Source organism: Columba livia, chromosome W, assembly GCF_036013475.1.
Source record: "Columba livia isolate bColLiv1 breed racing homer chromosome W, bColLiv1.pat.W.v2, whole genome shotgun sequence".
Classification (NCBI taxonomy): Eukaryota; Metazoa; Chordata; class Aves; order Columbiformes; family Columbidae; genus Columba; species Columba livia.
The window spans coordinates 20050215-20111162 of NC_088641.1; the positions used below are offsets into that span (position 1 = coordinate 20050215).

The 60948-nt window shown below is 44.7% G+C and overlaps 1 protein-coding gene across 6 annotated transcripts; it reads right to left on the reverse strand.

Moving 5' to 3' along the window:
- Positions 1-31456: 31456 nt before the first annotated feature.
- On the reverse strand, positions 31457-60626 carry LOC135577179 (zinc finger protein 131-like). Of its 6 annotated transcripts, XM_065045018.1 has the most exons (9): positions 60469-60585; positions 56846-56971; positions 56036-56174; positions 54775-55061; positions 54462-54563; positions 53136-53280; positions 48153-48838; positions 44179-44309; positions 31457-33670 (listed from the first exon to the last, which is right to left on the reverse strand). In XM_065045018.1, the coding sequence occupies exons 6-9, from the start codon at positions 53267-53269 to the stop codon at positions 33011-33013; spliced, it is 1611 nt and encodes a 536-aa protein (XP_064901090.1). In that variant the 5' UTR covers positions 53270-53280; positions 54462-54563; positions 54775-55061; positions 56036-56174; positions 56846-56971; positions 60469-60585; the 3' UTR covers positions 31457-33010. The 6 variants fall into 6 exon arrangements, with proteins under 6 accessions (XP_064901090.1, XP_064901089.1, XP_064901088.1 ...); XM_065045017.1 differs by lacking the exon at positions 54775-55061 and having other exon boundaries at positions 60469-60613; XM_065045016.1 differs by lacking the exons at positions 54775-55061; positions 56846-56971 and having other exon boundaries at positions 60469-60626.
- Between the last annotated feature and the right edge of the window lie 322 nt (positions 60627-60948).

Consider the following 60948-nt stretch of genomic DNA (forward strand, 5'->3'; position numbering starts at 1 on the left):
TAATTAGATAATGTCTCTTCTCCTGTCTGTGCTGATATGCCTGCTTGCACACTATAAGGTCTCTCATACAACATTTCAAAAGGACTTAGTCCCTCTTTAGTCTTTGGCTTAGTTCTAATTCTTAAGAGCACTGGAGGTAATGATGGTGGCCATGACAGTCCAGCTTCTTGTCCTAATTTCACAATTTGTAGTTTAATCAAATGATTCATCTTCTCTACCTGCCCACTCAATTGAGACCTATAGGGAGTATGTAATTGCCAATCTATCCCTAATACTTGGCTAACTTGTTGCGTTACCTTGGCCACAAAATGTGATCCCCTATCTGAGAATATAGTTACTGGTACACCAAACCTGGGTATGATCTCATGCAATAATGCTTTGGTTACCTCTCTAGCTTTGTTAGTTCAACACAGAAACGCCTCTGGCCAACCTGAAAAGGTATCAGTTAATACCAACAGGTATCATAACCCCCCTTTTCTTGGGAGTTCCAAGAAATCAATCTGCCATTATTGTCCTGGGTAATTTCCCTTTCCTACTTGTCCTAACTGCATTTTGTGTCCAGCTTTAGGATTATTCTGTAAACATATTTCACGTTATTCTGTTACTTGCCTAACAGTGGTGCAAAGGTTCTGGGTGACCATGTGTTGATTCAAATACTTATATAAGGCCTCAGCTCCCCAGTGAGATTTCTTGTGCTTGGCCATAACTATGGCACATAATAGTGCAAAAGGTACTATTATTTTGCCTTGTGGAGTGTTCGCCCATTTTCCCTTTTCTACCTTTCCACCTAGATCTGTTACTAACTTCTGATCCTCTCTGGAATACCTGGGTTCACACTCAATTTGTATTTTACTGTCTGGGACCAAAGACTGCACTTGTACCACACCTTCCTCAGCCACTCTTTTCGATTCACGGTCTGCCATGGTGTTGCCCAGCTCCTGCACTGTGTTCCCTCTCTGGTGAGCTTTGCAGTGCATGATAGCTACTTCACCAGGTAGCTGTACTGCATCTAGGAGCTTAAGAATCTCCTCAGCATGTTTTATATTTTTCCCTTGGATGGATAAAAGTCCTCTTTCTCTCCATATGGCTCCGTGAGCATAGACCACCCCAAAGGCATACTTAGAGTCCGTCCAAATGTTAATCCTTTTTCCTTTAGCTAATTCCAGTGCTCGAGTTAGGGCTATTATTTCTGCCTTCTGCATCAAGGTATTTGGAGCGAGGGCGCAGATTCTATTACCTGATCAGTGGTAGTTACCGCATATCCTGCTTTGCAGAGGCCTTGTTGGACAAAGCTGCTTCCATCGGTGTACCAGGAGTCCTCAGCATCCTCTAACGGCTCCTCTGTCAGGTCAGGTCTGCTGGAGTAAACTGCTTCAATTGTCTCCAAACAGTCGTGTGCTACTGGTTCTCCCAGAGTCCTGCTAAGGAAAGAGGCTGTATTGACAACGTTAGTTACTACTATTTCTGCATCATCCTGTTCCACCAGAACAACTTGATACTTAAGGAACCTCTGCAAGGAGAGCCAGCGTACCCCTTTTACTTCTAATACTGTAGATACTGTGTGGGACACTAGTACTGTGATTTTCTGGCCTAGTGTGAATTTACGTGCTTCTTGTATGTTTAGTACCAGTGCAACTCAAGTGATCTTCTCTTCACTCCTTCCATCTTCAAGTGACGATGTGGGATGGAATAGGAAAATGCAATCTCTTACTGGTTGGCTCCAAGACTGGTGCTACAGGCAGGGCTTTGGATTTTTTGATAATGGTTGGTTTTATAAGTCATCAGTCTGGACAGTGTCAAGTGGGAAAGGTTTATCTCGCAGGGGCAAAAGGATGCTGGGGCAGGAATTAGCTGGGCTCATTTGGAGAGCTTTAAACTAGGCTCGAAGGGGGATGGGGTTGTAGCTGGGCTTGTCCCAGTGGGGCAGCATTCTAAAACTGATGAGGACCGGGTGGCCTCCTAAGCCCCTAGGGAGAAATTGGTGTGCTCTGCTCGCTCCCTGAAATGCCTGTACACCAATGCGCGCAGCATGGGGAATAAGCAGGAGGAGTTAGAATCCTATGTTCGGTCAGGAGATTATGATCTGGTGGCAATTACGGAAACATGGTGGGACAGTTCACATGACTGGAATGTGGTCATGGATGGCTATGCTCTTTTCAGGAAAGACAGGCCAGCCAGGCGTGGTGGTGGAGTTGCTCTCTATGTGAGAGAGCAACTACAATGTACTAAATTCTGCCCAGGAGTGGATGACGAGCGAGTTGAGAGTGTATGGGTCAGGATCAAGGGGCAGGCTGGCAGGGGTGACACTGTTGTGGGTGTCTGTTACAGGCCACCAGATCAGGCTGAGGAAGTTGATGAGGCCTTCTATGGGCAGTTGAGAGTGGCCTCACAGTCACAGGCCCTGGTTGTTGTGGGGGATTTTAACTTCCCTGATGTTTGCTGGAAGGACAATTCAGCCAGCCAGCCACAGTCCAGGAGGTTCCTCCAGTGCATTGATGATAACTTCCTCATGCAGATGGTGGAGGAGCCGACTAGGAGAGTTACACTGCTGGATCTCATCCTCACTAACAAGGAGGGTCTGGTAGAAGCAGTAAAGGTTGAGGGCTGCCTGGGTTGCAGTGACCACGAGATGGTGGAGTTCAGCATCTTGGGTGGCAGGAACAGAATAGCAAGTAGAATTTCAACCCTGGACTTTAGCAGGGCTAACTTTGGCCTTTTCAAGCAATTGCTGGGGGAAATCCCATGGGCAAGACTGCTTGAAGGCAAAGGGGCCCAAGATAGCTGGATTGCATTCAGAAATTGCTTCTTCCACGCTCAGGATCAGAGCATCCCCACACGAAGAAAGTCAAGGAAGGGAGCCAGGAGGCCTGCGTGGTTGAATAGGGATCTGTTGGGTATGCTCAAGCAGAGGAGGAGAGTTTACAGGTCGTGGAAGCAGGGGCTGGCCACTTGGGAAGAATATAAGGCTGCTGTTAGAGGATGTAGGAAGGCAGCTAGGATAACCAAGGCCTCCTTAGAATTACAGCTGGCAAGAGGGGTCAAGGACAGCAAAAAGAACTTTTTCAAATACATAGCAGATAAAACTAATACCAGAGGCAACGTAGGCCCACTGATGAACAGGGTGGGTGCCCTGGTGGCAGAAGATACAGAGAAGGCAGAATTACTGAATGCCTTCTTTGTCTCTGTCTACTCTGCCGGTGGCTGTCATGGGGAGCCCTGTACCCCTAAGACCCCAGATGAAGCCAGGTCAATGGAGGAGTTTGCTTTAGTCAATGAGGACTGGGTTAGGGAGCAATTAAATAGTCTGGACATCCATAAATCCATGGGTCCAGATGGGATGCATCCGCGGGTGCTGAGGGAGCTGGCTGAAGTCATTGCTGGACCGCTCTCCATCATCTTTGCCAAGTCTTTGGAAACGGGGGAGGTGCCCGAGGATTGGAGGAAAGCAAATGTCACGCCAGTCTTCAAAAGGGCAAGAAGGAGGACCCGGGTAATTATAGACCGGTCAGCCTCACCTCTGTCCCTGGGAAAGTAATGGAACAGCTTATCCTTGGTGCCATCTCAAGGCATATCAAGGATAGGAGGGTTATTAGGGGCAGTCAGCATGGCTTTAGCAAGGGTAAGTCATGCTTGACCAACCTCATAGCCTTTTATGAGAATGTAACAAGGTGGATGGATGATGGCAGAGTGGTGGATGTGGTCTACCTTGACTTCAGTAAAGCCTTTGACACAGTCTCCCACAGCATCCTCACAGCTAAATTGAGGAGGTGTGGTCTAGACAATAGACTAGTGAGGTGGGTTGCAAACTGGCTTAAGGAGAGAAGCCAGAGAGTGGTAGTCAATGGTGCCGAGTCTAGTTGGAGGCCAGTATCTAGTGGAGTGCCTCAGGAGTCCTGCATCTGGGCAGGAACAACCCCAGGTTCCAGTATAGGTTGGGAAATCACATATTAGAGAGCAGTGTAGGGGAAAGGGACCTGGGGGTCCTGGTGGACAACAGGATGACCATGAGCCAGCACTGTGCCCTTGTGGCCAGGAAGGCCAATGGCATCCTGGGGTGTATTAGAAGGGAGGTGGCTAGTAGATCGAGAGAGGTCCTCCTTCCCCTCTACTCCGCCCTGGTGAGACCACATCTGGAATATTGTGTCCAGTTCTGGGCCCCTCAGTTCAAGAAGGACAGGGAACTGCTGGAGAGGGTCCAGCGTAGGGCAACGAAGATGATTAAGGGAGCGGAGCACCTCCCTTATGAAGAAAGGCTGAGGGAGCTGGGTCTCTTTAGTTTGGAGAAGAGGAGACTAAGGGGGGACCTCATTAATGTTTATAAATATATAAAGGGTGAGTGCCATGAGGATGGAGCCAGGCTCTTCTCGGTGGCAAACAATGATAGGACAAGGGGTAATGGGATCAAGCTGGAACACAAGAGGTTCCGCTTAAATTTGAGAAAAAACTTCTTCTCAGTAAGGCTGACAGAGCACTGGAACAGGCTGCCCAGGGGGGTTGTGGAGTCTCCTTCTCTGGAGACATTCAAAACCCGCCTGGACATGTTCCTGTGCGACCTCACTTAGGTGTTCCTGCTCCTGTGTATAACATTCCATTCACGTGAATACTTCATATAAAAATGGGAGATGACGAGGATCTCGTCCCTTTTTGCCTTTTCCCTTCAGCTTATGGCCGACATTAGGAGAGGACCTTGCTAGTCGTCCCTGCAAACTGAGGCCTAGTGACAGACTGAAACCAGCTCCAGTTGGCTGGAGATTCTGATGCTCTTGAAGGAACCACTAATTCACACCCAGAGACTGTGCAAAACAGAAATTAGAGGTGCCCTGCCTCCAACCAGGTGGAGGAAAGGGATAACAGAGTTTATTGGACTGTACAAATACGATGGCCTGGTACAACACACCCCCAGGAGTACAAAGCTTTAGTGGACACTGGTGCTCAGTGCACAATAATTCCTTCTAATTATAAAGGAACACAACTCATCAATATAGTTGGAGTGACTGGGGGATCCCAGGAACTGACTGTTGTAGAGGCTGAAATGAGCCTAACTGGAAAAAACTGGCAAAAGCATCCCCTTGTGACTGGTCCAGATGCTCCATGCATCCTTGGCATAGACTACCTCAAGAGAGAGTATTTTAAGGACCAAAAAGGGTATGGGTGGGCATTTGGTATAGCAGCTGTGGACACTGAGGAAATTGAACAGCTGTCTGATTTGCCTGGTCTTTCAGATGACCCTTCTGTTGTAGGACTGCTGATGGTTGACGATCAGCAGGTGCCAATTGCTACCACAACAGTGCATCGCCGGCAATATCGCACCAACTGAGACTCTTTGATTCCTATCCAGAAGTTGATCCGTCAATTGGAAAGCCAGGGTGTGATCAGTAAGACTCGCTCACCTTTTAACAGCCCAATCTGGCCAGTGCGTAAGTCTAGTGACGAGTGGAGACTAACTGTAGAATATCGTGGCCTGAACGAAGTTACACCACCACTGAGTGCTGCTGTGCCTGACATGCTAGAACTGCAATTTGAACTGGAGTCAAAGGCAGATAAGTGGTATGCTACAACTGACATTGCTAATGCATTTTTCTCTATTCCTGTAGCAGCAGAGTGCAGGCCGCAGTTTGCTTTCACCTGGAGAGGCATACAGAACATGTGGAATCGCTTGCCCCAGGGGTGGAAACACAGTCCCACCATCTGCCATATATTGATGACATCATCATATGGGGCGACACAGCAAAAGAAGTCTTTGAGAAAGGTGAGAGAATAATTCAGATTCTTTTGGATGCTGGTTTTGCCATAAAACGAAGCAAGGTCAAGGGACCTGCACGAGAGATCCAGTTTTTAGGAATAAAATGGCAAGATGGCTGTCATCAGATCCCAACGGATGTGATCAACAAAATTGCAGCAATGTCTCCACCTACTAATAAAAAGGAGACACAGACTTTCTTGGGCGTTGTAGGTTTTTGGAGAATGCATATTCCTGACTACAGCCAGATTGTGAGCCCTCTCTATCGAGTGACTTGTAAAAAGAACCAATTTGAGTGGGGCCCTGAACAACGACAAGCCTTTGAACAAAGTAAGCGTGAGATAACTCATGCAGTGGCCCTTGGACCAGTTCGGACTGGACTAGATGTTAAAAATGTGCTCTACACTGCAGCCGGAGATAATGGACTTACCTGGAACCTCTGGCAGAAAGCACCAGGAGAAACCCGAGGTTGACCCTTAGCTTTTTGGAGTCGAGGACACAAAGGATCTGAGGGCAACTATACTCCAACTGAAAAAAGATACTAGCATCATACGAAGGAGTTCGAGCTGCTTCAGAAGTAATGGGTACTGAAGCACAGCTCCTCCTAGCACCTCAACTGCCGGTGCTGAGCTGGATGTTCAAAGGGACGGTTCCCCCTCCACATCATGCAACCGAAGTTACGTGGAGTAAATGGATTGCATTGATCACGCAACAAGCTCGAATTGGAAATCCCAATCACCCAGGGATCTTAGAAGTGATTACAGAATGGCCAGAAAGTAAAGACTTCAGGATGTCTCCAGATGAGGAGGAAGTAAAACGTGCTGAAGAAGCACCACCGTATAATACTCTTTCAGAGACTGATAAGCAGTATGCACTGTTCAGAGATGGATCCTGCCGTCTTGTAGGAAAACATCGAAGGTGGAAAGCTGAATCTAGTGAATCTAGTCAATTTGCAGAAGTGAAAGCCACCCAGCTGGCTTTGGACATTGCTGAATGAGAGAAGTGGCCAATACTTTATCTCTATACTGACTCTTGGATGGTAGCAAATGCCTTCTGGGGGTGGCTACAGCTATGGAAGAAAAGCAACTGGCAGCGCAGAGGTAAACCCATTTGGGCTGCCACACTGTGGCAAGACATTGCTGCTCGGCTAGAGAGCCTGCCTGTGAAAGTTCGGCATGTAGATGCTCAAGTGCCTAAAAGTCAAGCCACCGAGGAACATCTAATCAACCAACAAGCAGATCAAGCTGCTAAGATTAAAGTAGCTGAGGTGGACTTGGACTGGCAACATAAAGGTGAACTTTTCCTAGCCCGGTGGGCCAAGGATGCTTCAGGACATCAAGGTGGAGATGCAACATATAAATGGGCTCGCGATCGAGGGGTGGATTTAACTATGGACACTATTTCACAGGTTATTAATGAATGTGAAACTTGCGCTGAAATCAAAGAAGCAAAACGGTTAAAGCCTGTATGGTATGGGGGATGATGGTTAAACTATAAGTATGGAGAAGCTTGGCAGATTGATTATATCACACTTGCACAAACACGTCAAGGTAAGCATCATATACTTACAGTGGTGGAAGCAACCACTGGATGGTAGGAAACATATGCCGTACCTCATGCTACAGCCCGAATTACTATCTTGGGCCTTGAAAATCAACTCCTTTGGCGACACGGTACGCCAGAAAGAATTGAATCAGACAATGGTATTCATTTCAAAAACAGTCTTATAAATAATTGGGCCAAAGAACATGGTATTGAGTGGGTATATCATATTCCATATCATGCACCAGCCTCCGGGAAAATTGAAAGGTACAATGGTTTGCTAAAAACTACACTAAAGGCACTTGGTGGTGGAACCTTTAAAAACTGGGATTCACATTTAGCAAAAGCCACTTGGTTGGTCAACACTAGGGGATCAACCAATCGAGCCGGGCCTGCCCAATCAGAAATTCTTTGTACTGTGGAAGAAGATAAAGTCCCTGTAGTACACATGAAAAACATGTTAGGAAAGGCAGTCTGGGTTACTCCTGCCTCAGGCAAAGGCAAGCCCATTCGTGGGATTGTTTTTGCCCAGGGACCTGGCAGCACCTGGTGGGTGATGCTTAAGGATGGAGAAGTTCGGTGTGTACCTCAAGGGGATTTGAGTTTAGGTGAAAATATGCAATACTGAACTGCATGATGTGAATTGCCGTACTAACAGTGTTTAATAAGTGTCTTTCAGATCAAGATAGTGATGATGAAACCAGAGCTAGCTTCTTTGAGTGGAGCCTAACATCTTCTTCGAAGTTGATGTCTTTAACCCACAAACAGTGGTCATGAGATGCACTTGTACCATTTTTCCTGCCCTGGGAGACTGTTGTGACAAAATGAACTTAAAGAACTTTTCAAAGGATGGTCCACTGATTAAGATGAATTACTCCTGTGTATATACATACATATGTGTGTGTGTGTGTATATATATATATATATATATATATATATATATATATATATAGTAGTAGTGATTAATTAGATAGTACTGATAGATTGTATTGATAAGGTTTAAGTATTCAGTGAATGGCATATTGTAAGGGGTGGAATGTCCTGGTTTTGTTAAAAACAAGTTTTTCTTTTACTGATTTTGCCTGTCAGCTAAAGCCTTCATATCAGCTGCATTTTCCTGGAGAACCAGACACATGTTTTGGTAAACCTAGCAATGGAATACAAACTTATTGATAAGCATGGATGGACATCATGCGAGAGGGGCAACGAGAAACCAGTGACCAAGAAACTGACCAACTGTGTATAAGATTCCATTCATGTGAATACTTCATATACAAGTGGGAGATCATGAGGATCTCGTCCCTTTTTGCCTTATCCCTTCTGCTTATGGCCAACATTAGGAGAGGACCTTGCTAGTCGTCCCAACAAACTGAGGCCTAGCGACAGACTGAATCCAGCTCCGGTTGGCTGCAGAGTCTAATCCAGGTCTTTGGTTGCTGGCTCTGCAGTTGCTGAGACTTTCAAGATTGGTTTTGTATATTTTATATTATTTTCTCGATTATTATTAGTAGCAGTAGTAAAACATTGTTAATTTTTTCCAACTCTCTTCTCTCTGTCCTTCTTTTCCTCCCGATCGCCTGTCCTGAGTGGGAAGGGGTGAGAGGGAGGGGCAAAAGGGGGAAATGGTGGGGAGAGGAGGTTAACAATACATCTGCCAGGGTTTTATTGTCACCCCACAATCTAAACCCTCGACAAAGAGACAGACTTAAAAGTTCACAGTATCACAGTATGTTTGGGATTGGAAGGGACCTCAAAAGATCATCTAGTCCAATCCCCCTGCTGGAGCAGGAACACCTAAGTGAGGTCGCACAGGAACATGTCCAGGCGGGTTTTGAATGTCTCCAGAGAAGGAGACTCCACAACCCCCCTGGGCAGCCTGTTCCAGTGCTCTGTCACCCTCATTGAGAAGAAGTTTTTTCTCAAATTTAAGCGGAACCTCTTGTGTTCCAGCTTGATCCCATTACCCCTTGTCCTATCATTGTTTGCCACCGAGAAGAGCCTGGCTCCATCCTCATGGCACTCACCCTTTATATATTTATAAACATTAATGAGGTCCCCCCTTAGTCTCCTCTTCTCCAAACTAAAGAAACCCAGCTCCCTCAGCCTTTCTTCATAAGGGAGGTGCTCCACTCCCTTAATCATCTTCGTTGTCCTACGCTGGACCCTCTCCAGCAGTTCCCTGTCCTTCTTGAACTGAGGGGCCCAGAACTGGACACAATATTCCAGATGTGGTCTCACCAGGGCAGAGTAGAGGGGAAGGAGGACCTCTCTCGATCTACTAGCCACCCCCCTTCTAATACACCCCAGGATGCCATTGGCCTTCCTGGCCACAAGGGCACAGTGCTGGCTCATGGTCATCCTGTTGTCCACCAGGACCCCCAGGTCCCTTTCCCCTACACTGCTCTCTAATATGTAATTTCCCAACCTATACTGGAACCGGGGGTTGTTCCTGCCCAGATGCAGGACTCTACACTTTCCCTTGTTAAATTTCATCAGGTTATTCCCCGCCCAACTCTCCAGCCTGTCCATGTCCCGCTGGATGGCAGCACAGCCTTCTGGTGTGTCAGCCACACCTCCCAGCTTAGTGTCATCAGCAAACTTGCTGATAGTACACTCTATTCCCTCGTCTAAATCGTTAATGAATATATTGAATAATATTGGCCCCAGTACTGACCCCTGAGGCACTCCACTAGATACTGGCCTCCAATTAGACTCGGCACCATTGACTACCACTCTCTGGCTTCTCTCCTTAAGCCAGTTTGCAACCCACCTCACTAGTCTATTGTCTAGACCACACCTCCTCAATTTAGCTGTGAGGATGCTGTGGGAGACTGTGTCAAAGGCTTTACTGAAGTCAAGGTAGACCACATCCACCACTCTGCCATCATCCATCCACCTTGTTACATTCTCATAAAAGGCTATGAGGTTGGTCAAGCATGACTTACCCTTGCTAAAGCCATGCTGACTGCCCCTAATAACCCTCCTATCCTTGATATGCCTTGAGATGGCACCAAGGATAAGCTGTTCCATTACTTTCCCAGGGACAGAGGTGAGGCTGACCGGTCTATAATTACCCGGGTCCTCCTTCTTGCCCTTTTGAAGACTGGCGTGACATTTGCTTTCCTCCAATCCTCGGGCACCTCCCCCGTTTCCAAAGACTTGGCTAGATGATGGAGAGTGGTCCAGCAATGACCTCAGCCAGCTCCCCCAGCATCCCATCTGGACCCATGGATTTATGGATGCCCAGAGTATTTCATTGCTCCCTAACCCAGTCCTCATTGACTAAAGCAAACTCCTCCATTGACCTGGCTTCATCCGGGGTCTCAGGGGTACAGGGCTCCCCAGGACAGCCTCCGGCAGAGTAAACAGAAACAAAGAAGGCATTCAGTAATTCTGCCTTCTCTGTATCTTCTGCCACCAGGGCACCCACGCCGTTCATCAGTGGGCCTACAGTGCCTCTGGTATTAGTTTTATCTGCTATGTATTTGAAAAAGTGCTTTTTGCTGTCCTTGACCCCTCTCGCCAGCTGTAATTCTAAGGAGGCCTTGGCTATCCTAGCTGCCTTCCTACATCCTCTAACAGCAGCCTTATATTCTTCCCAAGTGGCCAGCCCCTGCTTCCATGACTTGTAAACTCTCCTCTTCTGCTTGAGCATACCCAACAGATCCCTATTCAACCACGCAGGCCTCCTGGCTCCCTTCCTTGACTTTCTTCATGTGGGGATGCTCTGATCCTGAGCGTGGAAGAAGCAATCTCTGAATGCAATCCAGCTATCTTGGGCCCCTTTTCCTTCAAGCAGTCTTGCCCATGGGATTTCCCCCAGCAATTGCTTGAAAAGGCCAAAGTTAGCCCTGCTAAAGTCCAGGGTTGCAATTCTACTTGCTATTATGTTCCTGCCACCCAAGATGCTGAACTCCACCATCTCGTGGTCACTGCAACCCAGGCAGCCCTCAACCTTTACTGCTTCTACCAGACCCTCCTTGTTAGTGAGGATGAGATCCAGCAGTGCACCTCTCCTAGTTGGCTCCTCCACCATCTGCATGAGGAAGTTATCATCAATGCATTGGAGGAACCTCCTGGACTGTGGCTGGCTGGCTGAATGGTCCTTCCAGCAAACATCAGGGAAGTTAAAATCCCCCACAACAACCAGGGCCTGTGACTGTGAGGCTACTCTCAACTGCCCATAGAAGGCCTCATCAACTTCCTCAGCCTGATCTGGTGGCCTGTAACAGACGCCCACAACAGTGTCACCCCTGCCAGCCTGCCCCTTGATCCTGACCCATACACTCTCAACTCGCTCGTCATCCACTCCTGGGCAGAATTTAGTACATTGTAGTTGCTCTCTCACATAGAGAGCAACTCCACCACCACGCCTGGCTGGCCTGTCTTTCCTGAAAAGGGCATAGCCATCCATGACCACATTCCAGTCATGTGAACTGTCCCACCATGTTTCCGTAATTGCCACCAGATCATAATCTCCCGACCGAACACAGGATTCTAACTCCTCCTGCTTATTCCCCATGCTGCGCGCATTGGTGTACGGGCATTTCAGGGAGCGAGCAGAGCACACCAATTTCTCCCTAAGGGCTTAGGAGGCCACCCGGTCCTCATCAATTTTAGAATGCTGCTCCACTGGGACAAGCCCAGCTACAACCCCATCCCCCTTCGAGCCTAGTTTAAAGCTCTCCAAATGAGCCCAGCTAATTCCTGCCCCAGCATCCTTTTGCCCCTGCAAGATAAACCTTTCCCGCTTGACACTGTCCGGACTGGTGACTTATAAAACCAACCATTATAAAAATATCCAAAGCCCTGCCTGTAGCACCAGTCTTGGAGCCAACCAGTAAGAGACTGAATTTTCCTATTCCATCCCACATAGTCCCTTGAAGATGGAAGGAGTGAAGAGAAGATCACTTGAGCCCCTGAGTCTTTCACCATCCTTCCCAAGACCTTGAAATCGTTCTTCATTCCCCTCAGACTACGGGAAGCAGCTTCCTCCCCATCTGTCTGGAAGACCAGCAGCGGGTAGTAGTCTGTCAGGTGCACCAGTTTGGGGAGCTCTCTAGCGATATCCTTGATCCGGGCTCCAGGTAGACTACAAACTTCCCTAAGATGAGGGTCAACCCTGCATATTGGGCCCTCTGTTCCTTTCAGAAGGGAATTTCCTATTACAAGCACCCTTCTTGCTTTCTTATCAGAGGCAGTCTTAAGTTGTGAAGTCAACCGCCTCTTCCTATGTGATCTTGTAGGCAGGCTTGGCACCACCTCCTCACCTACCTCTTCTTCAAGATCCAGGGCCTCAAACCTATTACAGAGGGGCACCTGGGGAGGCAAAGCAGGCAGGGAGGGGGGCTGCCCGTGACGCCGAACCGGAATATACTTCCAACCCTCGTCGTCTTTTAGGTCCCCTACCTCTGCCCGACAGCAACAAGGGCGGGGCTGTCTCAGGACTTCCGCCTCTGTCCGAGAGGGCAGGAGGTCCATCTCCTTTTGGGGGGTACCTCCCTGGGACCTTTCCGACTGGCACGTCAGGGTGTTACTCCACCAGTCAATCTCCCTTTCGCACTCCCTGATGGTCCTCAGCTTCCTAACCTCCTCTTTAAGTTTCACAACCATGTCGAGCAGATCTTGCACCTGCTCACACCTCACACAGGTGGAGTGCTGGCCTCCCTCCCCCAGCAGCAGCAGGCTCTGGCACTCCCTGCAGCCAGAGACCTGAACAGCCACCGTTCGGGACAGAACCTCCTCAGTCTGCGTAGCCACAGTCTGTTTGAGACAAGCTCTCCTCCTGGAGGCGACCATGGTCGTCAGCAGTCTGGGATGCTGGCAATAAGTTAGAGGGGCTGACAAGCAACAAGTGCTCTCTGCACCCTGCTGCACAAGCTACCACACCTGCTGCTGCAGCACAGTGTGGGTGGGACTCACCTGCTACACAAGCTGGTTGCCTCTCCCTACACCTGGTGGGCAGCGACTAATCCCAAAGGATTTTTCAAGGCAAGGGGAGGGGGTGTGGTCACCGTCACCGTGGGAACACCCCCCGCCACTTCAGCCGCTCTCTCACAATGGCTGCCGGGGCTGCAGGGATCGGGACTCGCCGGGAATCACGCTGTCCCTGTACATTTCCCTCTGAGCTTCCTAATCTCGGCTGAACCCCGCCGGCTCCGGCTCTCGCTGGGCTGGCTCCGACTGGGCTGACTGAATTAGCTGATCTCTTCCCACCCAGAGTTCTACTTTTCCTTTTTCAAATGGTATATTGCCTCTAATTTTTCTAATAGATCCCTTCCCAATAAGGGTTTTGGAGAGTTAGGCATATATAAGAATTTATGTATTCCAAATTGTTTTCCCAGTTTAAGTTTAAGAGGTTTCAAAAAGTATGCCTTTTCACTTTGGCCGGTGGCTCCCTTTACAGTAACAAAATCATAATCCATAGGTGTTAGTTTGTTTTAAAACTGAGAAGGTTGCTCCCATATCAACTAGAAATTCCACATTTTGTTGTCATTTCCTTAGCTGCAATATGACTAGTGGATCCACTAGGGTAGAGCCCCAGGCCCCAATCAATCATCTTTTACAGGGGCCTATAATCTTCATTTCCTTTTTAACCTTTCTGGACATTCATTCTTCCTATGTCCCCTCTGTTTACACCATGCACATTGGTCTGTCCTTAAGGATTTCCTGGGTCTTGTTCTCCTTGGCCTCTTGTTCTCTCGTAGCACTACTATCAACACGCATCTGTCCTTGCAACGATCTTCCTCTTCCCCATTACTAAATACCTTCCAAGTTTCATCTAGCAAAGTCTCTAAATTCATGTTTTCTGTTGTCCTTAATTTCTGCAACTTATTTCAAATATTGTTTACTGATTGACCTATGCAGGAGGATATCGGGCTATCCTGAGAGGCATCCAAATCTGATCCTCCTATTTCCTTCTGCCGCTTCTACTGGAGGTTTATAATATTCTGGCAGATCTCCCGTCCTGAGGTTCCTTATCCTCCCTAACTCTATATGCTTTTCCCTTATGCTGCATGTAGAACAACATCTCTTCATCTTTCTTTTCCTTTCTTTCTTATTCTCTTTTTCTAAAGCCAGCACCATAGGGTCTTGTGAGGGCACTAATTCACAGTCCCTTTGATACTCGTGGTGATTTCAAAGGGTGAAAAACATATCCGCATATGAGACTTCATCCCACTTTCCTTCCTTTCTTAAAAATAAGATTAATTGTAATAGGGTGTTATAATTTAAGGTCCCATTGAAAGGCCATTTTCTGCCATCATCTAATTTGTACAGGGGCCACCATTGATTGCAATATTTTATAAGAGTCTTTCTGCTTGTACTCCCTCCCAGGGGTCTCCCTATTTCTTTCCAGTGAGCTAATATACAACCTAAGGGGCTCCTTTTCACTATGCCACCACTTTGTTGTCCTCCCGTTATTTAACTTATGTCTACGACCTTGTTATACCGACAGCAATAATATCTCACCCACAGTACTAAATGCAAAGGGATGTTTGCCCTGCAACAGATACAGGAAAAATTGAAGGCACCAATCTAATCGAAATTCTTGCCTCCCGCCAAATGTAATAATATATTTAAACCAGTTACATCTAGCACAGACAAACAAACAACACCAACAGCAAAGCAGACACTGTTTTGTTCTTATTATACCCATATACCAATTTCCTTTTCACTGATTCTTCATGATATCCTCTTTTCCACAAAACACTTGCTCCAGTCTACCTGCTCGTTCGTTTCTATCCCAGTCTGACCAGAACCCACATTTACATGCAAAATCATTCCCAAACTGAACCCAAATTTTTCTGTCACACTGGAAGCATTTAATTACAAATATTGGCTCACATGAACAGTCCCCATGTATGGGGCACTCCCATTCCACAATTGTTTCAACTAAACCAGTATCTATATCTGCCATTCACTTCATCCGTCTCTGGCCAGTCTCCTCGCGGAGGAGACGAAACCACGAATCGGGACTCCGCGCTCACTTGGCAGTCAGACTGTGTCTCACTCACCCACTCTCAAACAACACACAGTATCGGGCACAAAATCTTCTTAATTATACAACATGTAACTATTACCATAAATACCCCAATTATAGTTACAACAATATAGATTTCAATTCCCATGGGTTAAAATGTCATAAAGGTATTAATCATAGAGGGACTCGAACCCATGGCACAAGGCAGGACTCGAACCTGCAGTAACCACACACGCAGCGGGACTCGAACCTGCAGCAGTACTGGAACCTATGGGGGTGGGGGAGGGGGGTGGGTGAGCAAAGCTCATTACCTCTCATAGGACGTCTCCTCATGGCTTACAGGTTCCTTCACTCTATCACACACCTGATCCGCCACCAGTACTTGTCTGCTCCTTCAGTGATCGGACAAGGGAGGGAGTTCTTTCTGAGAAGGGCTCAGGGCACGCCAAAGACGTCCCCCTCTCGACCAGTCCTGCGGTCGAGCAGAGAAGTTCCATCTGGGTCACTAAAACTGATGTGTGGAATAAACTCTTCAACTCAAAATTAGTTATAAAGTAGGTACGTTTATTCTGGTGCCAGGGTGCAATGGAATTGCTTCCCAAAGCTTCCACACCTTTCACTTCAAAAGGTAGCTATTTTATGTTCACACATCATACATATTCAGAATAGGGGTTGGATTAGTTCCATGAATATGAATGGTTATTATAATAATTTCTCAGACCTCATTATCATAAGGCTCCTCCTCTTGGCACGCACGCCCTACCATCTGGTGGTCGCGGGCCGGGGTCTTTTGGGTGAAGGCTTGCAGTCTGCTTCACTGTGCAGTTTTAACCTTTGGTCTGGTATGCTGAGTTGGCTGAAGCCTAAACTGCAGACCTGGTTAGATTGTCTTCTCCTTGTATGCTGGAGGCTCCTGTTATCCACCAAGGATGCAGGCTCCTGTTATCTCTGTTAGTTAAACTGACCCCATTGTATACATTCTTAACTGTTGTTGAGTTACATGATACATTGCCATCTACACAGTAAATCTCTACTAAACTGTAGATACAAAACACAAAAGCACTAAACTGCACAGTCAAGAGAAAACCAAGTGTCCTGGACAGCCCTGCTCCTGGCAGTGAGAGCAAGAGGGAGAGAGACTGCCACTGCCCCCCCCAGCTTGTAACTGAGCATGACCTTACATGGCATCCAATATCCCCTTTGGTCAGTTCTGGGTCAGCCATCCTGGCAGTGTAGAAATTAACCCTATCTCAACTAACCCAGCACATCCTACCCTTTATTCTATACCATTTATGTCATGCTCAGGTCTTAAACTTACCAATGCACTTCAACTATCTTTGGGATGCATGGTCAAGGAATCAGGAGCACAAGTAGTGTTCTCCTCTGTCCCCACAGTTACAGGGTATGATGAGGAAAGATACAGGAAGACCTACCAGATCAATACCTGACTGTGGACTGGTGTCACCAGCAGAATTTTGAGTTTTTTGATAATGGGTTGGCTTCCATGGGCCCTAGCCTGCTAGCAACAAAGGGGATGCACCTGTCTCAAAAGGGAAAAAGGATCCTGGGATAGGAGTTAGCAGGACTCATTGAGAGAGCTTTAAACTAGATTTGAAGGGGGAGGGGGAGGAAACCAGGTGTGGCAGAGGCACACCCAAGTGCAACATGACAACATTTGAGGGTAGTGCTAACAAGGCCCTTTTGTCTGCCATCCCAGTGGAGATATGGGATGAAGAACCATGCAGTAAGAGAAACACGAGGGTTATTGATGTGTCAGAAACCATGGAAGCACTTGATGATGGCTACAAAGGAATTAGGCCTTCTCACCAGAAAAAGGTGGTGGAATCAATGGCCTGACTGAAGTGCATCTATACAAATGCATGCAGCATGGGCAACAAACAGGAGAAGCTGGAAGCCATTGTGACGCAGAAAAACTACAATGTAGTTGCCATCACAGAAACATGGTGGCATGACTCTCATAACTGGAGTGCTACATTAGATGGCTATAAACTCTTCAGAAGGGATCAACAAGGGAGGAGAGGAGGTGGGGTAGCCATGTATGTTAGGGAGGGTTTTGTTTGTCTGGAACTTGATGAGGGTGATGATAGGGTTGAGTGTCTATGGGTGAGATAAAGGGGAGGGGCAACAAGGCAGACATCCTGGTGGGAGTCTGTTACAGATGACCCAACGAGGATCAAGAGGCAGATGAAATATTCTGCAGAACTGATATTTTAGGCTTCGAAAGAGCAGACTTTGACCTGTTTAGAAGGCTGTTTGGCAGAGTCCTTTGGGAGACAGTCCTGAAGGTCAAAGGAGTCCAGGAAGGCTGGTCTCTCTTCAAGAAGGTAATCTTAGAGGCGCAGGAGTAGGCTGTCCGTGTGCCGGAAAGCGAGTCAGTGGGGAAGAAGGCTGGCCTGGCTGAACAGAGAGCTGCAGCTGGGACTCTGCAGCTGGGAATAAAAAGAGAATTCATAATCTTTGGAAGGAGGGGCAGGCTACTCAAGAAGAATACAAGAATTCTGTGAGGTTATGCAGGGAGAAAATTAGAAGGGTCAAAACCCAACTAGAGATGAGCCTAGCTACTACCGTAAAAGCCATCAGGAAATGTTTCTGTAAATATATCAGCAACAAGAGGAGGGCTAAGGAAAATCTCCATCCCCTGATGGATGCGGGGGGAAACATAGTGACAGAAGATGAAGGAAAGGCTGAGGTACTAAATGCCTTCTTTGCCTCAGTCTTTAATAGTCAGAACAGTTGTGCTCCAGGTACCCAGCCCCCTGAACCAGAAGACAGGGATGGGAAGCAGAATGAAGCCCCAATAATCCAAGGGGAAATAACAACCTGCTTCACCACTTGGACACCCACAAGTCTATGGGACCAGGTAGGATACATCCAAGGGTGCTGAGGGAGCTGGCAGAGGTGCTCACTAAGCCACTTTCTATTATCTATCAGCAATCCTGGCTAACTTGGGAGGTCCCAGTTGACTGGAAGTTGGCTAACGTGACGCTCATCTACAAGAAAGGCCAGAAGGAGGATCCGGGGAACTATAGACCAAAGAGCTGTGGTGAACGGAGCCAAATCCAGTTGGCAGCCAGTCACAAGTGGTGTTCCCCAGGGCTCAGTATTGAGGCCAACACTGTTTAATCTCTTTATCAATGATCTGGATGAGGGGACTGAGTGCACCCTTAGTAATTTTGCAGATGACATCAAATTGGATGGGAGTGTTGATCTGTTGGAGGGTAGGAAGGCCATACAGAGGGATCTGGACCTGCTGGATCATTGGGCTGAGGCTAATTTTATGAGGTTTAACAAGGCCAAGGCCATCATACAGTTCACATCATGGGAGTCTTCTCACCCAGAATCAAATCCCCCTGAGGTACACATCAGTCTCCTTCATCCTTGAGCATTACCCACCAAGTGCACCCAGGTCCCTGAGCAAAAGCAATCCCATGGATGGGTTTGCCTTTGCCCAAGGCAGGAGTAACCCAGACTGTTTTCCCCAACACATTCTTCATGGGCACCACAGGGACTTTATCTCCTTCTACAGTGCATGGAAGCTTTGATTGGGCAGAGCCAGCTCGATTGGTAGATCACCTAACATTAACTAAACAGGTGGCCTTTGCTAAATGTGAATCACAGTTTCTAAAAGTTCCACCACCCATTGCTCTTAGTGTAGTCTTTAACAGTCCATTGTACAGTTCAATTTTCCCAGATGCTGGTGCATGATAAGGGATGTTATATACCCACTCAATACCATGCTCTTTTGCCCAAGTGTCTATGAGGTTGTTCCAGAAATGAGTCCTGTTGTCTGACTCAATTCCTTCTGGGGTGCCATGTCACCATAAGACTTGCTTTTCAAGGCCCAGGACAGTGTTTGGGGCAGTTGCATGGGGCATGGCATATGTTTCCAGCCACCCAGTGGTTGCTTCCATCATTGTAAGCACATAGCGCTTGCTGTGGCACGTTTGTGGGAATGTAATATAGTCAATTTGCCAGGCCTCCCCATATTTATAGTTTAGCAATTGCCCCCCATACCACACAGGCTTTAACTGCTTGGCTTGCTTGATCATAGCACATGTTTCACAATCGTGAATAACCTGTGCAATAGTGTCCATGGTCAAGTCCACCCCTCGATGACGAGCCCATCTATATGCTACATCCCTCCCTTAATGACCTGAGGTGTCATGGGCTCACTGAGCTATATATAATTCACCTTTGTGTAGCCATTTCAAATCCACCTGAGACACTTTAATCTTGGCAGCTCAATCCCCCTGCTGGTTGTTTTGATGTTCTTCAGTGGATAGACTTTTAGGCACATGAGCATCTATGTGGTACACTTCTACAGGCAGGTTCTCTAGCTGGACAGCAATATCTTGCCATAATTCAGCAGCCCTAATGGGTTTACCTCTGTACTGCCAGTTGCTCCTCTTCCATTGCTATAACCACCCCCACAGGGCATTTGCCACCATCCATGAGTCAGTATAGAGATAAAGTACTGGCCACTTTTCTTGTTCAGCAATGTCCAAAGCCAGCTGTAAGGCTTTCTCCTCCACAAATTCACTCAGTTCACCTTGTCTTTCAGTGGCTTCTGTGACTTATCACGCGAGACTCCACACAGCAGCTTTCCATTTCCGATGCTTTCCCACAATACAACAGGACCCTTCAGTGAACAGGGCATATCACTTGTCATTCTCTGGTAGCTTATTATATGGTGGGGGCTCTTCAGCATGTGTCACCTCCTTTTCTGGTGATACTTCAATATCATTATCCTATGGCCAGTCTGTGATCACTTCTAAGATCCCTGGGTGAACGTGGTTCCCCATTTGAGCCCATTGCGTGATCAATGTGACCCACTTACTCCATGTAGCATCAGCATGATGAGTAGAGGACACCTTCCCTTTGAACGTCCAGCCCAGCACCAGCAGTCAAGGTGCCAGGAGGAGCTGTGCTTCAGTACCAACGACTTCTGAAGCAACTTGAACCCCTTCATATGCTGCTAGTATTTCTTTTTCAAGTGGCACGTAGTGGGCCTCAGATCCTCTGTACCCCTGTGCTGGTTTGACTGAAAATGAGTTAATTTTCTTCATGCAGTTAGAAACCTTTCTTTTTCATAGCTAGCATGCTCATTATCTGGACTTAGTCTGAGAACAAGAGATAATACCCCAGCACAGAGTTAATGTTTTTAATTGCTCTGGTTTGAGAACCAAGGACACTCTGAGCACTCTGCCCACAGGTGTGAGGCAATGAGGAAGGGGAGCATGGATGGGGCAGAGCTTGACTGACATCCAGACTGATCAATAAGAGTATTCCACCCCATTAGCACCATGCTTCATATTTAAGGAGAGGCAGGATCTTCCGGTCTCTTGCTTTTTTTTTCTCTCTCCTGCGTTCTTCTTTGTTCTTTTTGTCGGAGCTGAGGGAGTTCAGTTCAGAACGTATAGTTTGGCCTTTTGCCGTTTTGCAGAGGCCTCTGGGCCTTTCTGCCTTTTTCCTCTTTTCTGTCTTCAGGATCAGCTGCTTGGGACCAGGGTGCTACTTCCTGGGACGGGCTGCTCAGTGTAGACGGATTTCGTGAGGAATTGCCTTGAGTATCTTTTATTTTATATTCTATTTCTATTGCATATATATATTTACTAGTAGTGTATTAGTATTTTGTTATTTTATTAAACTGTGTTTATCTCAATCCAAGATTTTCCCTTCCCTTTCAATTCTCTCCCCTATTTGGGGGGGGGTGGGGTGGGGAGGGGGGTGAGTGAGCAGCTATCATGGTTGCATTGCTAACTCAGGTTAAACCACAACAATCCCCTACTCCAAAACCCCAGGGGTCGACCTCAAGTCTCCCCTCATGCTTTCTGCCAAAGGTTCTGGGTAAGGTCATTCTCCCTGGCTGCAGTGTAGAGCACATTTTTAACATCTCATTCTGCCTGGACTGGCCCAAGAGCTGTGGCATGGACTATCTCCTGCTTAATTTGTTCAAAGGCTTGCTGTTGCTTAGGACCCTACTAAAAATCATTCTTCCAGGTCACTTGATAGAGAGGGCTCACAATCAGACTGTAATTTGGAATCTACATTCTCCAAAAACCCATAACCCCCAAGAAAGTCTGTGTTTCCTTTTTATTAGTTGGTGGAGACATATCTACTATTTTGTTCACCACATCCTTTGGGATCTGATTACATTCATCCTGTCATCTTACTCCTAAAATCTGGATCTCCCGTGCAGACCCCTTGACCTTACTTTGTTTTATATCAAAACTGGCTTGCAGAAGAATTTGGATTATTCTCTCCCCTTTCTCAAAAATTTTCTCTGCTAGTGTTGCCCCACACAATGATGTCATCAATGTATTGCAGGATCAGCTCATGGCAAATGGTGGAGCTGTGTTTCCACCCCTGGGTCCATGTGTACTGGACACCCCTCCAGGTGAAAGGAAACTGTGGTCTGCACTCTGCTGCCAAAGGAACAGGGAAAAATGCATTAGCAACGTTATTTGTGGCATACCACTTGGCTACCTTTGACTCCAGTTCATATTGCAGCTCTAACATGTCCAGCATGGCAGCACTTCATTCAGGCCACGATAGTCTACAATTAGTCTCCACTCTCCATTGGACTTCTGCACTGGCCATATGGGACTGCAAAAAGGAGAGTGAGTCTTACTGATCAGTCCTTGGCTCTCCAGTTGATGAATCAACTTCTGGATAGGAATCAAAAAGTCTGGATTGGTGCTATATTGCCAGCGATGCACCGTTGTGGTAGCAATTAGCACCTGCTGGTCATCAACCCTCAGCAATCCTACAACAGAAGGGCCCTTTGAGAGACCGGGCAAGGTAGACAGCTCTTTAATATCCTCTGTCTCCACGGCTGCTATGCCAAAACCCACCAGTACCCTTTTGTGCCCTTAAAATAACCTCTCCTGAGGTAGTCTATGCCAAGGATGCACGGAGTATCTGGGCCAGTCACAATGGGATGCCTTTGCCATTTTTTTCCAGTTAGGTACATTACAGCCTCTACAACAGTCAGTTCCTGGGATCCCCCAGTCACTCCAACTATATTGATGGATTGCGTTCCTCTATAGTTAGAAGGAATTATCATGCACTGAGCACCAATGTTCACCAAAGCTTTGTACTCCTGGGGATGTGTTGTACCAGGCCATCACATCGGCAATAAACTCTGTTATCCTTTTCCTCAGCTTGGATGGAGGCAGGGCACCTCTAATTTCTGTTTTGCACAGTCTCTGGGTGTGAATTAGAGCTTCCTTCAAGAGGATCGGAGTCACTTCTGCCCCTTCTGTAAACTGGAGCAGCCATTTTCCTAGGAGTTTTTCCTCTTAACTCACGTACTCCTTCTTGAAGTTCTGAAGTAGTTCTTCCATGCCACCACCTCATGTTTTCTCCCTGCTCACATAGGAAGAACCACAGTGAGCCTCTTTTTGTGGACTGCCTCTGTCCTCTCTTGAGATTGGAAATGCCTTCTCCTAATAGCTGAAACATAGGTTCGTACAGGTCATGAATGGTATGTGTCTTCTCTGAGTGCTTTGATTTCTTGCAACATCTTTTCAAACCGGTCATCAGATTTCTCACACAGTTTCTCCACAGCAGAGACACAAGCCTGTAGAGAGCCAGCAAGGCTGTCCTTAAATTCCTGAAGCTGCTCAACTGTGATAGAAATGGTTTCTATTCCTGGTGTCCAGACCATTGCTGCCAATGACTTGGCATATGCAGGTGGTGCGCTTTGTGCAAACCTACGCCACATAGGTCGTGTACAATTGATTCCATCTTGGTCTGTCCCCTCTTGGCTGTTTGGTTCAAAATAGATGATCTCCTGCACAGATAATTCTCTCAGGAACTGGATACCACTCTCCATAGTATTCCATTTCCCTGGTGTACATATACAATCTTCCTTGTAGGGAAACCTTACTTTCATAGCTGTCAGGAGTTGGGTCCAGAGGGTGGTGGAGTTGTGCTCTCTTGAAATTGCCCTATCAAGGGTGAAATCCCTTGACAGAGATCCCAACTGTCTGGCTTCCCCACCTTCTAGTTCTATAGTTCCAGCTCCATTATCCCAGCATCGGAGCAGCCAGGTTACAGTATTCTCGCTTTCACGACGACTGAAGTCTTTTCGCATATCTCTCAGCTCACCAGGAGAAAAGCATCGAGTGGTGGTCACTTCCTCTCCTCCCTGCATTGATGATGCTGCCCCTTGGGTTGATGTTGGCCCTTTGCCATCATCTGCAGCATGAGTAGTCTTTCTTTTGACTTTCTTACAACTGGCAACTGATGCTGCTATGGGCTCACCATCTTTTGATTTATTTCCAGAGTCTGAATGACTGTCACTGGCATTGGCATAATCACAGTGATTGTTATGGTTACAACAACAACAGTGCCCAGTGTTGGGGGGGGCTGTCTTGTTAGTCTTTGAGGCTGGAGAATTAACGGTGTCTGTGGTCGAGGAAGCAGCGACCTTGACAGCCTGGCTCTGTGTAGAGGCTGGAACCGCCTTATCAGTTTCTGAAACTTGCAAAACTGCACTGTCTGAGTTCTGCGGGGTGGGGCGCAGCAGCAGCGGGTGCCATAGCCGTAGCCTTGGCTGCCTTGCTCCGTTTAGAGTGACTAGCCATGCCTTTTGCCGATGCTTCGGCAGATGCAACACAAGTCTCAGGACTCAAAAGAGACATAAATCTCCTATTTAACCTCATTTCTCTTAACACTAACACAAACTGACACACATTCAGCAAGCCAGATAATACTAATAATGTTCTATCAAAGCTGCAAGGATATTCAAAGCTCTCAAAAACATTTGTAATCTGTCCTAGCAAAAAAGTGAAAGTATTGTTAGTCAGCCTTTTTAAAGATTCGCTTGTCCAATTAGCAAGCACGTAGCTGTATTTCTCCTTAATCTCTACTGGAGGTTTTTTTAAGTATAGCAGTAATGAGTAGAAATTCATTATTGGCTGCAGTATAATTAAATAAACCAATGCTAAACCACACAGTATAATCATAACAATCATCCAGTTTCCTGTTTTAATAAAATCTACGACCCTATGAGTGAAATACGCCCAACACAGATAAGGTACAGCAGAACACAGCGCAGAAAGTAGCTGATACAACTTATGCCACAGTATCTTTAAACCAATGCATTTCAATCTGCTTTAATACTACTAGATAATGTCCGATACACACAGACCCACAAGTATCACAACTCTGTGAGTTGGCACCGTGCCAAGAAAATTGAAAGGTATGTCAGAGCAGTAGGAAAACCAAAAATTTCCAAATTTTAACCCTTTCTCTGCCCCACGTTGGGCACCAATCAATCTGTCAAGGTTTGATTGCAAGGTGACAATAAACCGTGGCAGATGCTTTGTTAACCCCCTCTCTCCCCCAGCCCCCCTTTGGCCCCCCTCCCCACTAAGTACAGGCAACTGGAAAGCAAAGAAGGACAGAGAGAGAGAGAGAGTTGGAAAAAATTAAAAATGTTTTACTAATGCTACTAATAAAGTAAAGAAAATAATACAAAATATACAAAACCAATCTTGAAAGTCCTGGCAAAGATCAGCACTGCTCCAGCAGCAGCAGAGCCTGCACTCAGAAGTCCTGGACTGGACTCTGCAGCAAACTGGAACTGGATTCTGTCTGTCACTAGGCCTCGGTTCACAGGGAAGACTCGCAAGGTCCTCTCCTAATGTTGGCCATAGTCCAAGAGGAAAAAAAAGGGACGAGATCCTCGTGATCTCCCACTTTTATATGAAGTATCACGTGAATGAGATGGAATACTTGGTCAATTTTAGTCACCTGTTTCAGTTCACTTCTGCTTACCCCTCTCACTTACAGGATGTGCATCCTTTTTAGCAACCTTGCATTCCATTGCTACGTCTACCAAAACGTGTATCCTTTAGAAAAGTGCAGTTACTAAGAAGACTAGCTGAAAGGAAAATTCACTAAAAGAAAAACTTGTTTTTAACAAAACCAGAATAGCCAGCTAATTCATCCACCATTTGTTCCTTGCCTTCTTTTCAGGACATTACTACCAATGAGCTGGCATAGGACAATGGTGCACTCTGCAGGAACCTCTGCCACACTGATTGTGAGCATTGGACTTCATCGGGATGTGTGGGTAAATCCTTGTTATTGGGGTCATTATAAATCACCTCCAGCACAGCTAATACTATCAAGTATTGGATACCTTTCTCCATGGTGGTCCACTTGCCCGGGTGACAGGTAACATCTTCCTTGAAGGGATACCTTTCCTTCACACCTGACAGAAGTTGCCTCCAGAGGCTGAGGGTTTGTGTCTTTTTCCAAATCGCCTTGTCAATGCCCCCTTCCCTAGACAGGGATCCCAGCTGCTTGGCTTCCCACCCTTTAATTCCAAGCTACCGGCCCTGTTGTCCCAGCATCAGAACAGTCAAGCAACAATGTGCTCACCATCCTGGTGGCTGAAATGCTTTTGCATATCCCGCAGCTCACCTGGGGATAGAGATTGGATGATTATCTCTGGTTCTGCCTCCTCCTCCTCCTGTACTTATGATGAGGCTGGGTCATCATCTTCCCTCACTAAGCAAACTGATATCTTTGTGTATTTCTTTTTCTGTATAGGGACAACTGATACAGATGTGGATTGGTTCTCTGTTTCATAATCAGCACCTGCTGCCTGGGTCTGGGTAGCCACAGTGCCTGTTGCTGGGGTTTGAGCAGCTGCAGTGCTTGGCACAAGGGTGGGAGTAGCTGCAGTACCTGCTGGTTTGTTATCTCTCTCTTCCCCCTTGAGGTGCTGCATGGTGTTGAGCAGTGTTTGATAAATACTGGCCAGGGCCCAGCACAGTGCTGATATACAGTTTAGTAGAAAGTTACTGTGTAGACAGCAATGTATTGTGTAACTCGACAATAGTTAAGAATGTATACAATGGGGTCAGCTTAACAGAGATAACAGGAGCCTGCATCCTTGGCAGGTGAGATAACAGGAGCCTCCAGCATGGAACGAGAAGACAATCCAGTTGCAACCAGGTCTGCAGTTTGGGCTTCAGCCAACTCAGCATACCAGACCAAAGGTTAAAAATGCACAGTGAAGAAGACTGCAAGCCTTCATCCAAAAGGAGGAGGAGCCCTATGATAATGAGTTCAGAGAAATTATTATAATAACCACTCCTATTCCTGGAACTAATCCAACCCCTATTCTGAATATGTATGATGTGTTAACATAAAATAGCTACCTTTTGAAGTGAAAGGTGTGCAAGCTTTGAGGAGCGATCCCCTTGCACCCTGGTGCCAGAATAATCATACCTGCTTTATAACTCATCTCTAGTTGTAGAGTTTATTCCTCACGTTAGCACAGTAAATTGTGCTTCTTTGGAATAACCAGAGCATTTTCCTTTTAAATATTCTGTCACCTCATCAGGGTCCTGCAGTTGTTCAGGAGTGAAACTCCAAACCATTGGAGGCGAAAAATTCTCTAGATACCTGCCCATGTTTTCCCATATGCTGTTCCACCCATGACCGTCCAACCTTGGGGCAAATCTATGAGTGATATTTTTAAGTCATCCTTTTGTAACCTTGTGTATGACCTGAGACACATTCAGGAGTCATAGAAACAAAAGTGTGCCAGCTTGAATATCCCCAGGGTATTCAAAATTTTCAAAAACTGTTGTACCTAGGCCAGAGGAGAAAAGGGAGGTGAAAAAGCTGGGGAAAATTCCCTCCCTCTGTCTTCCCTATAGACTGGGTGTGATTACTATTAAATTCTGAGATGGCACCTGAGGTATGGAAATATCAACAATATCGTATAAAAATACCAACAGAGACATACAAGCAGGACAGCAATATGATAAATCCAAGCCTTTTCCCAGAACAGCACCGCAGAGAACACATAGGGCATGTAGAAACTCAGATAAAACAGCCACATGGACAAACAAAGAAACATCGTGACCACTTAACTAGTAAATTTTAACACACTCTGGTCAGCTCTGTCGTTGTCTGAACCCTTAGTTTCTCCTGCCTGGCTCGCGAAAAAAAGGACTATCGTAGTTTAGCCCCATTCTCCCTCCAGCCAGCAGCTAAAACCATGCACAACTCGCTCACCCCTTGCCCACCCCCAGGAGGGAGGGGGAAGAGAATCAGAAAACAAAGGCAATACTTGTGGGTTGGGATAAGAACAGTTTAATGGAACAGTGAAGAAAAAAAACCCAAACAAACAGTAACAACAACAATAATGAAAGAACCTACAAAGTGTGAAAAATGCAGTTGTGATTCGTGCTAAGATGTTTAATGTTTACAGATATAACCAAATGAGGCACGGGCTCTGAACTTGGAAAAAGGTGGTTAAGTTCTATGTAAAAAGTTATGAAACTTGCTTATGAAGTTATATTGATAGAAGGAACTAACATTTTAAGGGTTAACTAAACTTATAAGGGGTGCCTACTAACAAGCTAACACTTTAAGGCTTAGTCACACAATAAATGCTTAGTTTAGAGCTTTATGTTAAGAAGAACAGAACCCCATCGAATGCCAAGATAAGAAGTTTTACTGCACCTAGCTGTAAACTTGAGGAGACAAGATAACGAAGATTTACAGCAAAAGGGGGCGCCAGTCTGGTTTCATTCAACTTGGCAGCTTGGGTCCCAGTCAATTCAACATAATGAGCCAAAGGTAAAAAGTTCACTGTGATGAAGCTGAAGGAGCCTTCATCCAAAGACCCCCAAAGACCCCTCCTCAAATTCACCAAGTGGCACTGCGCAGGCGCAACAGGGGAGGGTCTATGGAAATGGTTATCTGAGACTCATTTTAATCAGAAGCGGGGAAAGGTTATGAATATGTATAGGTGTTCCTGGGGTCATTATGAATATGTAATACTTTACTGTATTTAAGCACACTTTTTATTGTTTAAAGGTGTGCGTGTTGGGCGGAGTGAATCCCCCGCGCACCCAGTGCTGTTTTGCTTATGCTCTAATGAACACGTGTTTAAGAAATACAAGGAATTGGATTAAATGTTTTTTATCCATAGAAAAAGCGTAAGTTATTTATTTCAAAAGCAATAGACACACTGTGCAACCCAACCACGTGGCAGTCTCACCAAGTGGTGACCCCAGCGCAGCAGCCTGCCCCTCTCCGAAGCAGTGGGCTCCCGGCCGCAGCTCACGCCGAACTCTCCCACTACCCCAGCCACCACTTGGGCCGAAAACCCCCCCCCCCCCCCCCCCCCCAGCCCCAAACCGCGGCTCACGCCCAAAATATAAAAGCACCAAACCGCGTGGTTGAGAGAGAACCGAGCGTCCTGGACAGCCCTGCTCCTGGCAGTGAGAGCAAGAAAGAGAGACACTGCCTCCCTGACTTGTCCTCTTTGTAACTGAGCATGACCTTATATGGTATCCAATACCCCTTTGGCCAGTTCTGGGTCAGCCATCCTGGCAGTGTAGAAATTAACCCCATCTCAACCGACCCAGCACACATGTCCTGGCTTCTTCCATGGAATTGTTCATATGTTTATGTTGAACACAGTGATGCGCGGAAACAACTTTACAACCTATAAAGTCATAAAACTTTACAACTCACAAAGTTATAAAGCAGGTATGTTTATTTCGACATCGGGCACAAGGGGGATCGTTCCACCATTCATGCACAACTTCTAACAATATGAGGTGTGTTTAAATACAGTAAGGTGTCACATATTCATAATGACCCCGGGAACGCCTATACATATTCATAACCTTTCCCCGCTTCTTATTAAAATGAGTCCCAGGTAATCATTTCCATAGTCTCCTCCTTGACCCCGCCCTGTTGCGCCTGCGCAGTGCCATCTGGTGGTCTTGAGGAGGGGTCTTTGGATGAAGGCTCCTTCAGCTTCATCACAGTGAACTTTTTACCTTTGGCTCATTATGTTGAATTGACTGGAACCCAAGCTGCCAAGTCGATTGAAACCAGACTGGCGCCCCCTTTTGCTGTAAATCTTCATTATCTTGTCTCCTCAAGTTTACAGCTAGGTGCAGTAAAACTTCTTATCTTGGCATTCAATGGGGTTCTGTTCTTCTTAATGTAAGTTTACATAAAGCTCTAAACTAAGCACTTATTGTGTGGCTAAGCCTTAAAGTGTTAGTTCGTTAGTAGGCACCCATTATATGTTTAGTTAACCCTTAAAATGTTAGTTCCCTCTATCAACAGCATGGTATTTCTTAGAATGAAAATATTTTGGCTTTAGGCTCCAATTAGCCCTAGCATAAGAGGATGTCAAATAAAACACAAGTTTCTTTCAAATAATCTGCATTTAAATAACAAAAAAAACCCCACATTGTCACTGTCTCTTGTTTACTCAATTTCTAACAGCAAAACCCCCTCTTCTCCCCTCATTTCTGTGAGCCCCCCAGGTGAGTCTACCCATGAAGCACCACTTTTGCAGCAGGTGGGTTTCTCTGTTCCTTTTGCAGAGCAAGGCACCAGGATATAACAGTGTTTTCATGAATTGGATTACAGTCCCAACAAAGGATATCATACTCAGAGTTACACCTTCAGCTGGAGGGAGCAATTGGAAACACTCTATTTTGTTTAGAATATTTTTTAAAAAGTCAGCATTACAAAAATGTGGGATCTTATATCAGTAACTTCACTGAGGAAAATAATTCCTTTTAGCCAATATACTTTCTCTAGGCAAATTAACACAGGAATTAAAACAGCAGCAACAAAATATTATCAAAATTATTAAAACTCCTTCAGTGGCATAAGCACAGGCTCAAGGCAAGGCTTGTTAACATCAGTGGGAGTCTTCCTACAGCCTTGTCAATGCTACAGGAATTCAAGTTTAGGTTACTTGTATATTTGGTTTGCATGGCAAGGTTTTGGTAGCAGGGGGGCTATAGGGGTAGCTTCTGTGAGGAATATGCCAGAAGCTGCCCCAGTGTCTAATAGAGCCAGTGCCAACTGGCTCCAAGACAGACCCACAGCTAGCCTAGGCTGAGCCAATCAGCTATGGTGGTAGTGCCTCTGTGATAACATATTTAAGAAGAGGGGGGACAGCAGCAGGGAGAGAGGAGTGAGAATATGGGAGAGAAACAACTCTGCAGACACCAAGGTCAGTGAAGAAGGAGGGGAATGAGGTGCTCCAGGTGCTGGAGCAAAGATTTCCCTGTGGCCATGATGAAGATTATGGTAAGGCAGGTTGTCCCCCTGCAGCTCATGGAGGTGCACAATGGAGGTGATATCTACCTGCAGTCCATGCAGGACCCCATGCCAGAGCAGGTGAATGCACTTGAAGGAGCTGCTTTCCAGCATCTCGTCCCCCAGTCTGTACATACAGCCAGGGTTGCTGTGTCCCAAGTACAAAATCTGGCACTTGCCCTTGTTGAACTTCATGAGGTTGGTGATTTCCCAGTTCTCCAATTTGTCCAGATCCCTCTGCAGGGCCTCTCTGCCCTTGAGAGTGTCAACAGCTGCTCCCAATTTTGTGTCATCAGCAAACTTACTAAGTATTCTCTCAAGTCCTGAGTCTAAGTCATTTACAAAGACACTGAAGAGTGCTGGCCCTAAGATGGATCCCTGTGGAACCCCGCTAGTGACTGGTCACCAACCTGACATAACCCCATTTACTAGAACCCTTTGGGCCTGGCCCATCAGTCACTGTGTTGTGAGTTTATCCAGCTGTGTGCTGGACATCTTGTCCAGGATACTGTGAGAAACAGTATCAAAGACTTTTCTGAAATCCAAAAAGATCACATTGACAGGCTTCCCTTGGTCAACTAGGTGGGTAACCTTGTCGTAGAATGAAATTAAATTTGTTAAACAGGACCTTCCCCTCATGAACCCGTGCTGGCTGGGACCAATGACTGCGTTGTCGTTCAGATGTTTTTTGATAACTCCCAGAACCATCTTCTCCATGATTTTGCTAGGCACAGAAGTGAGGCTGACAGGCCTGTAGTTGCCAGGGTCATCTCTGTTGCCTTTCTTGTAGATTGGGACAACATTTGCCAGCTTTCAGTTATCTGGGACCTCTCCAGATTCCCAGGAGCACTGAAAAATCATGGAGAGAGGTCTCACTATGACATAGCCAGATCTTTCAGCACCCTTGGATGAATCCCATCAGGTCCCATCGACTTGTAGGGATCGAGCTGGAGTAGCAAATCCTTTAGAAGTTCCGGATTGATTTGGAGTTTATTATTCACGCTCATCACGTATTACTTGCATCTCCGAAAACACAAAACATCATAAAAAAAGAATGCAAGTTATGTTAATCAAATTGTTTGAAATTTTAATTGAGATTCATGTTTGTTTTACAACAGTCTCTCAAAGGCTATGCTACGATGAAACACAAGAATCATTTGAATGAGACTAAATAAAAGCACAAATGTCAGGAAATAATTCTGCATTTGGAGAAGATTGAATAGAAAGGCCTAATTTTAACTAAGATCTACAGGATTACAAAGGGCATTAGGGAACGTCCTTGCAAAAATTCCTCCCTTTAGTTAAGGCTTTGAAAAGAACGTTTTTCAGAAGTATAGAGGCACCTTTAATCTCAAGGCAATGATTGAGAATTAGAAGTCCTTAGCATCCTTAGAGCTAGATAAGTATTTTCTAAACAAACTTAACTTTACAGTAATGAGCTATTACTCTTATTAAAATGAGATTGATTCTTGCCACTGAGATCTGGCACTGTGATTGCCAGTCACTCAGTTGTTCCTAATTTATTGGATGAAGCAAATAATGCAATATTTCATAGCTGGTATTGTTTTATTGTCTAATATTAATTAAAATATTTACACTCCTACTTTTCAATCCACATTTTAGCACTCATACCTATGGATTTTACTTTTAGTACAACATATTTGTGTCAAGTGTCAGAATTTAATTTAAAACAAACAAACACACAAAAAAACCCACAAACAAACAAAAAACAAAACACAAAACCAGAAACCTGATACCACACAGACAAGTCTTCTCTACATTTATGTTTACAAATAGTAATTTTCAAAATGACGATTTATAATAGAAGAGTCTGCTGGTAGCTTTCTTCCAGTTCATGTTTACCACAGATTCTACCAAGCTTTTCCTAATTTAAAGCATCCCTTTTAGAATGTCCTGCTGCCTCCACATGGAATCTGCCCCCCAACTTAATGAAAAAAAAAAAATCAGTAGCTGATAATTTTAAACAAAACTAGAAAGCGCTATAACATTACCCACATTGCCTTTTACTGAACTAGGTTACTGAACACTCTAGGTTTGTGGAAATTTAACCATTGTTTAAAAGGCACAGGATTTTTGTGCTCTGAGACCTCCAGCAACATTGTTTTTTCCCTAGCCTGAAAGTTACAGACCACTGTTAGGAAACAGCAAACAGCCTGACCAGAAAATTCACAGGTACCCGATCAGTCACTTACATTAGAAACCACCAGATTTCACTGACTGTTCTGCTACAGACACCTTGTAAATCCATAACAACAGTTTACTTCTATGGCAAGAGGAAAAGAGGTAAAGTTACTCTTACAAATACCCAGGGATGTTGTCACAGTGATACAAGCTATTCATTATTAAAATCCTCACAAAGCTGTCTATCTCTGTGGTAGTTTCTGTTCCATGGTATTACATGAATGGGAAAGTTATTTTTCACATATGAGAAAAGTTTAGTTGTACATGAAGAAAGCTAACTTTGGTCCACTTGTCCAGCTTCCTAAGGACAGCATATTGGAAAGATTATGACTGATGGTTCAAAAACCAATATAAAAGCTAACAAAAATAATTGGGTATTTAATTCCTAAACCTGCACAGTGTGATTATTTGTCCTAGTCATCTACCTTTTCATTCTGTGTGTCCACTAATTGTTGAGTTTTTAAGTCTTCAGCTTGTTCATGATCTTCCTTATCTATATCATCTACTTGACTAGTTTCCTTTTCTTCTGCTCCTCCTTGATCAACACTTCCATATTGTACTTGTTCCAGGTTTGTTCCATCTATAAGTTCCGCCTGTACTTCTTCCATCTGTATTTGATTTACATGCTCGACATGTAACTGCTCCACATGAACTTCAGCACCTTGTTCAGTCTGAATGTGTTCAACTTCCAAGTAACTAATTTGCACTTGTTGCAGTTCCTCCATCTGTGTGCCTTTCACTTGACTGTCCTGTATGAGATCCTGGTGCATCTGTTCCACAGTTACCTGTGCAGGATCCACTTGTACCTGAATTACTGGTAGGACATGGACTTGCCCCACTTGTTCTATTATAGTCATTGATGTAACTGCTTCAGCTTCCACAGCTTCCGCTGGAAGAACCTCTTCTGTCACTATTTGTTCTGAAATATTGTGCATGTCTTTGAGATGCCTTCTCAGCTCACTGCCTTGAGTAAACCACAAATCACATAAGGTACAATGGTTGGGTTTGTCACCGGTGTGTATTACCAAGTGATCTTTAAACTGATCCCAGCTGTTAAACACACTGTTACAAACCTGAAACAAAAGATACAGTATGTTAAACAGTGCCAACAGAAATATGACAAAGTATAGTGCCTATTTCAGATCATAGCATCATAGCTTCTTGCTACTTGGATAAAAAAACCCCATGTACGTTAGAGGTAAAAGCTGAGAAGTAAGCTTCGGATGAACAGAAGACCTGGTATTTATTTATTTTTAAGAAACAGTGTGCCATTTTGAGTTGTGCATACACAGGACACCTACAAAATTTATGAGTCAGTACTGCATTTTAATGTTTTCTTATTTTAACCTTATGTAAAATTCACATACAGATTCACACCCTGTCCTGGTTTTGTTAAAAAACAAGTTTCTCTTTTAGTGAATTTGCCTGTCAGCTAAAGCCTTCATATTAGCTACATTTTCCTGGAGAACCAGATACATGTTATGGTAAACATAGCAATGGAATGCAAAGTTATTGATAAGCATGGATCCTGATATCAGCTGATCGGAGGCAGCTCAGCGGGTCCCGATTAAGCAAAATCTTCGAAGTACAGAGAAGCCTTTTTTTGGGTTCTTTTTTCTCTCAATCGGGCACTTTCGTTCTCTAGAGACCTGGAAGCTCCTGGCAGCCCTTGCGAGAGCAGCTGACGTGGAGTGGGCGTTACCATGGCGAGGGGGATCACTCCCCCGCCCCTCGTCTTGAAAAAGCCTCCGGGAGGGCCCATCAGGTGCTGGAAGGGGCAATTGGTTTGTGACAGGGGTAAGTAGCACCCACACTGTGCTACAGCACTGGGTGTGGTAACTCTTGCACTAGGGTGTAGAGGTTGTCACCTCTTACTAGTTAGACTCTCCCCTATTGCCAGTGTTTCATACTGTTGCTGACCATGGTCTCGACCAGGAAGAGAGCTTGTCTGAAGAAGACTGTAGGAACTCAGACAAACTATCTGCCCCAAACCATGGCTATTCAGGTTTCTGGCTGCAGGGAGTGCCAGAGCCTGCTGCTGCCAGGTGAGGATGGCCAGCATCCCACCTGTGTGAGGTGTGAGTAGGTGCAAGATCTGCTCTACATGGTTGCAAAACTTAAGGAGGAGGTCAAGACACTGAGGTCCATCAGGGAGTGTGAAAAGGAAATTGACTGGGGGAGTAATTCCCTGGTGTGCCACTCAGAGAGGCTCCAGGGGGATACTCCCCAAAAGGTGATGAACCCCTTGCCCTGTCAGGCAGAGGGAGAAGACCTGAGACAGCCCCTTCCCTGTTGCTGTCGGGCTGAGGTAGGGGACAGAAAAGATGATGAGGATTAGAAGCGAGTTCCAGTTTGGGGCCGTGGGCAACCCCCCTCCCTACATGATTGTTTCCCCAGGTGCCCCTCCGTAATAGGTTTGAGGTCCTGGATCTTGAAGAGGAGGTAGATGAGGATGTGGTGCAAGGCCCACCTATGAGGTCACATAGAAAGAGGCAGTTGACCCCACGCCTCAAGACCGCCTCAGATAAGAAAGAAAGAAGGGTAATTGTAGTAGGCAAGTCCCTTCTGAGAGGGACTGAGGGCCTAATCTCCAGAGATAACCCTCAACATAGGGAAGTGTGCAGTCTACCTGGAGCCCGGATCATGGACATCACCAGGACGCTCCCCAACCTGGTGCACCCGACAGACTACTACCCACTGCTGATCTTTCAGACAGATGGGGAGGAAGCTGCATCCCGCAGTCTGACGGGAATGAAAAAAGATTTCAAGGCCTTAGGACGGATGGTAAAAGAGTCTGGGGCTCAAGTGATTTTCTCTTCCCTCCTTCCAGTTTTGGGTGATGATCTGGGAGTGAACAGAAAAATCCAGTTCCTAAACAATTGGCTACAGGCAGGGTACTTTGAAAACAGCTGGTTTTACAAGACACCAGTCCAAACAGTGATACGTGGGAAAGGTTTATCTCACAGGGGCAAAAGGATGCTGGGACAGGAATTAGCAGGGCTCATTTGGAGAGCTTTAAACTAGACTCAAAGGGGGATGGGGTTGTAGCTGGGCTTGCATCAGTAGGGCATCACTCTAGAGCTCATGAGGGCTGGGAGGCCTCCCATACCCCTGAGGTGAAATCGGAGTGCTCAGCTCGCTCTCTGAAATGCCTGTACACCAATGCGTGCAGCATGGGGAACAAGCAGGAGGAGTTAGAAACCTGTGTTTGGGCAGGAGATTATGATCTGGTGGCAATTACAGAGACATGGTGGGACAGCACACATGACTGGAATGTGGTCATGGATGGCTATGTCCTTTTCAGGAAAGACAGGCCAGCCAGGTGTGGTGGTGGAGTTGCTCTTTAGGTGAGAGAGCAAATACAATGTATTGAGTATTGTCCAGGCATGGATGAGGAGCGAGTTGAGAGACTGTGGGTGAAAGTTAAGGGGCAGGCTGGCAAGGGTGATACTATTGTAGGTGTCTATTACAGGCCACCAGATCAGGGTGAGGAAGTTGATGAGGTCTTCTACAGGCAGCTGAGAGCAGCCTCACAGTCACAGACCCTGGTTGTGGTGGGGGATATTAACTTCCCTGATGTTTGTTGGAAGGACTAATCGGCTGGCCAGCCACAGTCTAGGAGGTTCCTCCAGTGCGCTGACGATAACTTTCTGATGAAAAGGGTGGAGGAGCCGACTAGGAGAGGTGCACTGCTGGACTTCATCCTCACTAACAAGGAAGGTCTGGTTGAAGCAGTAAAGGTTGAGGGCTGCATTGGTTGCAGTGACCATGAGATGGTGGAGTTCAGAATCTCATGTGGTTGGAGCAGGATAGCAAGCAAATTGCAACCCTGGATTTCAGCAAGGCAAACTTTGGCATTTTCAGGCAATTGCTACGGGAAATCCCATGGGCAAGGCTGCTTGAAGGTAAAGGGCCCCAATGTAGTTGGTTAGTGTTCAGGGACTGTTTCTACTGGGCACAAGATCAGAAGATCCCAACATGTAGGAAGTCAAGGAAGGGAGCCAGGAGGCCTGCGTGGTTAAACAGGGAGCTGCTGAGTAAGCTGAAGTGGAAGAGTTTATAGATAGAGAATAGATATAAGGCTGTTGTCAAAGGGTGCAGGAAGGCAACTAGGAAAGCTAAGGCCTCCTTAGAATTGAACCTGGCGAGAGGGGTCAAGGACAAAAGGAAGAGCTTTTTCAAATACATGGCAAATAAAACTAACACCAGAGGCAATGTAGGCCCACTGATGAATGAGGTGGGTGCCCTGGAGACAAAAGATACAGAGAAGGCAGAGGTACTGAATGCCTTCTTTGTCTACTCTGCCAGAAGCTGTCCTGAGGAGCCCCGTACTGCTGAGGCCCCAGAGGAAGGCAGGACAATGGAGGAGTCTGCCTTAGTTGATGAGGACTGGGTTAGGGAGCATTAGGTGGTCTGGACATCCATAAATCCATGGTTCCAGATGGGATGCACCTGCAGGTGCTGGGGGAGCTGGCTGAGGTCATTGCTGGACCACTCTCCATCATCTTTGCCAAGTCTTGGGAAACGGGAGAGGTGCCTGAGGACTGGAGGAAAGCAAATGTCACTCCAGTCTTCAAAAAGGGCAAGAAGGAGGACCCGGGTAACTATAGACTGGTCAGCCTCACCTCCATCCCTGGGAAAGTGATGGAAGGACTTATCCTTGGTGCCATCTCAAGGCATATCAGGGATAAGAGGGTCATTCAGGGGCAGTCAACATGGCTTCACCAAAGGGAAGTCATGCTTGACCAACCTCATTGACTTCTATGAGGACATAACAAGATGGATGGATGATGGCAGAGCGGTGGATGTGGTCTACCTTGACTTGAGCAAGGCATTTGACACAGTCTCCCACAGCATCCTCACAGCTAAATTGAGGGAGCACAGTCTGGATGAACAGGTAGTGAGGTGGACTGCGAACTGGCTGAAAGAAAGAAGCCACAGAGTCGTGGTCAATGGGGCGGAGTCTAGTTGGAGGCCTGTATCTAGTGGAGTGCCTCAAGGGTCAGTACTGGGGCCTGTATTATTCAATATATTCATTAACAATTTAGACGAGGGAATAGAGTGTACTATTAGCAAGTTTGCTGATGACACCAAGTTGGGAGGAGTGGCAAACATGCCAGAAGGCTGTGCCACCGTTCAGCGAGACCTGGACAGGCTGGAGAGTTGGGCAGGGAAAAATTTAATTAAATATAACAAGGGAAAGTGTAGAGTCTTGCATCTGGGTAGGAACAACCCCAGGTTCCAGTATAAACTGGGGAATGATCTATTAGAGAGCAGTGTAGGGGAAAGGGACCTGGAGGTCCTGGTGGACAGCAGGATGACCATGAGCCAGCACTGTGCCCTTGTGGCCAGGAAGGCCAATGGCATCCTGGGGTGTATTAGAAGGGGGGTGGTTAGTAGGTCCAGAGAGGTTCTCCTTCCCCTCTACTCTGCCCTGGTGAGACCACATCTGGAATATTGTGTCCATTTCTGTGCCCCTCAGTTCAAGAATGTCAGGGAACTGCTGAAAAGAGTCCAGCGCAGAGCCACAAAGATGATTAAGGGAGTGGAGCATCTCCCTTATGAGGAAAGGCTGAGGGAGCTGGGTCTCTTTAGTTTGGAGAAGAGGAGACTAAGGGGTGACCTCATTAATGTTTACAAATATATAAAGGGTGAGTGTAATGAGAATGGAGCCAGGCTCTCCACAGTATCACAGTATGTTTGGGATTGGAAGGGACCTCAAAAGATCATCTAGTCCAATCCCCCTGCTGGAGTAGGAACGCCTAGGTGAGGTCGCACAGGAACATGTCCAGGCGGGTTTTGAATGTCTCCAGAGAAGAAGACTCCACAACCTCCCTGGGCAGCCTGTTCCAGTGCTCTGTCACCCTCACTGAGAAGAAGTTTTTTCTCAAATTTAAGCGGAACCTCTTGTGTTCCAGTTTGTACCCCTTGCCCCTTGTCCTATCGTTGTTTGCCACCGAGAAGAGACTCATCAACTTCCTCAGCCTGATCTGGTGGCCTGTAACAGACGCCCACAACAGTGTCACCCCTGCCAGCCTGCCCCTTGATCCTGACCCATACACTCTCAACTTGCTCGTCATCCACTCCTGGGCAGAATTTAGTACATTGTAGTTGCTCTCTCATATAGAGAGCAACTCCACCACCACACCTTGCTGGCCTGTCTTTCCTGAAAAGAGCATAGCCATCCATGACCACATTCCAGTCATGTGAACTGTCCCACCATGTTTCCATAATTGCCACCAGATCATAATCTCCCGACCGAACATAGGATTCTAACTCCTCCTGCTTATTCCCCATGCTGCGCGCATTGGTGTACAGGCATTTCAGGGAGCGAGCAGAGCACACCAATTTCTCCCTAGGGGCATAGGAGGCCACCCGGTCCTCATCAATTTTAGAATGCTGCCCCACTGGGACAAGCCCAGCTACAACCCCATCCCCCTTCGAGCCTAGTTTAAAGCTTTCCAAATGAGCCCAGCTAATTCCTGCCCCAGCATCCTTTTGCCCCTGCGAGATAAACCTTTCCCGCTTGACACTGTCTGGACTGGTGACTTATAAAACCAACCATTATCAAAAAATCCAAAGCCCTGCCTGTAGCACCAGTCTTGGAGCCAAACATTAAGAGATTGCATTTTCCTATTCCATCCCACATCGTCCCTTGAAGATGGAAGGAGTGAAGAGAAGATCGCTTGAGCCCCTGAGTCTTTCACCATCCTTCCCAAGACCTTGAAGTTGTTCTTCTTTCCCCTAAGACTACGGGAAGCAGCTTCCTCCCCATCTGTCTGGAAGACCAGCAGCGGGTAGTAGTCTGTCGGGTGCACCAGTTTGGGGAGCTCTCTAGCGATATCCTTGATCCGGGCTCCAGGTAGACTACAAACTTCCCTAAGATGAGGGTCAACCCTGCATATTGGGCCCTCTGTTCCTTTCAGAAGGGAATTTCCTATTACAAGCACCCTTCTTGCTTTCTTATCAGAGGCAGTCTTAAGTTGTGAAGTCAACCGCCTCTTCCTATGTGATCTTGTAGGCAGGCTTGGCACCACCTCCTCACCTACCTCTTCTTCAAGATCCAGGGCCTCAAACCTATTACAGAGGGGCACCTGGGGAGGCAAAGCAGGCAGGGAGGGGGGCTGCCCGTGACGCCGAACCGGAATACGCTTCCAACCCTCGTCGTCTTTTAGGTCCCCTACCTCTGCCCGACAGCAACAAGGGCGGGGCCGTCTCAGGACTTCCGCCTCTGTCCGAGAGGGCAGGAGGTCCATCTCCTTTTGGGGGGTACCTCCCTGGGACCTTTTTGACTGGCACATCAGGGTGTTACTCCACCAGTCAATCTCTCTTTCACACTCCCTGATGGTCCTCAGCATCTCAACCTCCTCCTTAAGTTTCACAACCATGTCAAGCAGATCTTGCACCTGCTCACACCTCACACAGGTGGAGTGCTGGCCTCCCTCCCCCAGCAGCAGCAGGCTCTGGCACTCCCTGCAGCCAGAGACCTGAACAGCCACCGTTCGGGACAGAACCTCCTCAGTCTGCGTAGCCACAGTCTGTTTGAGACAAGCTCTCCTCCTGGAGGCGACCATGGTCGTCAGCAGTCTGGGATGCTGGCAATAAGTTAGAGGGGCTGACAAGCAACAAGTGCTCTCTGCACCCTGCTGCACAAGCTACCACACCTGCTGCTGCAGCACAGTGTGGGTGGGACTCACCTGCTACACAAGCTGGTTGCCTCTCCCTACACCTGGTGGGCAGCGACTAATCCCAAAGGATTTTTCAAGGCAAGGGGAGGGGGTGTGGTCACCGTCACCGTGGGAACACCCCCCGCCACTTCAGCCGCTCTCTCACAATGGCTGCCGCTCTCTCACAATGGCTGTCGGGGCTGCAGGGATCGGGACTCGCCGGGAATCACGCTGTCCCTGTACGTTTCCCTCTGAGCTTCCTAATCTCGGCTGAACCTCGTGGTCGGCTGAACCCCGCCGGCTCCGGCTCTCGCTGGGCTGGCTCCGATCAGCTGACTCTTCTCAGTGACAACCAAGGGGACAAGGGGTAATGGGTTCAAACTGGAACACAAGAGGTTCCACTTAAATTTGAGAAGAAACTTCTCACTGAGGGTGACAGAACACTGGAACAGGCTGCCCAGGGAGGTTGTGGAGTCTCCTACTCTGGAGGCATTCAAGACCTGCCTGGACGCCTTCCTATGTAACCTCATCTAGGTGTTCCTGCTCCGGCAGGGGGATTGGACTAGATGATCTTTCAAGATCCCTTCCAATCCCTGACATTCTGTGATTCTGTGACATCTTGCGAGAAGGGCAACGATAAACACGTAACCAAGTAACTGACCAACTGTGTATAACATTCCATTCATGTGAATACTTCAGATAAAAGTGGGACATCATGAGGATCTCGTCCCTTTTTTCCCTTTTGCTTATGGCCGACATTAGGAGAGGACCTCGCTAGTCGTCCCTGCAAACTGAGGCCTAGTGAGAGACTGAATCCAGCTCCGGTTGGCTGCAGAGTCCAATCCAGTACTTCGGGCGCCGGCTCTGCAGTTGCTGAGACTTTCAAGATTGGTTCTGTATATTTTGTATTATTTTCTCTATTCTTATTAGTCGCATTAGTAAAACATTTTTAATTTTTCCAACTCTCTTATCTCTCTCCTCCTTTTCCTCCCAATCGCCTGTCCTCATTGGGAAGGGGGGAGAGGGAGGGGCTAAAAAGGGGTAAAGTGGGGGGGGAAGAGGAGGTTAACAACAGATCTGCCACATTTTTTTTGTCACCTCGCAATCAAAACCCTTGACACATTCCAATATATGTCTTGTGCTAGAATTTTGGGTGGAAAGCTATTTATGTAGTGAAAGTGTAATACAAACTGTCCTTTACTTAAGTTCTAGATACAGTACTACTAGCCCAATTTTCCTTATCAGCTTTCACTTGTTCATGGCATTGTAAGATTTACCTGGCTAGACTAAACTTTCACATTTTGCCATGTCAAGAAAATGAGTAATTTCAGCAGATAAAAATCTCTTAAAACTCCATCCCTTTAAATCTCTTCCAGCTAAAAGGACTGCTTTGATTGTAGACATACTATTTTCACAAAGCACTTGAGCACACTTCCCTTCAGCTGGCACTGAGGTAAGAAGCCTGAAAACAACATAGAAGAGACTGCAGAAATGAATGAAGTTCCAGGGTAGAAGAGAGAGAAGAGTGGGGTAGAGTCGGGCTTGGAATAAAGAAAAAGGCTCAGGGGTCTTTGTCCACGCTAGTATTCTTGGCTGCAGAAAAAAAGCAAAGAACATGCATTTCAGTGTTGACACGTGTCCTAGTTTTGTTTAATATAAGACCAGTTCTCTTTTAGTGAATTTTCCGTTCAGGTAAGTTCTTCTAACTGTATTTTTCTGAAGTTGGCTGCATGCTTTTTGGACAATGTTTGCTCCAGAGCTGATAATGGTAGGAATGGTATTGCTACGGCACCCAAGGTCACTGATAAGTTTTATATGTCCCATAAGTGAGAGGGATGTACTTGCAAGGAGGGGTGGACAGAACAGGTGACCAAAATTCACCAACTAGGTATTTCATGCCATCCACGTCATACACCATATAAAAGTGGGAGATCACGAGGGTCTTGCTCTCTTCATCCCATCCAGCATCTGAAGAGGACCCTGCCTGTTCTACCTGTGATCCTAGGCCAAGTTCCAGGCCCTGCATCCCTGAATCCAGTCCCAGTTTACTCCAGAGTCCAGCCCAGGACTTATGGTTGCCTGCCCTGAAGCCACGGGAGCTTCGCCAGCTCTGCTGCGGGCCACCACTGCGCTAGGCTGGGAAATTCAAGACTGGTTTTGTATATTTTGCATTATTTTCTCTTTTTATTAGTAGCATTAGTAAAGCATTTTTTACTTTCCAACTTGTAAGTCTCTCTCCCTTTTCCTCCCATTCCCTTTCCTTAATGGGGAAGGCGGAGGGTTAACAGAGAGCATCCGCCATGGTTGATTGTCACCCTGCAAAAAATGGTGACAGCAAATATTTTTGAAACAGAATGTTCCATCTCCTCAATTTTCAGCAACAGCACAGAAGGATGATGGAGTATCTGACTGGGATTAACCTGAGGAACAGGTTTGTTATGGAGCTGAATATCCCCATTTTGCTATTGAAGTCTTAAAATCATGTTTATGATGCTAATGACATGCTTTTTGTCATCCCCCCCCCCAGGCTCACACTTTGGAAAGAAGTTGCACACACACTTCATAAAATACTTACCTCAAAATTACTTAGTCCTACATAAAGGTAATAACCATCAGTAATGCCCAAGCACATAATTACTGTTCTTGCTACGTGGAGCCTAATTCACTACTCAAGGCATACAATGAAGAGCACCAAAAGTGCTCATCGAGCAAGTGCAATTGTATTTTCTCCTCTTTGTTCACTGAGCCAAGATTTTATTAACTGTACACTGTTCAAATTTAGTTTTAAAGATAAAAAAAAAAAATAAAGAAAAATTTATCCAAGAATTGCTGTAGTTGCTGCAGGCTGAAATAAAACTAACCCACATTCAAAATAATCTGTAACAGAGAAAGCTATGAGGTGAAGCAATTAAACCAAGAGGTCACAAAGACAAAACAGTATCTTCAATGAAGCTACTAGGTACAATTTTGTGTTATATAGTAGTTCTCATGTTCAAAACAAACATCATTAAGACAAAGGTATTCTTCCAAGAATTAACTTCAGACTAGCATAACAACTAAACAATGCAAGAGCATCGGTGAAACTTCTAATTAAATAATTTGATCAGCAACACACAGAATTCGTTCATCTCCTGCAGTATTCACTGCTTTCTGTGAATAAGATCACTGTTTTGTTTGTTTGTTTTGTTTTTTTTTTTTTTTCTGTAAACTGAATAAGGTGAGAGTCTTAAGGGGAGAAGAGGGGGGAATATATTCTTATTTGAGACTGTCACAGCAGTGGAGCAGCAAAATGGCAAATAAAAATGCTACAACCAACCTCATTTGTCATATTTTCTAGATTTTCAAAATCACCTTTAAAAGCTAAGTAACATTCTTCTGAACAGCTTTTCAAATGTCAGCTACATATATAGACCAAGTACCCTAGCTATCCATCTACAGCATTTATATTTGCTTAAAAGATATTACAGATTGTCATCATAAGTTGGAATGACTTTCCAGAGAAAATCAATATCCTGGTATTAAACAGAAGAATAATAAAATAGGAAATAAAATAGTACTTTGTATTTTGGACTTTAATGAAGCATGATCACAAGCAGGAAAGGCCTAGGTCAGCGCATCAAGAACCTTGAAAAGGAAGCAGAAAGATCTGCAAGATGGAGATGAACACCTGCAAGAATCTGATTAACAAAGTATTATGAAGCTCCATATCAGTAATTCCATATTTTAAGTGGAACTACTTAGATATAAGAATTTACCCTCATGTTGTGATTGAATGCAATCTTTATAATTTATTTTACTAAAAGTAGTTCTTGGAGAAATAAGCTCACTCTTGCCTTTCCTGCTCAGTACTCCCACGCTCCCTCAGCACAGGAAGGAAGGATCTAGCTTCAGACTCCGCTACTTCCATTACCCACCTGACATTCGTATAGCTTTTTTCTTCCCTTTTTAGCTCCAGTTCCAGACTGACAGGCCGTCAGGTGACATTTGAGTGTGCTATTCCTAGCAAAACGTTCATGGCAGTTTGGACATTCGAATGGCTTTTCACCTGTTAAGACAGACACAGGGATTTGTAAGCATATAAAACCAGTTTTCAGTCAGCTCCCCCTTCTTTCCCTCTCCCTTTTGTGGAGGTTGATAAATATGCTGTAAAGATGTGGCTAATTGAATTATTCTACAGAAGAGAAGACATTCTATGTAAATTTATTTATATAAATAAAAGGGCAAAAACCTAATGAGGAGTCATAACTCTCATTTATATAAAAAAAACCCAAACAACAATGTAACATAATTACCAGTGCCATTTAAGGTACATTTAGGTTTTTATTAAAGTTAGATTACTATTCTGATGAAATATCTTAAAGAAATAACAGCTATTTCTCTCTTTTCATCTGATAATATTAACAGTTAAAGACTCAAGATTAATATATACAAAGTGACACATTAAAGAAGGAAATATTTAAATAATACAAAATTTTACTTATGCTTATGCTTGAGAGCTGAAACTGAGCTTCAGAAAAAAAGTTGGCACAGAATGACCATGAAGTAACAATGCATCAGTATGAAAACAAACAAAATAAACCCCAAAACTTTCATTCAAAGTAGTATATTGTTATTACCATCATCAAGTAGTAATAAAGAACAACTGGTGTCTCTGTTTAGCAATTTTATTATGCACAAACATAATGAAATTCAAGGAAATTCAAGTACAAAAAATTAGGAACAGCGTGTTTATTCTGAAAGTCTGATAATTAATCTGTGGAGGTACTGATACCAACACAACTACTGAAACAAACTATTTAATGGACTCCAAGATACTGAGACATTTCAGTGAGTAACATAAGAATCTATTCTAGCTAGATTAAGCTTAAAAGCCTACATTTTCAGGAATGCAGTAGCTATCGACTACTGAGATGAAAAGCCAACAAACCTATATTTTCAGAAATAAAGATATTCAGAAATGCTTAACTAGCTTTTCAAAAGAAATCTACAACTAGCCTATAATTCTCGCTTAAACACCTAAAGGTCACAAAAAAGTGTTAAATGATGGGAATATTCCCCTTAATGGTTATAAAAGGCTATGTTTTTGGAGACCATTGTACAGGTAATGCAGAAGATGCTGAACTGCTATCACTCTTGTACAGAGTGTTTCAAAAAGATGGACCGAATTTGAAATCACTATCCTCCTCTGGATGTGTCCATCTTTTTGAAACACCTCGTAGATCAAAAATCATGGACTTCCCATGAACAACCAAATACATTGTTGAGCCAAGAGGATACTACAGAACAAAACTCACACCACAGACCTTCACCTGCCCTGCGATCTGGTCACATTTAAAGAGTTACTTGGAGCATGGCACCGCTCAGTCAAGGACAGATCTATTCTATTCATACTCAAATTCTTCAATTATCTTCAACATATTCTGCTGAAAGTATTTGAAAGTGACAATTCAAAGAGAACAGTGGTGATATCCAATTTTTTTTTTTCTATTTATAAGAACATGTGAAATTTCACTTGCCAATCATAAGTAACTCATAGGACAGAAATTCTGACCTTAGATAGTCTGATATTGGACTGGTCCTTTATAATCCTACAGCCACAGGAAAGAGATTGTCCAAAATAAATATTTTTTAACCCAAAGACATTCATAACACCACAGTGACTTTTATTTGCCTACTAAGAAGTCTGTATAATCTGTATACAAATTACTTCAGTTTACAGGGGTTTCAGACAAGGACTGATTAATTTGGCTGCTTGGAGCACATCACACCTCCTTCACTTTCCACCTTAATCATATGAGCGCACACACACACACACTCTCTATAAAAGGAAAAAAAAAAGAGGGGAAAAAAAAAAATAAAAAAAATCAAGAAGGCCTAACTCTGAGAAATATTCAGCAGTCAAAATTCCCAGTAAAATCAGAGGGAATCAAGTTGTTTAGTGTCTTTTTCTGCTAGGGGATATAAGCTTTGCAAAACACCAGGATTAGACAAGCATGTTTAGAGCAGTAGCTTCATTATTCAAGTGCAGCCTTGCAGAATTTCTGTCCTATGAGTTACTTATGACTAGCAAGTGAAATCTCATTCATTCTCATAAAGGGAAAAAAAAAAAAAAAGAGAATCATTAGATCAGGCAAAAAAACCTTCCCTCTTTATATGTTCTGGAGATGACTTTGTACCTTCAGTTACATGACATTCAAGACAATTTTGAGGGTTTTTTTCCAGAGATTCAGAAGCTGCTTAAGGCACTGTATGCATGTGCAAGAAAGAAACTCCATAGTTCTCTTTCCTTTCTTTTACTGAGACAAAGATAATAGCCATTGGCAATGTCAAATTCCTACATCAAAAAGAATTACCAACCCTTATAAGATGTCTATTTCTGCTCCAATTGCTACTTGTGTGTTATTGCTGGTGTTGTGATTAAGCAGTAACAGGATCAAATACTTTGTAAGACATTTTCTCCCTGGTCTTTTAATTTTGTTTTCATATTCAACCAGTACTATACAGAATTAAGAAACTAGAAAGCCTTTGGCTCAATGGGTGTATTTCCACTGATCTTAGGAGACCACAGTTAAATGGTAGTATCTGGTTTAATTTTAAGCTTAAGGCTTTCAAAATGCTGAACTGGAAGTAATCAGATTCCATGTATTATACTTGTATCAATAAATATTTAGAAAGTACTCTGCATCTCCTGTGATATGCTAAGTTGCTTCATCCCCAAAATCCTTTGTCACAACAGCAACCAATATACCATGATATTTGGGTTACTCTGTTAATCCACCACAAACTTTTCTCTGAAAAGACTTCTGTTAAGTAGCTTATATTTGCCTTGGTCATAATGGAGAAACACTTCCTACTTCATAGGGGATAAGGATGTGCCAAACACTTTTTATAAATGCAACTTTTAAGGGGCTATTGGGAGTAGACTGGATGCAGTGTCATATAACAATACTCAGCAGTCCCATACACAGATGCAAAGAAGTTCCAGTAAAAAGGCTTTAGCAACAACAATAAGCTGCAAAAGAAATAGGGCTGCTACCCTCTACTAAATTCTTACTGATGACTCATGACTGACACATTAAACAAAAGCATCTGAAAGATCAGGACAACATATATTTTACATTCAAAGAGCTATCTATATAATGCTCAGTACCTATTCGGATTGTACAGACTTTTCAGTGAGATAAAGAAATAGCATCTTAACCTCCCATATTATACAGGAGTATAAGTCATTTTGGACTCAAAAGATGCTATCCAGATTTCAAAGAGGCAGATTTTACACTAACAGAAGTCTAGTATAGTCACTAAAAATGTTTTGCTGTGTTAATTAACAAAGAAAATTAAATCATAGGTGAGATGTCAAGAGCAAGGATGAAACTTTCAAACAAGATGGTACAAGAGAGAGTTGTTAGGGGGGTATTTTATGCCTGATGCATTAATAGGCATTTGCTCAGAAGTTGTTACTTAAAGAAACCCTTTAAACTGTGTATTCCACTGAGAAGTTCACAGTTCAGATCATATTTCAACATAAACATTTACTAGTAGAATTGTGAAAGTAAGAGTACCTCCTCAGTTTGGTACTTTTGAAGAAGAAAACATGCTTTAAGAAATTATTTTGAAAAGTCTTTAAGATTTAATAGACTTGAGAGAGAAGCTTCATTAGCGCTTTCTGCTTTTAGGTGCCTGTTTTTAACCACCTCAATCCCTCAAAGTTTATATCAGTGGAAAACAAAAAAATGAAATAATTTTAGTTGTAAAATATAAGCCAAGTATTTCTAGCACTCAGGACTCATGTGTTCTCTTGAGCATATTCTCTATTTCCCCAAAACATACAAAAATCCAAAATACTAGAGCCAAAGCCACAAGTATAGGACAATAGCAGGGCTCTTACCTGTGTGCTTCCGGAGGTGCTCTTTAAAATGTCCAAAGTGGTCAAACTGCTTATCACAGTACTGGCATATATGTATTTTTTTGCCAGGTCTTTGCTTCTTGCTGGCACCACCTTCATCAAGATGGTAACAGGTGAGGTGCTGTTTCAAAGCACTCTCTCGTAGGTACCTTTTATTGCATGTGTCACACTTGTAACTCTCAGTAGAGTGTGTTTTCATGTGTTCCTTAAAATGGTAAAATAATTTAAATGAACGGTTACATTTCTCACAGTGGAATAAATTCTTCACGTGTGACAGCTGAAGTTCCACAATTTCAATACCTTCTACCTGTTTGCACGAAGGATCAGTTGCACTACCACCTTCTTCTTGGATCTGACATTTTGTCTCTCCCTGACGATACTTACTAGTGATATCTGCCAAAAGAGCCAAAGCAGATTCATCTGATGTAGCCGTTGTCTGTATGTACTTTATAGATTGCTCTGCAGAAGCTACTTCAAGTGTTTCTATGCTGTCATCTTCCACTTCAGTTGTCCCCTCAGCAATCTCAACTTCAATTTCAACAGGCTCCGATTCTGCAGATGGCAGTGTTTCTGTGATAACGTTAGAGGTTTCGGCTATCTTTCTCTTTTTCAGTTTATTTTTACCTTGCATTTGATTTGATTCTAAGGGTGATGAATTTTCTTTGTTCCTGCAAAGAATTTGCATAAAGATAGTTAAGACCCATAAGCACTTATATAACAGTTTCTGTCTGATACTGAACTTCTGCATTAAACAGTCGCTAGCCATTTCTCAAAGAAGCTGAACGATGAACGACCACATAACCTGTGTGCATTTCAGAAGCTAATTTGTCCTAATCTATATTCCTTAGAGCTCTAGGATAGCATGGTTAAAGCTATGGAGCCTTTGACATAAAGTTACTAAAGTGTTTTAAATAGCTCTGCTTGAACGATACACACCACCTATCAAGAACAAAGGCTAGTTAGCCTAATGACATAAGTTTATCTAAGAAACTTGTGAAATTCTGTACTTGGAAAGAAAACTTCCCAAAAGGAAGGAGTTCTGCAGCCTGCCTACGCAGAAATAAGATTTAATTCCTTCCTATGCTATTCACCTCTTAAGCTCTGGAGTGCATGCAACTGCCTGCAGTGCTTACTTAGAAAACACTACAGCTATGACTTCACACAATGATTATGATAACATCTTGTACTTCAGGAAAGCACACAGCTAATAGCTCTTCTCCTTGCATCATAAACACACAACCCCCTTCCTCCAAGATGTCAGGGATAGCATTCCATCTAAAACACAGACAGAGCTGAGTGGGTCAACGCTTTCAAATCACACCCTCATGATTATCCACAGCACTTACATGCTGGAGATTTTACTACTGATTATCAGTCTCAAATATGAGTGGCTATCTTCCTCTCATAATGGTCCCACCTGGAGTCTCCGGCAGAAAGCATCAGGAGCAACTCGAGGTCGACCCTTAGGTTTTTGGAGCCAAGGATACAAAGGATCTGAGGCCAAGTATACTCCAATTGAAAAAGAAATACTAGCAGCATATGAAGGGGTCTGAGCTGCTTCAGAAGCGATTGGTACTGAAGCACAGCTTCTCCTGGCACCTCTACTGCCAATACTGGGCTGGATGTTCAAAGGGAAGGTTCCCTCTACGAATCATGCAACTGATGCTACATGGAGTGGATTGCACTGATCACACAAGCTTGAATAGAAAGTCCCTATTGCCTAGGGATCTTAGAAGTGATTACAGGTTGGCCAGAAGGTAGACTTTGGAATGCCACCAGATGAAGAAGTGGTGACACGTGCTGAAGAAGCCCCACTGTATAATAAACTATCAGAGAATGAAAAGTGTTATGCACTGTTCACAGATGAATCCTGCCATCTTGTAGAAAAATGTTGGAAGTGGAAAGCTTTTATACAGTAGTTGGAAATAATTGCAGGCTGGAGAGTTTAGCTTGATGGACTGATCTGAATCTTGGTTCAACAGCTCTACCGGTGTACACAGACTCAAAGTGATACAAAATAGAATATACTTTTTCAGTTTCAAGTGTCATTTAAATTTCTCAAGCAGACAGCAAAGCTTCGCTTTTTTCCTGAATGAAAAAAAAAAAAAAAAGTTATTTTGGTGATAATATGCTTAATCCTAATGTCAAAAAAGGGTGTTGGTGGGGTTGGAGGGTAGGACTAGAAAGCACAATCCCATCTTTTCTATTTAAAAAAAAAAATACATACTTATTCAGCTCTGCTACCACTTCACAGAATAAGGTGACTCAAAAAACTCAACACTGATGTTGAAAACCAAGTTTCCAGTGTACCACATCATGAAGGTGTTTGGGTTTTTTTGTTTGTTTGTTTTGTTGTTTGGGTTTTTTTTTTTTTTAAAGCTGGCTACTAGAGGAACTCAGGGTCAATGCCACTCTCCTTAGCTAGTACGTCTATGGGGAGATAAAGAGGAAGCAACAGTCTTCCCTTTGCCTGAACACAAAGATCTCTATGCAAACGTACATAGCTTGGGGAATAACAAGAGGAGTTAGAGATGCGTGCACACGTGCAGGGCTATGATCTTATTGGCATCACGGAGACATGGTGGGATGGCTCCTATGACTGGAGCGTTGGAATGAAAGGATACAGGCTCTTTAGGAAAGACAGGCAGGGGGTGTTGCCCTCTGTCAATGACCAGCTGGAGTACAGGGAGCTCTGCCTGGGGATGGATGAGGAACCAACCGAGAGCTCATAGGTCAGGATTAAAGGGAAGACAGGGACAGGTGACATTATAGTGGGGGTCTGCTACAGGCCACCCAACAGGAAGACCCAAGCAGATGAGGCCCTCTATATACAGATAGAAGCAGCCTCATGTTCACGAGCCCTGGTCCTCATGGGGGACTTCAACCACCCTGATATCTGTTGGAGGGATAGTACAGCAGGGCATAAACAATCCAGGAGGTTTGCATTGATGATAACTTCCTTCTCCAAGTGACAGAGGAGCCAATGAGGAGAGGTGCTATGCTGGATCTTGTTCTCACCAACAAGGAGGGACTGGTAGATAATGTGAAGCTCAAGGGCAGCCTTGGCTGCAGTGACCATGAAATGGTGGAGATGGTGGAGTTCAAGATCCTTAAGGCAGAGAAGAGGACACACAGCAAGCTTGCTACCCTGGATTTCAGGAGAGCAGACTTTGGCCTCTCCAGGGATCTGCTTGGTAGAGTACCATGGGATAAAGCCCTGGAGGGAAGAGGGGACCAAGGAAGCTGGTTAATATTCAGAGAACACCTCCTCCGAGCTCAGGAGTGGTGCATCCCAACAAAGAGGAAGTCAGGTAAAAACACCAGGAGGCCTGCACAAATGAACAAGGAGCTCCTGGACAAACTCAAACACAGAAAGGAAGTCTAGAGATGGTAGAAGCAAGGACAAGTAGCCTGGGAGGAATACAGAAAAATTGTCTGAACAGCCAGGGATCAGGTTAGAAAAGCTAAAGCCCTGACAGAATTAAATCTGACCAGGGACATCAAGAGCAGCAAGAAAAGTTTTTCTAGGTCCATCAATGATAAAAGGAAGACTAGGGAAAAAGGAAGGAAATAAGAGAGCTGGTTACCTGGGATATGGAGAAGGCTGAAGTACTCAATGACTTTTTTGCCTCGGTCTTCACCGGCAAGTGCTCTAGCCACACCACCAAACTCACAGAATCCAAAGACAGGGACTGGGAGAATGAGGAACCACCCACTGCAGGAGAAGATCAGGTGTGAGATCATCTAAGGAACCTGAAGGTGCACAAGACCATGGGACCTTGATAAGATGCATCCGAGGGTCCTGAGGGAACTGTCAGATGAAGTTGCTAAACCATTATTCATCATTTTTGAAAAGTTGTCCTGGTTTTGCCAAAAACAAGACCAGTTCTCTTTTAGTGATTTTTCTTTCAGCTAAGTTCTTCTAGGTGGCTGTACTTTTCTGAGGTTTAGCCTGCATATTTTTCCTCAGATGCTGTACTCAGTGCTGATAAGAGACCAACGGAATGCTGAAGAAGCTCATGTTTACATTTATTACTATGGTAGCCAAGAAAGACTGAGAAGTTTTCCCACATTTCATCATGAGAGGGGCGTGTTTGAGGAGGGGTGGATCGAACAGGTGACTTAAATTGACCAAATGAGTATTCCATCCCATAATCATCATACCCCCTATATAAGAGGGTGATCACAAGGGTCAAGCTCTCTTTGACTATGGCTAGCATCTAGAGAGGATCTTGTTTGTCTGCGTGTGATCTATAGGCCTCAGGCCCTGTAATCCCTGCAACCAGTTTCCGGTTTGCTGTGAAGTCCTGCCCATGATTTCTGGGGGCTTGACCTGCACCTGCTGGAGCCAAGTCAGCTCTGCACACCCAGCTCCACCACTGCTAGGAAACATAACCCCCATTTTCAAAAAGTGGGGGGGGGGGGGGGGGGGAAGAAAGAGAGTTTACTGTGAGAGCTTACTGATGTTTTGGCTATTGCCAAGGAGACCAAGGACTTTTTCAACTTTCCAGCTGCAGGTGCAAATAGCAGCTGACAGGACAGCACCTAGATTGCCATCCAGACTGGTCAGTGAAAGACAAACAACTGCCCACAAAGATAAGAAATGGCCCGCCTGATGAAAATGAAGGGATCCAATGAAGAACAGGGAGACTCCAGACCCTAGTTCTACAATTGGCTTGGATTGGTGTGCGAGGGGTGGGGAAATTTGGATTGTAAGGGTATAATTGACCAGGGATTTCTTTGTTCAGGGTCCCTCTGTGGAGGCACCCAGTTCAAGCTGCTCTCTGTCACTGTACATTTCATATAAATTACTTAAGAGTAATTTCTGGAATTCACGCCTGAGACTCTGCTTCGGGAAACCTAGGGTGAAGAAACTTCCTTAACAACTGGCAGCCAGCTCTTGTAAAAGGATTCTTAAGACTCTACATTTCAGTGTTGGGAAGAAAAAGAGGCTTATGTGTTTACCTGATTTCAAGTGCTTTGATCGCTTCTAACATCTGTAGATACTCAGCTGCTTTCCAAACATCATTTGCTTCTTCCTCACCTTGGACCATTAATTTTGCTGTATAGGTGAACTCAATTAGGTGACGAAATGCCATGTTACTTACACCTGTTTACAAGCAAGAAAAACAGCCTCTTTCAGCATTTCCTCAGTCTCATCTATCTGATGAATCTTGCACACTTGCTTGCTTACAGTACTTTGATAGCCAGTTTCATGAAGATGCCACCCTTGAAAGACTCATGTTGGAATAAAAAGTCTACTTTAGAAACATGTGAATCTGGAACAACTACAGAGTCATGCCACGACAAAGATAAAAGGAGAAGATGGACAAAAAGCTGTTTGCATAGAATAATAAAAAGTATAAATTTAAAACATAAAAATATGACTGCTCTCTGAAGAGACCTCTAAGCAGCAAGTTACTGGAAGCTGAAGTATTGCTCCAGGAAATTGCTCCTTGCCTACCAGGTAAGTATTGCTCCACATCTATCCTATTCTTGCACCCCAGCCAAGGCATTTTCTTCTTTTTAGTTTTTCTTCAGAGGAAGTTTTTTCCAGTGGCAATAGCTACCTGTACTGGTTTTGGCTGGGATAAATTTCTTCATAGTAGCTTGTATGGGGCTATGTTTTAGATTTGTGCTGAAAATAGTGTTGATAACACGCTGATGTTTTAGTTACTGCTGAGCAGTGCTTACACAGAGTCAAGGCATTTTCTATTCCTCACACTGCTCCACCAGCAAGTAGGTTGGAGGTGCACAAAAAGTTGGGAGGGGACACAGCTGGGACAGTTGACCCCAGCTGTCCAAAGGGATATTCCATGCCATATGATGTTGTGCTCAGCAATAAAACTGGGGGCTAGGTGGGCAGAGGAGCCACTGCTCGTGGACTGGCTGGGCATCAGTCAGTTGGTAGCAAGCAATTGTTCTCATTTGCATTGCTTTCTTAGGTTTTATTTTCCTCTCTCTGTTATTTTTCCTTGCCATTAAAAAAAATATATATTTACTTTAATTACTCAACTTTTTTTATCTCAACCCACAAGTTTCTTTCTCACTTTTACCCTTCCAATTCTTCCCCCCATCCCACCTGGGGGGAATGAGTGAGCCTGGCTGCATGGTGCTTAGTTGTCAGCCAGGGTTAAACCATAACAGTACCTCAGAACAACTCAAGAGCTGAGATCTAGAAAGTTAATCAATATGACCAAGCATGCATTTCAGCCCATACCAAGGATACTACATTCATTTTGAGCTTGGGCATATAACTCTGAAGGTTTTTATTTGCATGAATCAGACTACCTTCAATCTCCACCAAGGGCTCCTGGGTGAAATCTTGGAAGAATTTGTAGAAGAACTGGCTACAGGCAGCAAGAACAGCCTTATGAGCTTTGAAACGGTGACCTACAAAGAGAGACAAAAATTTTGGTTTAGGTTAATACCTTCCTTACTCATATTGCAGAATAAGTGCAGATGCAGAGAATGGCTGCAGAACCACCCAGCCTACAAATCTATTACAGCAGCATATAGTTACTTTGTATGTCTCCTTGTAACATGGGATACCACTGCAACTAGTCTGTCCCATCTCATGCAGACCCTTGCTGACATCACTGACCTTGTTGAAGCTCTGCAACTCAATCAGCTGGAGGACTCGCTCCAGAGTGTTTCTCCTTTCAGATATTTAAGTTATGGGAAATTCCTGTGCAAACTTTTTCCTGTATGTCTTGGGCTCAGTTCTCAGGTTTTATCCAGGCTCTCCTTGTTTTTTTGCTGCTCTTACATACAGATGTATTTTTATCATCACTTCTGCCAGCATAAAGAGCCCTGCAGAACAGAAGTAGTTCTGCTCTGTTCTTCCTGTTTTCCAGACTGTGTATTCCTCATCACTGTGTTGCCTTCTCCCTGGTACAGGCATGAACATTCATAAGGCTCCATGGGACAGAGGTAAGAGAAGCAACATGGATTAATACTACACAGCTACACAATAAAACAGTTTTGAGCTCAACACATGGATTTGGTAATACTAGAGCAGGAACAAACATTCAGGATAAGTTTTGTGCAAGCATTGTCAGTGAAACTATGGTGATTCCAGGAGAGTAATTTTTTTCTTCATTTGTTTACTTTTTTCTTATGCAGGCTCTGTAGGACCCTTTTCCTTCAAGTGAGTTCTTTATATCCTTCTAAGGATCAGGTGGTATTCCTTTAGCTAGATCTGTCCTAGTAGACACTGCCTATCTTCCTTGAACTGCTTTGGGATAAGAAGCAATCTTAGGTGATCTATCAGACACCACCTTTTCTAATGAGCTAATAAGCACTTATATCTCTGTCTTCTGTTTAAACTAATACTTATGTCTTTAGAACACGTAGAAAAAGAAAAGTGAGTTGTTCTACCCTATTTTATCAATATATTAAAATAGTAAGCAGATACCAGAGAAGCAAAAAGGCAATCTTATTTCAAGCTGGGTTTTTGTTTGTTTGTTTGGGGTTTTGTTTGTGTTTTTAAACAATCCAATATTTGTATAAGTTCTCTACATACAGACAGTCAGGTCCAGTTAGGGAGAAATATTTTTACAATGTTTTGGAAATCCTTAGACAACATGTTAAATATAGCACAGCAGTTTCAAAGTGGGCTTCTATCTAAAAATATTTAGCCCCTTGTTTGGAAAAGCAGAAGCAAAATTATTTATCACTGCTGGAAACTCTGTTCAGCCCAAGATTTTAAATGAAACTCTGCAAGCAAGTCACACACAATACAGAATCAAGAATTTGTTAGCTGCCCAGTTTGACAGCTGACCTGTGACAAACCCAACAGCTTCCCAGCACAGCTTTCAGAATTATCTGTATACCAACTGGTTCTCAGGCCTGTACATACATACCATCAACAATCAGAGTGATATCTGTAAACTGGTCCTGCTCACGTTGTTCATTCAGTCTATCCAAAATAACTTTATAGTGCTCAGGAAATTCCTGGATACATTCCATCATTTCTTCAGCTTCCATGGCAAAAGGACTAGTCTGCAAAAGATGTAGTAGGACAGTAAGAATACTGGCCACTCAATAAATACTATGTACTGTCAAGTTAGTATACAAACATGAACTAACTAGCACTTTTCAGGGACTATAAAACCAGCAGAAACACCAAACTGTTTCAGTAACAGTTTTATCTGATTGTAGCTGACAGGTAGGACACTTTAGGGTTAATGAAGTGGAATATGGCCTTATTTATACATGAGAGAAAAAAAACCCAACCAAACAAACAAACCACAAAACCAAAAAAAAACAACAACACTATCAAAGTGAGTAAATGCATTTCTTCTACAGATTCAGCAGGGGCCCCCACCTCCCTCAAAGCAAATACCGCAGGGATGTAACATCACAGCTAACTATTCTACAGCATCTTGGCAGCATAATGTCATAATACACAGTTACTTCTTGCAATTCTACCAATCCACTTGGTGGAAGAATGGTTCTGAAAATTTTCATACTTAAGTCACATTTTGTATCTAGTGCACACAAGATGTTTACTTCCTTTAAATAAGGATGTAATAAAGCAGCACTTTTCAGCTTCTGAGTACATAGGAGTTGCCAGGGATTTGATGTGTTGTCACACCCATGAGCAAAGAGCTTCTTATTCACCCAGCCTTCTTAGACTTCTCCCCCTGCAAGGTGAAATATTCTTTGCCAACCTTTTGAAAGAGACATATAGGCTTGTAATCTGATGGCTCTTCCTCCCTTACTTATGCAACAAACATAGCTGGGGATGGGAGTTGCAGAGGTTCTCAAACCTGAAGAGGTTTGGCAGAACTCTGTGCCTGTGGATGAGACACAGATGTTAGTATGCTGCTTATGCAAAAGAATATCTGGAGAGAGTCCAAGTGCTTCAATAAAAGCATTTCACAAATTAACTCCAGGCAAAATGACTTCAGATCTGTGCAGCAGCACTCATCTTCAACTCCCACATTCACATGGCTCTCACACTGAGAACACCACAGGAAAAGCCAAGATATTTCAAAGTCATATGAATGCAGAAACTTTGTTTCTTTTTCACAGCCTAACTCATTTGGAAGAACATATGGTTTCTGAGAGAAAATGGTGATTAAGCTTGAATGAGTCTTAAAGGAATTTGAGACATACCCTTCACTATATTGTTATACTTAATATAGACAAAAGTAAGAAAGTCAGGAGAACAGCTAGTATCAAACCACTGAATGGAAAATTCTAGCATGGCAAAGAAGCAGTTAATTCTTCAGAGTACTAGAAGAAACTAGATAGCAGGTGCTCCCTAACTTCTGGTGCAGATTTTTTTGTGTGATTGGAATTGGAAAGTCCTGAGCACAAACCTGTTCCTTACATGTACTAACCATATCTGAGCTGATGCCACCATGCCTGATAACTCCCCTGTGTAGCTGTGTAAATTCTACCTTGCTTCCAACAAAAACACATGCTGGTATACAGGGTTCAATAGAAGTAGAAAGGAGAAGAATTACGTCGTTTTGATAAAAGCAAAGTTATTTTCTTATGACTAACAGACATCAAGTTAAAGAAATTGTGGAATTCCTATTTTTAGCACAAAACATACTCTTTCTTGCATCTCAGAAAAACTGTCCCATAGAGAAGACATTTTGCCAAGAGCATGAAAAAAGAAGAGCAGAAGCAACTGCTTATGTAAGTCTAGTTCTATCTGCTATCACTGCTTTGCCAAGCAGATGCTGAATTACATATCAGGATCTTGTGAGGGCAAGGGTGAAGGTGAGTTTGAAGGGAAAGAATGCTGCTGTTGCCTTCATTTCACCTCATCTGTAATGATGGGTCTAACACAGATGACCAGCAGCTTCTGCTTTTCTTCTGTCATCTGATATTCCACATAAAGTCTCATGTGGTAAGTTGTCAGCCATTTAATTCACTGTTTTATTCGTCTTGCCCATATTTGATACATTGTACAAGGATAGATGACTTGCTGTTAAGTGCAATTCCATAAAAATTAAACTAAATAAAATTTCGACCCCCAAATCTCATTATTTCCACCTATCCAAAATTTACTTCCAAATTGCATGTTTGTAGGAAGACATTACAAAAAAAACCTTCCTCAAAATAACAAAGCAAGCCCCCCCAATCTAAGACATTTTATAAAGTTTCAGTCTTTCTCAAAACACTGAAAATCATGAATAAGAAAAAAAAATTATGATAGGCAATTTATTGTCCTGAATTAACACAAAAACAGTAAAAAAATGTGAATTTATCACATATCTAAGTACAGTTGCAGCAGTCATTGCATATTTTCATTTTAAACTGTCCTGGTTTTGGTTAAAAAAAAGACCAATACTCTCTTACAGAATTTTCCTTTCAGCTAGGTTCTTCTAAATAACTGTATTTTTCTGAAGTTGGCTGTATGTTTTTTGGACAGTGTTCACTCCAGAGCTGATAACACCCAATATTTACAGTTTTATTGAGTTAAAGGTAGGAATGGTATGTAGAAAAGGCCCTGGTTTATCTTCTATTGCTATAGCAGCCAACTGATAAATTTCATATGTCACATAAGTGAGAGGGTAATACTTGCAGGGAGGGACGGACAGAACAGGTGACCCAAAATTGACCGAGGTATTCCATGCCATCCACATCATACACAGTTTAAAGCTGGGAGATCATGAGGGTCTCACTCTCTTTGTCCAGTGCCGGTGTCTGAAGAGGACCCTGCCCGTTCTCCTGACTGCAGTCCTGATCCTGGTTCCAGTCTGTGCATCCCTGAATCCAGTTCCTGTTCACCGCTAGCACAATGCCAGTCGCCAGCCCTGCCCCCCCCACCTGGTGGTGGGCGACTTGCATATTTTGCATTATTTTCTCTCATTATTAGTAAAGCTCTTTTAACTTTCCAACTTGTAAGTCTCTCTCCCTTTTCCTTCTACTCCCTTTCCTTAGTGGGGAGGGCAGGGTTAACAGAGAGCATCTGCCACGGTTTATTGTTGACCTGCAATAAACACTGACAAAACTCAGTGATATTGCAGAAGAAAGCTCAGCGGAACAGCATGTGTTCAATGAGAGCATGACTACTTTGGAGCAAGAAGTGAAAGGCACAGTCCTCAGAGAAAAAACAAGCAGCTAAGGAAGGCAGACAGAAGTGATCCAAATTGACACACGCAGGCTCAGAAATGAGAGATGGAAACTGGACTAATTCAGTTATTTACCTGGATTTTCTTGGAAGACCCAATTGACTACTGACTTAACCGTATCAACTTCTGACACCAGATCCATCTTATATGGCATGCACACAATTTGCAGATCTGTTCTTATGATTCTACATCAATGAAGTAATCTTATTTCCATACTCCTGGACTTGAACAGGATCTCTTATTTTAGGCACTAGACAGTTGATTTCTTTGCCTACATGAATCATACACAAATGCAGGTAGGCAGAGTAGAGTTATGGCAAATCAAACACCACAGATCAGCAGACCAAGCACTGGCCAAACCAATGCCATCTCATTGCGGCTATCTCAGAAAAGGAGAATGAGGAGTGTTTGGTGGGTAATGGCAGTGGTTGCTTCAAGGTAACACCGATATAAGAAATTCTTGTTCACTTTCCTATATATTTTTCTTCCAAAATAACAATCACAGAGCAAGGATGCAAGCCAACCCCTCTATCCCCTTTCAGCCACAGCCAAGGCCTTGCTTCCACTGAGGCGACCCAAGCACCCACACACTGCCGAGCAGGGCACACGCCCAGCTCCGCACTACCAAGGGGCAGGAGAGGCCTCTCGCTGCTCATAGCGGCTGCGAGACAGCACCACGATCTGCCGTCGGTATCTCCGCTGGCCCGAGGCTCCGCGGAACTCTCGGAGGCCGAGGCCGGCCCCGGTCCGCCGAAGCCTCTCGCGGCGGCGCACACCGCCTCCAAGCTTCATCCAGCGCACCTCAGCCGCAGCATCATTGGCGGATGCTGATGGCAGTCACCACTATCCCGCCAATCATAAGGCAGCAGCAGCGCCCGTCCCAGGCGGAGGAACCAATGAGCGACCGCCGAGCTCCAGGAGCAGGCGGAAGGCCTAGCTAGCGCCGAGTGCTCGCCGGGTATGGGCGCTTTGAGAGCGACACGGACGACCGCCGGCAGGCTCAAGTATCCCATGGGGGCGCCCCTGAGAAGGGGAGCAGACCGGTGCTGGCCCAAGCCATGTGTTTAGCAGCACCGCTGCCTCATTAGTTATTACGTCATCAAAGCGCGCATTAAATCGACCCCTTTTCAATTCTCGGCTAGGTCACGCTCCGACAGCGCGGTGCCCTGCGGGGTGGGGAGGTGGTTCCGCTAGGTACTCACCGCGAGGAACCTCTCACTCTGCCGCACTCCCTCCACCGTTACCGCTTCCTGCTCCCCAGCACTTTGAAAAGCAGGACAGTCACCGGCCAATCGCGACTCGCATTCCCGACCTGCACCACGCGGCGGAAGTGACGGTGGAGTCACCTTTCACGCGACACGGTGCGCAGGCGGTGGGGGGCGCGGTTCGACTGCTCGGTGTATTCTGGGAATTGTAGTCTGGGTGCGCGCGCGCCCTTTCTGAATATGAAAGAAATTTGCAATTAAATTCATCATTAAAATAAGATTAAACACTGTATTTTTTTCCCGAGACCACAAGTCTGTGAGTTCACCAGTTGTATAAATGAACCAACAAGTCTGTGCAAATTACTGTTGTAACAAAGTGCTAGCAATATTTGACTACCCTTACTGTGTAATGGAAATTACACATGCCAGCCACTATAATAGGGTTTGACTCTAGGTTTCTGCTGAATAAATAAGCTG

What these genes read in the sequence shown, in the direction of transcription:
- LOC135577179 (XM_065045016.1), bottom strand. Translation starts at nt 56,159, where the DNA reads ATGGAAGCTGAAGAAATGATGGAATGTATCCAGGAATTTCCTGAGCAC. An exon ending in TATCACTCTGATTGTTGATG is followed by an intron (nt 54,564 to 56,035) that starts GTATGTATGTAC and finishes CTCTCTTTGTAG; the next exon opens with GTCACCGTTTCAAAGCTCAT. An exon ending in GCACCTCCGGAAGCACACAG is followed by an intron (nt 44,310 to 48,152) that starts GTAAGAGCCCTG and finishes CTGTCTTAACAG; the next exon opens with GTGAAAAGCCATTCGAATGT.